The following is a 71,080-nucleotide window of genomic DNA, read 5'->3' as shown; positions in this document are numbered from 1 at the left end:
CTCTATTACTCTAAAAGGGGGTGGGAAAGGGTTGCGACGCAACTGATCTTCTTGCCCTGTTTCCCGATTACCTATTTCTACTAAAAATTCTTTCAAATGCCCGACCTTCACCAATTATTCCAAATGATCTTTCAATACCCTGCACTGCTCAGTGGTGTGCCCTTTGTCTCTGTGGTAAGTGCAATACAGATTCTGGTTTCTCCTTGATGGGTTGCCGACCATCCTGTTCGGCCGCTTGAAATACGACTCATTTTTTATCCTGTCAATGATTCCGTGCACGGGCTCCTTGAACGCCGCATTGACTCCCCCGATCACCGGGCCGGGTTCTTGAATTCTCAAATCCTTCCTATGTCTGGGGTTGAAGCTTGTATTCCGAGGGTGAATGGCGATAGGGGCCTTCCCCTTGGTCTGCAGCCGATCTTTTTCTAAGCGCTTATACTCCTCGATACGCTTCATCAACTGCCTCATATCCTCGGAAGGCCTTAGGGTCAATGATTCCCTCAACCCGGACTCTTCGGGTAACCCCATTCAAAAGGTGCTTACCGCGATCTTTTTGTTGCCCCCACCGATCTCGTTGTACAACTCCCAATACCGACTGGCGTAGTTGCGAAGGGTTTCTCCAGCCCCCATTTTCATTGATAGTAACGCATCTACGGGCTGCGGGACCCGGCTGCAAGTCATGAACCGCACCCCGAACTCCTGAATCAGTTACGAGAAACTATGGACCGAACCTTTCTTCAATCCATTGAACCATCTTAAAGCAGTGGGGCCGAGGCTCAAAGGGAAAGCCTTACACATCAACGCGTCGTTATGGGCGTGTAAAGACATCATTTGAACATAGTGACTTACATGTTCCACCGGGTCTGTCTTTCCAGCATAGGAGTTGAACGGAGGCCTCGTGAACTTGCTCGGCATAGGCGCGCCCTCAATGTCTCTTGAGAATGGAGACCGAGCGGCTTGGCATAACGCTCTGCTCATAGCATCCTTGGCCGCATTTCGTGGCCGCCCCCCATTCGGGGAAGTCGAATCACGGTCCGCATACTCCCGTGAACGCTTGCAGTGTCGACGAGACCCGGATTGATGGATCCCTCCGCCTGGTGATTCCCCACACCGGCCGACCTTTCCCTCTGTTCCTCATGGTCCCTTCTCCTGCGTCTACCCCGCGCTTGCAATTCCAAATCCCTCACTGCCCTACGTAAGCGCTTGAGTTCTTGGTCCTTCTGTTCAAGCTCCCTGTCCCTTTCGCCGAGGCGACTGCGGCCCGAGGCGTCAAACATTGTTCGGAGGGTTTGGTACGATCCTTCTCTGGGCCCAGATTCCTCTGCCCCTTCATGTCTTCTGTCTTCCTGCCTTTTTTGCCTCCTCTCTCGCCATGTAGATCCCCGCGACGACCCTCTAGAGCCACTCTTTGCGTGATTTCCATGTCTACTTCCAGACATTCTCCCGTGCGCGCATAAACAGTACCACAGCTATGTTGAATTTTCCCACAGACGGCGCCAATTGTGTGCGCCCAGATACGACTAGTGGGCCTAAGAGGTATTTGAGCTCACAATCTATTTGTATAGTGGGCTTTTGGATTTCCTACTATAGGTGATGTTGTGCTCGGCTCTGTAACTTAACCTTCCTCTAGTACCTTCCTTCTTTTTCCTGGTGATGGCTCTTCGCTCTACAACTTCTCACCCTAGAATCACCAACCCCCACAACTGGGTCTTCCTTGCCTATTTATAGCCATACTTAGTGGAGTGACCATAATTATTCCTCTGGTAGGTGGAAAGAGGGGTTCAATACTGTTAACCTTAAGTGGGGGTTTAGTTGGGAGTGGGAGGAAGTGAGAGTGGCATTGGAACTAGTTCCACCGATGGCTGTACTGCTCGACAGGGATGTTCCCGAAGCCTTTACTGGACTCACGAGGACCCGACCTTCTGGGCGGTCATATTCTCTGAACAGCCAGGATTTTGCATTTACAGCGTGTCATCAGTGTTCCCCTTATTCCGAGTTGGGTGCCGAGGATCATTCGGACGATACTCATAGGCTCGGTTCCACAAGTGATCTTCAAACATGACAGTTCTAGAACTCAAATCCCAGCGATTCGTGGGCTTTGTGTATGTGGCATTGTTGAGATGGGCTTTAGTGAGTATTGGGCCCGCGAATGAATAGCGTCCCCTACAGTACTTTATTTTCAAGAAATCAAGTACTGAGTAGATTTTTTTCACTTTTTTTTTTCTTTTGAAAATTTTATATTATTAAGTGGATTATAAATATTTAAGATAATAATTAGTATTTCGATTATGGACTGTTGAGTGATTCATCTTTTTTTTATCTTTTTGTATAGTACTTTACTTTCAAAAAATCAAGTACTGAGTAATTTTTTTTTTTCACTTTTTTTTTTCTTTTGTAAATTTTATATTATTAAGTGGATTATAAATATTTAAGATAGTAATTAGTATTTAGAGTGTAGACTACAAAGTGGTTTATCTTTTCTTTATCTTTTTCTTTTTGTATGGTACTTTATTTACAAAAAATCAAGTATTGAGTAATTTTTTTTTTATTTTGTAAATTTTATATTATTAAGTGGATTATAAATATTAAGATAGTAATTAGTATTTAGATTGTGGACTATGGACAGTGGAGTGATTTTTTTTTTTTTCTCTTTTTGTATGGTACTTTATTTTTAAGAAATCAAGTACTAGGTAAAAAAAAATTCACTTTGTTTCTTTTATAAATTTTATATTATTAAGTGGATTATAAATATTTAAGACTGTAATTAGCATTTAGAGTGTGGACTATGGAGTAGTTTATCTTTATTTTTTTTCTTTTTCTTTTTGTATGGTACTTACTTTCAAGAAATCAAGTATTGGGTAAATTTTTTTCATTTTTTTCTCTTGTAATTTTTATATTATTAAGTGGATTATAAATATTTAACATTGTAATTAGTATTTATAGTGTGGACAATGAAGTAATTTATTTTTTTCTTTTTCTTTTTGTATGGTACTTTACTTTCAAGAAATCAAGTATTGGGTAAATTTTTTTTCACTTTTTTTTTCTTTTGTAAATTTTTATATTATTAAGTGGATTATAAATATTTAAGTCATTTTTTAGGTCCTAAGGGTATTTCGGTCACTTTTTAGGGTACGAGGTCATTTTAGTCATTTTTTTTTGTTTCGATGTCATTTCGGTCAATTTCTAAGTTTCAAGGTCATGTGGTCATTTTTTTTGTCCTAGGGGTATTTTGGTCATTTTTTAGGTTTCATTGTTATTTCAGTTATTTTTTAGGTTTTATTGTTATTTCGATTATTTTTTATGGTAATTTTGGTCCTTATTTTTAAAAAAAAGTTTCAGGGTCATTTGGTCAATTTTTTTTGTTCTAAGGGTATTTTGGTCATTTTATAATTTTCATGGTTATTTCGGTCATTTTTTGGGTTCTATAGTAATTTTGGTAATTTATTTTGAGTTTTAGGGTGAGTTTGTCATTTTTTAGGTTTTAAGGGTATTTCGGTCATTTTTTAGGTTCAAAATGATTTCCAAACACACCCTTAAACATTTCTCATGCATTTATTCAGATTGTCGGTCTTAATGGCGGCTCTAGGAATTTTTTCCTGGGTGTTCCTCAAGAAGCATAAATTACACAATCTAATAAAAAGAAAATTTTATATATTGACAATAACAACAACAACAACAACAATAAAAAAACATGCAAATACATAAAGTTTTAAAACTTGTGGAGTTCAGGTTTGGTTGTTGTTAGTGTCGCTGAATAGGGATGGACGACAATGACTGGGGAAAGTAAGTGAGTTTCTTATTTCCTTTTAGCCCTTAGGTTTGAGTTAGTTTTAGTTTAAATTGTTTAATTACTTGTGAATCCGCGAGGCACTGAGGTAGTAAGGATTTTTTTTTTTTTAATATTTGTTGAATTAAAAACTTAATTGTGTTGGTTTTGGAGTGGTGATAGTCTTAGTTTGAAATGAGATTGATCTTATTGTAAAGATGCAGTTTGTGCCTAGGCCCAACAAGAAGGAGGACGTAGGCTCAAAGAGCCCAATACAATAAATTTATAGAGTGTGGGCTAAAAATCTTGATTCTAATGAGCTTTAACGGTAATAGCAATGGTCCAAGGTCATGAAACAATATAGATGAACAAGTTTATAAGATGAAGTTTATCCTTGGACTCAAGCCGAGAACCAAGTGCTTATATTTCTTCTTACTTAAAGATTCTTTACAAATATTTTGTCTCCCGTTCCCTTCCTTTTCTTTTTCTTTTTCTTTTTCCTCCCTTTTACAGGACCTTCTTCTCTTTTATAGTCCCTCCTCCCTTCCATTCTTACTCTCCACGTGTAGATTCAGATTGTCCCCTTTGATACTTGTCCCATCAACCTCTTCTGGAAGTCCCTAGGTAATAGCTGTAAGGTTGAAAATCACTGTTCAAGTTAGAAATCACTGTTCAGGTATCACTTCCTCATAAATGCGGCCAGAGACTTAGGTACAAAGCATTCAATGCGGTGGTAGCAGCTTTCTCTATGATCTGTTTCAACCACTCTGGCTCTTTGTGCCCTTTGAAACATATCTTCATCCCCAAGACCTTCTAGAATATCGTTCTAGTCAACATGACGTACTACCTGATCCTCGCTGCACTCAGCCGAGGAGGTAATCCTCCTCGGATTATTTACATTCACTTAGTCCGCCACATTTGTTTTCGAGGCTGTAAGTTTAATATTGTTATTACCATTAACCTGTCCTCGGATTAAGCCCATGGCTTAAAAACATATTCTGGGCCTTTTATCCCCACACTTGTAACGGGATTTTTCATTAGCATTTGGTTTGGTTCTTGTTAATGGTTTTATTATATATATATTTTTTCCAAATTTTCGTTCAAGTATTTTTTCTTTTCTTTTTTTCTTTTTTTTTGGGTTTTTTTACATGGTTTTATAAACCAGTATGGTGAAAGAACCGAAAAAATGGACTAGTTACTGGTTTTTTGGTCGGACCGAGATCCAACCGATGGTCGAACCAGTGACGTCATAAATAATATAATTAATAAAATTTTAAATTATATAAATAAAAATACAATAAATTTATTACTAATTTAGTGAAACTTTTCATGTAAATTTAATCAAATGTAAAAACATAATATTTAGTGACACTTTTCATGTAAATTTAATCAAATTTCCTTAGAATGGACAATCACATGTTTAATTATAATCATATAGGGTAAGGAAGGTGCAGAAATATTTGCATATATATATATATATATATATATATATGTATGTATGTATGTATGCATGTATGTATGTATGTCTATTTGCTTAAGGGCCAAAATTGGAAATTAACATTAATTTCTAAACAATATAATTAGTAAGCACTGTTACAAAACTATATTTTTTACTAACATCTTGAGTTTTAGAGAGTCGATTTTGGACTATAAATTGAGTCTTAAAGACTCGATTTTCATGGTCTGATTACGTCTGATGTGACATTTTTTTCCATGTGGCATCTACTTGAAAATCGAGTCTCTAAGACTCAATTTATAAGCCCTTTACAATACAAGGCCCTTTACACCTTCTCATTTACACCTTCTCATCTCATTAGAGAAGAAAGAGCGAGAGAAGAAGAAGAAAAAAAACCCAGATCGCCGTGGGCCGTGTCTGGGAGGGTGGGTTTCAAGTCGGCGTGGGTGGCTTCAGCTCGGCGTGGGTGGCCATCGGTGCTCGTGGCTAGCTATGGGTCGGGTTCAAATTGTTGTTGAAGATCGAGATCAGATCGGCGTGGGACCATGGGTGGGTGGGTTTCAAGTCGGTGTGCGTGGCTTCAGCTCGGCGTGGGCCGTGTGTGGTCGTGGGGCGTGGGTGGCTGTCGGTGATCGTGGGTGAGGTTTTTTTTTTTTCTCTCTATCTTTCTTCTCTGGTGGCAGATCCGGTCTGTTTGTGGCTATGAGTTTGTTTTGTGGTGTTCCGTGGGTTTGTTTTGTGGTGGCTGTGGGTTTGTTGGTGGTGTTGTATTGGTTGTGGCTGTACTATGTTGGTGGTGTTGTGTTGGCATTGGATTGTGTTTTTTTTTTTTTTTTTTGTTTCAGCTGCTGGGGTTTGTGGTTGTGGCTGGTGGGCTGATGGTGAAGGTGTTGTGTTTTTTTTTTTTTTTTTTTTTTGGTATTTCTGGGAATGGCTTGTACATGAGAGACAGACTTAAATTTTTTTGACTTATAAATCGAGTCTTAGAGACTCGATTTTCAAGTGGATGCCACGTGAAAAAAATACCATATCAGACGTGAGCAGACCATGAAAATCGACCCTCAAAGACTCGATTTTTAGGCCAAAATTGACTCTCTTATACTTGAGATATTAATAAAAAATATAGTTTTGTAATAGTGCCTACTAATTATATTGTTTAGAAAACATTGTTAATTTCCAATTTTTGCCTTGCTTGAGTTATGCAAAAAGTAATTAAAAAATTTACTTGAGAAGACCTTGAAAGTGGAACTATGCAAGTTTGATTGAAAGGAGGAAAAAAAAAAAACCATATAGCTGCAATGGTACATTCATGGAGTCCTGGAACTATCTACTTGACTGCTGGCATCAAAAGAAGATCCCAAGTGGTGGAGGTCCTTTTGGAAAAGTAAAGGTCCCTCTGAAGATTAGCAACTTCATTTGGAAACTTCTGCGTAATTGTCTCCCTACCCTTCTCAATCTACATGCCAGGGGTATCTCAACAACAAGGTTGTGCCCAAATGTGTAATGAAGAGGAGGAAAGCCATACTCACCTTTTCCTTCATTGCCCCTTTGCTAGAGCTTGCTGGCATGATTCTACTCTAGCCATTCACACATCAGATTACACCAATATCTCTGTTCAACATTGGTTAAAACAACTCCTCTCAAGACATAATCTGAGTGATTCGGATTTTATGTGCTATTTGCAGGATATGTTTACCATTCTTTGGACTGTCTGGGCCTATAGGAACAGAGTGGTTCATCAAGGAATTACCCCAAATCCAGTGGAAGTGATTCTTATTGCTCAAAACTTATCTTGCAGGTACAGGGACATCCTCTCAAGTTATAGCACTCCAGGGGGCAGAGATGACAGATGCACCAGACCAGAGATTCAGTCCGCAGCAGGGGACTGGCAACTAATCATCAAGCTTGCAGGAGCTAGGAGCAGGAGATATATAGAAATGGCACTGCTTATGAAGCATTAATGGTTCAGGGAGATAAGGTGTTTTTTGGAGTGGTTAGTAGCAATGCTAGAACATCAACTGGGGCACTGCTGGAGGCTGTGATTGAAGTTGGACTGGCAACAAAAGATCAAGGTTTCCAGCATGTTTTGTTTCTAAGTGACAGCAAGAGTCTTCTACAAACATTCAAGATGAAAAGCACCTCTGATTGGCTAGATAGTACTAGATTAGCTGATCTTTGTTTTTTTTTACTCAAAATGGCTTTCACTGTGATGTGATTTGGGTACCCCAAGTGGTTGTAAAGGAGCTGTGGTCTATAGCTAAAATGGCAACCCGTGTGCCAATGCACCATTGCTGTTTTTCTCCTGTTGTTTCTGCACTTTTGTAATATGCACTTTAGTAATATGCGTTCTCCCTGTGAAACGGTATGGAAAAAAAAAAAGTGGTGCATGGGGGACTTGTGATCCCAAATCTGTAATTATAATTTTGGCTGCAATCAAGTAGATGATTTTAGTCGTGCTTAACTGACGTTCAAAATAAAATTAAATAAATAATTTTAAATTTTTAATAATTGATTTGGCTCAACTCGTTTAGAGCATCTCCAATAGGCCCTCTAAAGTCTAATTTGGAGAGCAAACACACAAAAAAACACTTCCAACAACCTCTCAATCTCCAATTTTTTTTTAGATTTGCTACAGTAGCTCTCTTAACATGGAGAGTAATGTAGCAATCACTGTAGCATATCTAAAGAATATTTTCCCTTAAAATAATATCAGTTAAATTAAAAAAAAAAGACTTTTTTCTCTTTCCTCCCTTTCTCTTTCTTCTTCACTCCCTCTCTCTCTTGCTTCTCTTTAGAAAAAAACTCTCTATTTGCTTCTCATCAGAAAACAACGTTGAAGCACAAAATCGACAGAGCTCTCAATTAAAATACAAACTCAAATCAAAATTTTAAAACTAATCAAATTAGAAAAAAAAAGAAAAAGAAAAAAAAAAGAAGAAGAGCAAAGCTGACCCATTTGAGCCTCGGTAGGGAGGGGGACCTGCGGTGGTGGGTGAGGAAAAAAAGGTTGTCCACTAGCCTTTATCATCCGCCGCCGACGATGTGAGACAGAGAAAGAAAGAGAGAGCTTCTTCAATGCTCTGGAGTAGAAGAAGTGCTAGAGAATAAACAAAAAAGAAAATTGAAGAGAGTTCTAGAGGAAGTGCTAGAGAAGAAAAGAAAAGAAAAGAAAAGTGAAGAGAGCTCCAAACGTGAAGATAGAGATAAAGAAAGGAGTGGAGGAGAAAAAAAGAGGAAGAAAAGAAACGTGTGAATGAAAAAAAAAAAAGATAAGGGAAAATAAAATAAAGAATAAGAAATTAAAATTGAGAAATACTACTACAATATTTTCACAATAAATCTTAAGTAGTTGGTTGTTACTAACTATATAATACTAATGAAAAAAAAAATATTTAAGTGATGTGTTCAAATTAAAATCAGTAATAACTTATCACATATGATTTATTGTAAAATGTTAAGAACGTAACACTTCTCATTAAAATTAGATGATTAAAAGAAGATTGAAAAAGAAATATTAAAGAAATAATGAATAAATAATATTTAAATGGGATAGAGAAAATGATAGAGAGTCTGTTGGAAAGTGTATTTAAAAAAGTAGATAGGCAAAGGTAAAATGAACTATTCAGTCTCTAAACAATACAAAAATTTGAAAAGGCTGCTGGAGATGCTCTTATAACTCTACTTCAAAACCTTTATTTGGGCTATCAATTTTTTATTTTTTATTTTTATTTTTTTCGTTGGTTTGGGTTAGAAACGAAAACATATCTTAGGCCAATTAAAAAAAAAAAGTTATGGGCTCGTACTATTTTCTTGACTTGACTAGGACATTTAACCTGTTATTCTTTTATTTCTCAAAAAAAAAAAAAATGTTATTCTTCACGACTTGAAATTGGGTCATTCGATTCTTCAAAACTTTGAATGGTATTGGTTTGGAATTTGATAATATTTGGACATTGATAGGAAAAATGGATTAGAATGCAAATTTATTATGAAGTGTCTAAAATCCTTTCTAGCAATATTTTTTTTATGAGTATCCATCTATTTTAAAGTGAGAAGATTTCATTTTGCAACATCATTTCAAAATGGATAGAATTAGTTTTAAAAACTTCATAATAAAGTTATCTAAGGACTATACTTCAGAATAAAGTTATCTCTAAGGACTATAGAGGATCTTAATCCAATAAAAATAGATTTCATAAGTTACACATTAAAAGAATTTGTACCATAGAATTCTTCATATTTCATATATAATATTTTCCTTTTTTTTTTTTTTGAGAAACACACACACACACACAAATATATATATACAGGGGAAATATTTTCCATTTTGTTAGTTTTGTATTTCTGTGTAGAAAATCTATTTTTTTAAGGAAACATCATTAGATACTATTTTTAGGGAAACAACATTTTTTTAAACAAACAGTTAATGCAATGTTTTTCAAGATAGTAATTAGTATTTAGATTGTATACTATGGAGTAATTTATCTTTTTTTTTTTTTTTTGCATGATACTTTAAGTTCAAGAAATCAAGTATTGGATAAATTTTTTTTTCTTTTGTAAATTTTATATTATTAAGTGGATTATAAATATTTAAGATAGTAATTAGTATTTAGAATGTGGAGTAATATATCTTTATCCTTTTTTTTTTCTTTTTCTTTTTATATAGTACTTTACTTTCAAACAATCATGTATTGGGTAAATTTTTTTTTCACTTTTATTTCTTTTATAAATTTTATATTATTATGTGGATTATAAATATTTGAGATAGTAATTAGTATCAAGAGTGTGGACTGTGTAGCGATTTATCTTTTTCTCTTTTTTTTTTTTCTTCTGTTTGTATGGTACTTTACTTTCAATAAATCTGGTACTTTACTTTCAAGAAATCAAGTACTAAGTAAATTTTTTTTCACTTTTTTTTCTTTTGTAAAATTTATATTATTAAGTGGATTATATATATTTAAGATAGTAATTAGTATTTAGAGTGTAGATTGCGAAGTTCTTTATCTTTTCTTTTTCTTTTGCTTTTTGTATGGTACTTTATTTTCAAGAAATCAAGACATATTCTCTATATTCTTAACATACATGCCAAGTTTCTTATCGAGTGGGTGTGACTTGACAGAGACAAGTCAAGAAGAATGGGTCCCACAATTTTGTGTTTTTTACGACTTTGCCACTAAAACTCATATTCCATAATCTAAAAACAACAAAAATTTGATTTCAGTTTTCATCACTCAAACTCAAAATTTGAGTTTTGAGTGATGAGAACTTAACTTAAAAACTTGTCCAAACAAATTATAAGTCAGTGGGTTCCACATTTTTTGAGTTTTGGGTGATGAAAACTGAGTTATATAACTCAGTTTTCATAAATCCAAACACCACCTTAGTCTTCTTGGCCTCACAACGATATTACATTCCAATTTCTTGACTCTACTATTCCCATTCTCTCTCAAAAATTCCATCCAGAAAAATCTATTATTTTTAATTGATCATTCACTTTCCTTTGCGTAATTTCATCACACACTTCTTTCTTCTCTTTCCTTTTAGATCTTCTCATCAGTCTATATTTCCTCTTAGAATGGAAACTAATGAATTAGATGTTAATGACGAGTTAAAATAAACTTTTAAACGTATTTATTGAATCAAACTTGTACAATGATAGATTGATAGTGAGTGTTCTTATGAATTATTACAAATAGAAAATGATAGCACACCACTAAAAGATTCAATTGATAGTGAACGTAATGTTGAATTATGCTTTTGAGAAAATAAAGAAATGCGTACATGTAAAAAAAGCGCTAGGAATGTTATAACAAAAGAATAAAATATGATAATAAATATTTTTTATATTGCAATAAATTCTGAATTATAAAAATCAAATCATTGGTTTAGTGAATATATATTAGAGTTGCTTTTTTTTAACTCAGCTTTGGATCTTTGAGAGACATGTTAAACTTTTTAGCATTGATGGTATTTTTTTGTTTATGACTTGTTTTAGCTGCGAAAATTCATAAATCAAGAAAAAATACTCTTAAAATTGGATTTTCACCATTATTGGCATAATATAGTTCAACATCTAGACTTCAAAAAATTGGTAACTATTTTTAAATTATGCCAATGAGTCAATGACTAATACGGACTACAATTTTAATAGCCTACCAATTTGCTTATAAAGTTATAAAGTAATTGTAGCTATACTTATTCTTCTAATTTTTATTTTAACTATGGAATGAGGATTTTTAATCATGAATATTATAAAAACTAAGCTTTAAAATAAAATGAAATATGATATATTCTAAAACTCTTTAATTTTGTACATCAAAACGGAAATAGTTGCGAAATTTTGTATAAAATTAATTGTAAGAGCTCAAAAATGGCCCCAAGCCCACTTAAAATAGTGGTACTAGGTATTTCTGGACCAACACGATTAATTTGTAAGAGAGTGAACTTGCTAAGTCAATTGCAATGCACTGTATGATCCCAATATGAAATCAATAAAGTCATTATCCTTAATATGATGAAAAGAAACACAAAACGGATATAAATTCTTCCTCGGGCTTGTCCGAGGATGCAATGTTCATATATTATTTGCTCAAATCTTTCTACAAGTTGATATTCTCTCCCTTTTGTTCAAGTTCTCATGTTCCAACCACTTTCCTAGAAGGGTTCATTTCCTTTATATAGTCTCCCTTAATGCATCTGAGCCCTCCACCTGTACGTTTTAGGCTAGAAATTAGAATGCTTGTCCCATCAAGACCCTTCTAGAGGTGGTAGAGAGTGTGTGAGCTGTGGAACTACGGTTTAGGTGTATTTTCTTCATAAATGTGACCAACTCAGTTGGTGCAGTGCATTGAGTGTGGAGGTGATGACTACCTTCCCCAAAGATTTCCTCTCTTCTTTATTTGCACGTCTCTAATGTCTTACATGGTGCCCTACTTTTTGGTGCAATTGGCAAACTGAGGCATTCCCGAGGTGCATTTGTTTCTTGGGTGCCTCTAACAGTGGGTTCGTCCGTTTGCCATCCTTAGACCTTAGTCCACATGTTTAATCTAGATTAGCTTGGTCTCAATGTCTTCCCTCCTCGAACTTAGTCCACGTGTCAAGTCTGGATTGGTGTATGAATAGTCCTTTACCCATCCTCGGATTGGGCCTGTGGGCTCTATGCTGTGCTTAGATCCTTCCCTTCAACATTAATCATTTATGAATTTGATAATACAAAGAAAGTTAAGTTCCATTTTGATATATTATAAATAATAAAGTTGAAATATATTAAAACACAATTGTTTGTAACTTTTTTTTTGGTCAATATTTAGTGGATGCTGTTTTTATTATTCATGTAATAATTTAGTTTTAAGTTTTAAATTTTTTCTTATTCTTGAATAATAAAAATTTTCTAGTTCATATTTTGGCCCAGGCCTAGGCAAATTCCCGACTATGTCCCTAGTCGAAAAAAAATCATCCTTACCATCAAAACCAAATCACCACCTTTAAGCTCCTTTGACAATTCAGCGCCTATGCTCACCAACTTTGCCGGCTCAAATCGGTGACCATCCATGGTTTTTCAAAGGATAAAGTTTATTATTGCTAAAAGCCTAGTGATCTTTACAAATTTTCAATTGATAATTTTCAGGAAAGAATGCCCAAATCAGAAAACCAAACCAATAACCAAAGATTCCTATGTGATGGCTTACTTTCCTCCCAGGAATATAATTTGATTCTTGCATTACATTAGGCCTCCAATGCCCCCTCCAACTACCAATGTGGCTTTTTCAAATGGATTTCAAGTGCTAGAAAATATTCCTAAAGCCACCAACTTTTGCCCAAGCAATTACCTTCCTCGTACAATGTGTCATCTTCTCAAGTGCCTAGAACTCCATCTTTTGTATCTACCTTTACCCAACTCCGAATTTAATAAATTTCAATAATCCTCAACTTTATGCCTAACTTGAGATTCATCAAATATAATAATAAATCCTCTAATGTTGGCTAAAGAAAATTTTCTTATTTTCTTTGCTCTCACGTACACTAATTATTTCTTCCAAATACTGCAATACTTTGCTCTCTTCTCTTTATTTTCTTCTACTTCTCTTGACTGCCTGTTTCTGAGACCACCACAAAACCATACAAACAACCTTATATATGTATAAACAAGCCTTTTGTTTTCTAACATACGGTCTCCTAATTCCAATTGAATTATGATTTCCTTCTGCTCTGCTAGGAGTTCTCCTTGAAGTAGAATTCTTGATAAAAAGCCCATTGATTGAATGGGGCTATCACGTGGGCTGGACCCATAACACGTCCCTCAACTCAGAGGAATTTGATCCATTCATTTCACTGTAAAATCATTTTTATCCAAAAATGTCATCCTATCTTATTTTATCATTCCAAAAAATTACTTTATCAATTAAAGTATTTACAGTTGGACTGTCAAATGCCAAATGTAAGCATATTTTAGCATTAAGGCCCAATTTGTCTTAACAACCAGAAGTGAAAACATGGAAAATTGTAAATTTTTTTGGGATAGTACTACAATACCATACCATCGTAAATGTATAATGATACTGTAGCACTATGCCAAAAGTAATATTAATATTTTATTTCTGTTTTTTTCTCTCTCATCTCTCTGTCTCTCACTCACTTTCCTCTCTTTCTCCCTCATCTCTATTATCTCTCCGTTTCTCCCTTATACCATTGCCATAGTCCAGACTCCAGATTCACTCTACAATCAACGGAGCTCCACCCTAATCATCAACCTAGTCTCAAACCCATATCAAAACTCCAATCCAAAATCAGCGGAGCTCCATCGTGATCATCAATAGTCGCTAATAGTAAGTTAAATAAATAAAAAACTAATAGTTATAAAAAAAAAAGATAGATATATACACAGATGATTTTTAAATTGCTCTTCTATTTTTTTTTTTGTAAAAGTTAATAATTTGCATTGATTATAATTTGAAAATGCTGAACACTCATCACACCGTTAGTATTTTTGTGATTGAAAATGTAATAATCTCAAATTATAATGAATTTAAATTATTAATTAAAAAAAAAAGTCTCTGAGCATGCTTAGAAGCTAGTATTAATTAATTTTGAGGAGGAGAAATTAAAGAGAAAATGAGTAGCAGTTTATTTTGAGTCGGGGTGTGGGTGTGGGTGTGGGTGTGGGTGTGGGTGTAGGTAGGACCCAAGTAAACCAAACTAAACCAAACTAAATCAAACATAACATAACACCGGTTGAGGTGGTTGAGAGTTTTCTAGAAAATGAGTCATTTTCTAAAAAGCATTTTCTATAAAACTATCTCATTTTCCAATGTTTGGTAGCAACTTTAAATAAGTTGAAAAACAACCTCTTAACTTCCCTTATTTAGCTTGTTGTGAGATATAGTTGTTTTCCAAAAAAATTTAATGGAAAACAATCTCTAAAAATAAGTCATACTTTTTATATTGACCAAAGATAGTTTTCCTTTGACTCATATTTTTTTATGCTACCAAACATTGGAAAATAAGGAAAACTATCTTTACACAAGGTTTTCCATTGAAACAAACGGAGCGTAAAGGGAAAATGAGTAGCAGTTTATTTTGAGTCGGGGTGTGGGTGTGGGTGTGGGTGTGGGTGTAGGTAGGACCCAGGTAAACCAAACTAAACCAAACATAACATAACACCGGTTGAGGTGGTTGAGAGTTATGAATACCGTTTCGGTTTGTTCATTGGAATGAAATATTTCGGTACCGGTCTATTTCGACGTACCGTTTAAAGTGTTTCGGAGTTACGTTATTTTATAATAAAATATATATATATATATATACACACTATTAATAATAAAAACCTATATAAATTATTAAGTGTTTTAAAAAAGTTATAAGTATATATTTTAACTAATATGTAATCTTTAAATCTAAATAATAATAATAATAATAATAATAATAATAATAATAATAGTAGGAAGAAGAAGAAGTATCCGTTCAATTATTTATAAAATATAATAAGTGTAATAATATGGAAAAAAAATTGATGTTAATACTTTTATTTAGTTGTTCGAGGTTGGAACAGTAAAAGAGGGTAAAGGCTGAAACATTTGTTTTTATTGGTAGTCAGCTAGTCACGTGGAGCTCACAAAAACAAAACAAAGAAAAAAATTCAAAATTTAAAACACAAGTGACAAAAGAGGAGCATGTGGGCTGGCAAAAACTAAACAAATAAAAAATTAAAAGCAAAGGACATATCTTTTAAGGGAGAGTAAAGAGGGGGGTAAAGAGGCTGACAGTCAAATACGTTATTTGTACAGCACACAAATAAAAAAGCAAAGGCAGACTGGCAGCAACAGTCATCCAGATTTGACTAGACCATCAATCAATCAAAACGTGGCCCTTACCACTTTGGAAAAACAAAAAAAAAAGTAACATAATCAGACAGCAGCACATGGAAAATTATGTCTAACACAAGAGGACAACAATCAATCAAAATATGGCCCTACCACTTTGGAAGAATGTGAAATAATTTAAGGGAAAATTTTGACAAAAGCGATCCCTGCTGAAAGAAAACAACATGATTTAAGATATTGCTGCAGTTTTTGTGTTTTTATTCTCACATTTTATTTTTCTCTACTTCTTAAAAAAATATTTAAAAAGTCCGATTCTTCTTACTCACAACTTTTCATCTTATATAATTCCCACAAAAAGAAAAAAAAAACATTTTCATCTTGTATATTTATTTAAAAGAAAAAAGAAAAAAGAAGCTTCATCTTAATTTCAGTTGAGAGTTGTTCTTCAGTTTGGTTTTTCTTTTGCTCCATTTCTCTCAAAAAAAGAAAAGAAAGAGCTGGACACTTCCAACTTATCACTTTGAAGGCTAATTCTTCACATTGCTAAGTCAAGAGGGTGTAGAAAATGTGAAGAAGAACTTGCAAACTTGTGGCACGAAGAAGAGAGGTACTTTGTTTAGTTTTTTACTTTTTTTAATTTATATTTATTTAAAATTTTGTTCGATTTGGGATTTTTATTTTTATTTATTATGTGTGATGGAAGGAGTTAGAAAAAAAGAATCCAACGGAAAATGCCTTCTGCCTCGTAAAATGTGTTCTCCAAAGAATTAGAAATTTTTGGTCCTTCACGTTTATTCACCAAATTGGCTGTCATTTGTACAGTTGCTCAGCAGTCCGAGTGGAGGTAGCGGAAAACAACATTTTCCTACTTCATTGATAATTTGGCATCCTAATTAGAAGGTACGTACGACCTTCTATATTTACATTTTCTCATTTGTTGCTTGATTTGATTCTTGCTATACTTTGCTCGTAATGATCAATCTCTTGTTTGGTTTTCATCTGTTTATACCACCCATAAAGAAAAAGGCTCTAAGACCAAAAAAAAAAAAAAATGGAAGCAAGAATCGTGATCCTTGTTTCTAAGGCATTATGAGAATCATCTCTGTTGGAATTAATAGTAATACTAACTAATAAGCGATGATTGTAAATTGTATCTTTAAAAAGTGTAGATTGTTTCTTTGTTCTTGTGATCTCAGTTTTCTTAAAATTTGATATTGGTTGTATCAAGTGGGTAGGGGTGTCCATAGGTTTGGGTTTTTGCACAACCTGCAACCAAACCGATTAATTAGATTGGTTGGAGAAGTTCCAGACCCACCTCCAACCAAATATAACCATGGGTTGAGTTAGATCAAGCTCAGGTGGACAAGCTAATGATGGGCCTAAGGCTCTAGGACTCAACAAAGTAAATGCTTAAAACATCAAACAAATAGGATCAATAGAATTAGTCAACCCCTGGAAATTCTTTATAACTTCTTAAAAAACTTCAAAGAATTTTTTTCCTTTTTGAAAACTCTTCTTGAAAAACTTCTTTGTAATTATATTTGGGAAGAGACTCTTTCTCAAAAAACTCTTTGAATTTTTAGAAAGAGTTATTTGCAGAAATACTCATTATTTTCTCTCTTTTATTTTAAAAACTCTTGTGAATTTATTCAAAAGACTTTAAATTTTTTAATTGAAAACCTTGCCAAAGGTTAAAGTGTATGTTTGGTAAAAATTATTTTTGACAATTTATTTTACAATTTAGGTTATTTTTGTTACTATTCATAGGTCATATTGCATTTTTTAGTACTATTCATGAGTCCTATGGTACTATTTCAACAAACTTTTACCTTTATCTATTGTACTTTCAGTAAAAAGTTTTCAATTTCAGCAAAATAAACGGATCTCAAACAAACCCAAATTTTGTTTGAAAGCTACACACTTTTTTTTCTTTTTCAAAACTTCTTCGAAACTTTTATTTGAATAATAAAGATTTTGAAAACTTAAGAAAAAATTAAAAAAAAATATTTTGGAAAAATATTTTTTTTTTGGGAAAAATTTGGAAAAATAAAATGAATTTTTTAGAGGTTGAATTATCTTTTAGGCCCAACAAATAATGCAAACATGCAAACTCACGTAGAATTGGTTTAGTCCTATAGGCCTGTTTAGTAAAAGATTTCTAGTAACGTTGTTTGTATTTTTTAGAAATACGTGTGTGTGAAAAAGTGTATGAAAATACGTGTAATGTTGTTTAAATATTGAAACTATTGTTTAAACAACAGTAACAAATGGGCATACTGATGTGTGGGTAAGGTTAACACCTAATTGAGTCTCATTTTCTGCCTTCTTGAAATGGTTATTCACAACTGGGGAGCTCATTCTCCAACCCAAGCCTAATGGACTCTTAACAGATTGAAAGGTCAACTCGTTATCGTATTTAGAATCCAATACAAGCAATGTCACATGCTGTGAATTGGTGGGGTTAGTTACAAAAAGTTAAAGCTCTAGTGGAGTTTAAGGTCACTCACTCACCTCCATCCAATGCATACGCATACTCGATCTCGTGTGTTAGGAGGATTGAAATATTGTGTACATCGTCTCAATGAAATCTATGCATCCTTACACAAAAACGAGATTTTTAGATTTCCAGATTTATCTAACCCCAAAATTTACATATGGAATTGAATAAATATTATGAATATAACACTAAAAAATGAACAAAAACTAGATCATGGTCAAATTAACATTAGGAAACAAAGATCATAACATCAACCAAATCAAATAAGAATACTCAATCTAACATCAAAATTTGTATCATTTAGATTGCTCCTAGCAAAGTAGAAAATCACAAAATAGAAAATTACCTTGCTTATGGATCTAGTTGTTTGACGATTTTAACCGAAATTTGAGTGCGTACAACACAAATTTAGTTTATGATTGCAAGAGCAATTGAAAAATACAATCGAACTTTGGTATCACAACTCATTAACAAAAGATTTTCTAAAAGGGTTTTGAAAATGGCATTAAAAACAAGTTTCTGCCTCAAGAGACTCCTAGAGAGAGATTTTTGAAGATTAAAAAAAAAAAAGTGATCTTGTGCTAGTGAGAAAGAGACTAGAGAAGAAAAAGGGAGTTTTGAAATCATATAGGCAGAAATAAGGCATAAATTGGGTATTTATACGTGAAAACTAGGATTTTAAAGACCTTTTAATAGGGTTGTAGACTTTTCCTAGAGGTTTGGAGCACCCCCACCAAGATTTAAGCCTTAGGGCCTATATATGGTACTTTAAGACTGCTAAGGTGAAGCTGCAAATGCGGCCCTGATCTTGCATACGTAACTTTGAGCTTACACATTCAGGTTCGCTTAGAACCCTAATTTCCTAATAGTACGTTTGCCCAACTTGAAACGGCCAATACTCACTCATTGTATATCCAAATTATGCAACATTTGTGTCCACTTGGAAGCCCTGAATGTACAATTTCTAATGGAAAAAACCTCATTAAAAAATTTCACTTTGGGTCAACAAATATTGGCAAAAGAGTGAGGAAAAGTTCTTTTTAGCATCATTTCCTAAGCACTTTTTAGTTGTGATCACCTATGGACTATTTTGAATACTTTAATTATCCTTAGTTGACATATGTCAAGCTCCTCATTGGGGCTGGTGACTAAAGATTATTAGCTAGTGTCAAATAGGGTGTCTATAATTGCTTCATTATTGGGTTGTCTAGTAGGTTTAGGGGTTTGTTCTTCTACTTAACCATCCTAACTTTGTGAAATTCTCTATATTTCATTCCAACAAATGTCATGCTCTCATCATTTTAATAATTAAGGAATACTCTTGTACAAACCCTCCAGTAGGCATTGGAATAATTAAGGAATACTTTTGTAAAAACATAAGGGTATTCATGCCAACAGGGATCAATGATCAAACTTAGGAAACTAAACCCTTATAGAGTGTACCCATGCGCTAATACTACTTAAAAAACTTGTGAATACCCTTATGTTTTTACATTAGAGTTCATAAATTTGTTGATCAATCAAATTGGTTTTAAAGTACTAGTATTCGATACAAATAAACAAACCAACCATAGTACTCAATTACCAAATCTAAAAGCTACATATTAAAAGAAAAGAACTCAAGATACAAGATTTGATAATGAAGTGAACAACCAAAGAAGAATTTCTTCAATGGGAAACTCACTTCAAGGACACGATCCCATAGAAAAAATCACTACAGGAAAATTAGTTACAATATTATACTTACAAAATCTTTGTACAACTAGACTCTATGCTATAATATCTACAAATTTCCCGCTTGCATTTTGACCACAATAGCTCCAAAACCTCTCTAGTTGAATTTTCTCCACGAACTCTCCATTCAAAAGAATCAGACACTTTGGCATTCCAAGGAACCTTCTTGAAAATTTTTCTATAGTGAATCTCACTTGGAAGTGTTAGAAAATTTAGATCCCATAGCTGATTTTACAACAAAATTTATTAGCTTGACATTTTAAACAATTATATAATTCAATTATTACCATTTAATTACCACAAATTTAATGAGTCACCAATTAAAGCAGTATAGTGGAAAATAAAGAACAAGACAACATGGTGACAAAGTGAAAAACTGAAGGAAAAATAGTCCAAGAGAAAACCACTATGAGGTTCCTAAACCACAAGAACAAATTCACTAATAGAATCGAAGTTCTTACAATTAAAACCTACGCACGTTCCAAATTGCTACCTCTAGTAGTGACTTACTCATGTGGCCATACATAGCTCCAATTCAGTTGGACCCTTCTATTTTGAATTCCTTCTCACGAACTTCCCATTCCTAACTCTAAGGACCACCTTGAAAATTTGATCTAGCAGTAACATTGGGATGACTCTGTGACTCCAACCTTGATTTGTACTGTAATAGTAACAATACCATGGATGATGATTCTCTATTTACTTTTGAACTCACAAGTTAGATAGGCAGAGGCTAGGGTTTTCTCTTTGAAGCCTTAGGGTATTTACCTCTACAATCTTATGAAAATTCATGGATAATGTGCTTTTATATGGGCTCTCAAATTAAGGTTACTAAAATGCATCTTTTAGGCAACTTAAAATTATGTCTTAGCAAAAACTAATTTCTAGATTCTCTATCGTTCGACTTTTATTGAACTGTCTCGATTCATTGAATGTTGAGTTTGGTTTATTTTACGTTTCTCAGTTTCTCTCTGCTCTCCACCTCTCTCTGTACTGTCTCTCGTCATCAGTACAGTCCGCCTCGCCGTCGCCGCCTCGCCGCCTCTCTGAATCTGCTCTGCTCTCCGCCTCCCTCATCAGTACAGCCGTGAGCCGTGAGCCGTTCACTTCATTCTCCAATCTACAGGAATCGGGTATAAATAATTAGGTATAGTCAAGATATTTGGATTTTGGGGTCCGGTTTGGGGCCTTCAAGTTTTGGGCCTTCAGCTTCAAGGTTTTGTTTTTTTTAGTGATTCAGCCCTTTTTATTTAATGATTCTGCCGTATTCTATTTGTAATGATTCTGATTTCTGATTCAGCCTTTTTTTTTTTGGGTTATAGATAGGATTTGTAATTTGTTTTGTGTTTTTTTGTGGGTGGGTATTATAAATTAATAAGCCTAATGTTATAGTTGTGCATAAATTTTTGTTATGCTTGTGCTTTTAAAAAAAAAAAAATTTTAATCCTGTGTTTTTTTATATAAATACATTTTTTTTTTTTAGTTAGTAGTAATATATTAAATAAGTCTTTATTTATGCAGGTTGAGATTGCTAAAAACTTATTATTGTTCGGTGAAACTACAACAATATTTTCTATATAAACCAGGTTCTATTTCTCATTTGCTCTACACTTGAAAGTTATTTTTAATTTTGGTCTTTATAAATATATTGTTTGATTAGAAATGTCTAAAAATATATATCTGGATATGAAAAACTTAAAAAAAGAAAAAAAGAAGAAAAATTAATTGAGTCTCAAAAAGGATTAATGGATAAATTTGTTATTAGTAATAAACAAAATATAACACAAAATTTAGATGAAAATATCACAAATGAGCAAGAAATTCACCAAAAAGAGTTAGAAGATAATGAACTGATACAATTGCAAGATAACAATGATGTTCAATTTTGCAATACAACAAATCTTGATAATGAACTTCAAAATAATTTAGAAGAAAATGAAAATAATCATGAAAATGTCACAAATGAACAAGTTCATCATAATGATGTTCAACTAGAAGAAAATGAAAATAATAATGACATGTTTTATATTCTTCCAAATATTTATGATCCAGGTAATTGGAAAAATATTGACACAAAAGGCAAGAAAAATATATTTTAAATGAAATATATTATAATATAAAAATATTAAATAAACATTAATTTAATTAATATATAGGTATAAAAAATACCCAATTTTTAGTTCCCGCTTTAGGCCCCAAAATGTCTAGGGCCGGCCCTGCATAAACTCAACAAGACTTAAAATTTTATTCATTATTGCCAAAACTCTATAAATATGAACCGAACATAATTTTCTTTTATAGCATGAGATGAGCAAAGAATAAGGTTTTCAGTTTAAGCACAAGGGATTCTCAAAATAGCATAGAGTCTGGCAGCCATTTTCTTGAAGGAAAATCGCGCAAAACATGGTTTGTATAGGTGCAAAATGTAGGGTAAAAGACACAGCAAAAATTCTGGTTCAAATAGGAACAAGAAAACAGAGTTTGACAATCTAGCTTGAGCAAGCCTTGAGTGTGGACAAGCGAAGTCTCGGGTTGAATTATTTTTTTTGAACGAAACTCACTTTTATTTTAGCGACTCTTTTTTTTGCTCGAATAAGATACACTTTCACTCGATCGAAATCTCCATAAATCAATTCTCTGAGCATCTTCATGGTAGTTTGTGGTCGACTTTAACAAAGAATGAAATACACCTAATCATGATATTTGATTACATCCATAGTCACAAAATTGGCCAACACTTGACAACTTTTGTGTTACCTACATAAACAAATGCTTTTCTCATTCATTTGATCTATATGTCGTTTCTTCATTCATATTTTGTTTCCATCATAGTTATTCTTCTATTGTTCAAAAAAAAAGTCATCTTAGGGATCGAAGGTAATCTTTTTTTAACAAAAATTTCATTTTTTGTTTATATTTGTTTGTGATCAATTCCAACATCAAATGTAAATTATCTACTTTATGTTTGGCTAGTTGGTTGAAAATTATATGATTATATATTATTATTTATTTTATAGAAATGCTAACTCCATAATATTTTCATAACAAATTTTAAATGGTAAGTTGTTACTAATTTTAAATGGACCAACAATTGATATTATTTTTTTATTCATCAATAGTAGCTTACCACTTATGATTTGTAGTGAAATTAATGTGAAAATGTTGTGGACTTAGCAATTTTTTATTTGATCTATAAGAAATTGAGATCTCAAAAATTATAATAACAACAAGTGTTACAACATTTTCACTAAACATTTATTTTTAGTTGTAGTTGATCAGTCTCATATTTTATTATTTTATTTCGACCTATAAAAAATTGACATCTCAATAATTGTGTATTGTGAAATTTGCTGTGTCAGTATAATAATATATATGCTAGCTAATATAAATATTAAAAAAAAAGAGCACAAATAGACGACTGGAAAAAAAGAAAAAGAAAAAAAAAAGGCTAATGAAGTGATGACCAGTACATATTGAATAAATCAAAAAGTATTGTAGCTACTACAGTAGTTTTTACATATTTACACAACAAGTGTTACAACATTTTCATAAAATATTTATTTTCAGTTGTGGTTAGTCACAGTCTTATATTTTATTATTTTATTTTGATTTATAAAAAATTGACATCAAAATAATTGTGTAAATATTGTGAAATTTGTTGTGTTAGTATAACAATACCTTTATTTTTAGTATAACAATAATTGGTTAGTTCGAGTATGATATTTTATTTTGATTTATAAGAAATTAATATCTCAATAATTATAAAAATATTGTGACAATTTATTGTATTAATTAACAGCTATATAAAAATTAATAAATAAAAGAGTTGACAACTATGAGGATGTCCGTAAAAAGTAACAATTAACATGTAAAAGTGGGTAACGTGTAAATAACAAATAATCAAATGAAAAAGTGAGTCATCCAATCGATAAAGTAGATGGATCCACTTTTGTGGGAAATAATCCATTTTTTCGTAGTTTACCATAACCTGCCACATTTTATAAACTTCATAAGATTGCTAAAATATAAAACAAATTTTATAGATTCAAAAAAAAAAAAATTTAAATTGGTTTTTGTTTTGTTTTATTATTATTTTTCTTATATATGTTTTCCCTTTTTCAGAATTCTCATAATGAATCACGGTCCACCAGCCACGTAGAAAACCTGAAGAGAAGTATGTTACTAATTTCTTCCACTTCCTAGACAACCACCAGCTGTGAGAATGAGAAGTATGTTGCAGTCTGTCTTTCAGAAGTATGTTACTAATTTTCAAGACAAAATCGAGGAGAAAATTTTCGATTGGGTGCTTGCAGCACTTGGAGCTGTGCTTGCAGCACTTGGATATTATCTGATTCGCTACAAAAGTAACGTTGATAATCTCAAAACCCAAGTTGAGGAGCTGCGAGGGGCCAAAGATATACTGCAACCTTATGTTGATACTGCTATAGGGAATCAAATGAAAAGTGAAGATGTTAAGAGACGGCTTACTGAATCTGATGATATAATAGCAGTGGCAGAGAAAATCCTTGAAGATGATAACAAGGGATGGTATCTTAATATGATTTTCCGTTATCAAGTGAGCAAGAGGGCAGACAAGGCAGCATCGGAAGCCAAGAATTTGAAGGATGAGATATTAAAGTTCATTAGAGTTGGATATGGTGGGTCTACACAAGAAGGAGGGACCGTGCCATCTAATAGAGGGTATGAGGACTTTGAATCAAGAAGGCTTATATTAACTGAAGTTCTGGAAGCACTTAAAAATCCTAATATCACTAGGATTGGGGTGTACGGGATGGGAGGTATCGGGAAAACTATGCTAGTCAAAAAAGTTCTAAAACAAGCTGAGAAAGACAAGTTGTTCAACAAGTACCTTTTTGTAGTTGTATCCAATCCGCCAGACTTGAAAAGGATTCAAAGAGAAATTGCGAAGAAATTGGGTCTGAATGTTGATGTGGAGAGTGAAGAATCTGTACTAGCAGATCGACTATACAGGCGATTGCTAGATGAGAAGATCCTTTTGGTTATGGATGACATTTGGAAGCCCATAGACTTAGAGGCTCTTGGGATTTCCTTTGGAGATAATAAAAAGGGGAGCAAATTATTGTTGACGTCCAGATTTCATAGAGTAGTAAGCAATGGTATGGATACCCAAAAGCAGTTCACAGTCGGGGTTTTATCAGACGATGAAGCGAGAAACTTGTTTGAAGGGATAGTTGGTGAATTCGCTAAAACCCCCGAATTCCAATCTTGTATGCTTAAAATTGTCAAAGAATGCGCTCGATTACCAATTGCCATTACAACAGTTGCAAATGCATTAAAAAATCAGACAAATATATATGTTTGGAAGGATTTCCTCAAACTGTTGAAAATGTCTAAACCAAAAGAGATAGAGGGAATGGATGAAAATGTGAACAAAAGCATAAGGCTGAGTTACGAATTTTTGGATAGGGAAGAGGCAAAGTCATTATTGTTGCTTTGTAGTCTACATCCAGAGGATTACAACATAAAAGTAGAAGACTTGTTGAAATATGGTGTGGGTTTGGGCTTGTTTCAAAACGTCGATACAATAGTGGAAGCGAGATGTAGGGTGCACTCATTGGTTGAAAGACTCAAAGATTCTAGCTTGTTGTTGGATGGTGATCGTAAGGGTGAAGTCAAAATGCATGATGTAATTCGTGACGTTGTCATTAATATTGCAGCTGAAGAAAAGCATTGGTTTACTATAAGAACTGTTAATGAATTGCGAACTCAGTCTAAATGTGAAGATACAGTTGCAATTTCGTTGCCTTACATTAATGATGATTTAGACCTTCCTAATCAGTTTGAATGTTCAAAGCTCGAGTTACTTTTGTTGTTCCGGCAAAATGTTGGTTTCCGTATTCCGGATTCATTTTTTGAAGGGTTAAAGGATCTCAAAGTGTTGAAGTTATCTGTAAGCACTCCTGGAGTATTTCCTTCATCACTTTCGTCCCTTGAAAACCTCCAAACATTGTGTTTAGACGGTACGGAACTAGATGTAATCATAATTGGAGAACTGAAGAATTTGAAAGGTCTTAGCCTTTCATTGTATAAAACTGAACGGTTGCCAAAAGAGATAGGGCAGCTGACTCACCTTCAGTTACTAGATTTGAGAGAATGTTCCAAACTTAAATTTATTCCACCCAATGTGTTATCTAATCTGAAGAGGTTAGAAGAATTATATTTGCCAGATTTTGTTGAATGGGAGGTGGAAGCACAAAGCACAGAAAGAGTTACTGCAATGGTCTCAGAGTTGGACCATTTGTCTCACTTGAAAAAGTTACATATATGTATTAAGAATGCAAAGGTTCTTCCAAAAGCCATGGTTTTTGAAGGGTTGGAAAGCTATAGAATAGCCATAGGCAGTACTTTGTCAAGATATGAAATTTCGGAAACTTCACGAACTTTAAAGCTTGATATAAGGTTTGAATCGGACTTTGGGTATAAAGTGTTATTGAGGGAATGTGAAACTCTCATGTTGGTTAAACTGAAGGGTGTCAAAAATATTCTTTACGAATTAGATTCGGAAGGTTTTCAAAGTTTGAAGCATCTCACAGTCAAACGCAATGACGAAATTCAGTATATTATCAAGTCTATGGCGGTTCTTGGTTCTGTCTTTCCTATCTTGGAGTCAATTAATCTAAGCCGTATGATCAATTTGGAACGGATATGCTACACTCGGATTCCAGCAGAGTCTTTTTGTAACTTGCGAGTGGTAAAAGTGGGAGAATGTCATAATTTGGAATTTGTCTTCTCCTCATCTATGGTTGGATGCTTTTCACACCTCCAAGAAATGGAGATAGTTGATTGTGAGAAAATGAGCGAAATAATTGCGACAGAAAGAAAAGAAGACATAGAGGCTAATAGTGACGAAAATATTATGTTCGCAAAACTCCGTTCTCTCAAATTAAGGGAATTATTAAAGTTGAAGGGCTTCTTTTCTGATGATGAATCTCTTGTGCTTTTCAACAGAAAGGTATGTTTAGGATTTGATTATAAATTTTACTCCTTGAATGATGATAAGTCTCCCACAACCTATAAACCAAAAACCCAAAAAAAAGAGTAAGTCTGGTATTTATTGGCAATATCATCACAATACTCCAATTTGAAAACTGCACCAAATGATTGGAAGAACAATTTTTTTTTTTTTTGGTCAGTATTAAAGCTTATTTTCTTTTGTCACATTTATTCGTTTATTTTGATTAGTTTTCTGACCCAACTTTTAACACTTTGAAATTCCTTATTGTTTGTTAGTTCAAACTCCAAACCTTTCATGATATATTTCTTTCACCAACTTTTTAGAATGCCCATAAGTTGTTTGGCGGAACTAGATTTGATTAGACGTCAATATGAACATGAATTACTTGATTTTTATATTGCACCAAAGTTTGGTTCAACTGAAGTAATCTGATACCTTATCATAGATTAGGGTGTAATGAGTTTGCCTAGTGGAGTGGCACCTTACCATTTACTGTTTTTTAAATGGGATTGTTCTACACAATATTAGTTATAGAAGTGTACAAAGTAATTTGGATACATTTTTAATTCATGTATTTTTGGAAGTTTCGCAATATACTATGATCGAATTTAAGTTCAATTTTTAGAGAGAGAGAGAGTCTCCACTTAGGAAATTCAATTGAATTTCATCTCCAATTCGTTAGTACGGACATGATAATTGATTAAAAAGCTGAAGAAATGAAAATCTGCATTGTCAGACAATACCTCTGTATTGAAGACAGGAATTATTACTCTTCTTCCTTCATCTTTCTTATATTAGTCTCCCCTTTGTTATTAAGAATATAATTTAATTAATTTTTCGTTTATTGACTCATTGTGTACCTGTGAATTGTAGGTTGTCTTTCCAAACTTGGAGGAATTGGAAATAGAGGGTATGGATAGCTTGAAGATGATTTGGCCCGACCAACTCATTTTAGATTCCTTTTGCAAACTGGAAAAGGTTAGTGTTATTCAACAACCCCTCTTTTTCATCGAAAAGGTAACAAATTCCCTTGCTTGTCTTTACATTTTGTTAATACAGATAAAATATATACTCATTGGATTATATGTCGGTGTAGTTGGCTGAGGGACAGTCCCTAGTAGTTGCATTCTAGATGCCCATACTAATTGTTTAAGAATTCTCTCTCAAATAGATTCATTATATGTGTATCGCAATCAAAATAGAAAATTTTGGAGGTCTTGAAAATTGAAACGTCCTTCAATGAATAAAATAAGGATTCTCAAATTAAGAAAAAAAAAAACTAATTTGGATTTTTTATTTTTGTTTGACATAGAGGTTCTGTTAATTTTACTTGGCAGTTAACAATTCTGTAATTAATATGAGTTGGTTAGCTCATGCTTACTCACGAAAGAGTTTTATCTCAACAACGTGTTTTGTGGAATTTTTCAGTTATTTATAACTTTTATGCATAATAGCTCAAACATTTAGACTATTGTCTTTCTCATTCCCACATGAGTTCACTTTTTTTCTTTTTCTTTTTTCATTATATTTTGACATCCAAAATTATTTGCCTACTATTTCTATTAAGTTAAAAATTAGAATGGTTAACTTTCCCATGTTTTTCTTCATGTCTAAATTTCAACATGAACAAAATTAGAATGATAATAGGTAGGAAAGAGCCTTGCAAATTTGTTGCAATTCAATTGTCACCTGTTAATGTCTCTAATAAAGACGTTAAGGTTTCAAATCATCTCACTTTTCTTTTTGTTATTAAGGCAAATTACAACTTACCCACCCGTGGTTTGGCCAAAATTTAAGTTGTTTACTTGTGGTTTGAAATTTGGTACTTTATCCACCTGAGGTTAGCTCTATTAGAGCTTTGTAATTCACCTATTACTTTTCTCTTAAAAAACAACTTTTAACATCAAAACTTAACATAAAACTGATCAAAAAGCAAGGGTATTTGATGTGAAACTTTATACAGTTAAAAAGATGAAAAGTAGATGTAAGTGTTTCAATTGCTTAAGTACATGCACTTACTGAAGGTCAAAAACTCAATTTAGAAAACTTATTTGGCTCAACATGAACGAGTCATATTGCAGCTTATATCTTTGGCCAATAGCCTCTCATTCTTGGATTGATTTGTCACTAAAATCTAAACTTGTATGAATCCACTTATTCAAGATTGACATTCTTGTTCATCTCTAAGCCAACGTCAGTCACAGATATTAGGCACAACTTAACATAAAACCAAATTAAAATGATCAATTAAAAAGTCCCTACGTAAGTAATGACATGAAGCATCAAGTATAGGAAAACTTATACAAATATCTGTTGCATTTATAATATTATTAGATGCAACAGATATTTAACTGAAACTGAAAACTTTTTGCTGAAAGCACTGTAGATAAAAATAGAAGTTAGTTGAATAGTGTAGTGGAGCCCATAAATTGTGCCAAAAAGTGCAGTGGGACTTATGAATAGTAGCAAAAATAAGTTGAACATAGAAATAAGCTAAAAAATTAAACTCATCTCAAACGCACACGCAATGTGAATAACCAACATTAATTTTCAGTGTATATTCCACAGAGGCTTATAGAGACTAGCCCAAATGTCATTTTGGGAAACTCATAATCCATAGATTGAGAACAAAATAAAAGTTGACCATGAGTTCCTTGGATAAGATAGAGAAGAGACAGGAAGTTACCTTCAAACCGAACTTTTTAATCTGTTTTATGTTATATTTGATGTTAAAAGTTTTTTTTTAGCGGAAAAGCCATAGGTGGGTTACGGAACTCTAACAGTGCTAACTTCAGATGGGTAAAGTGCCAAATTTCAAACCATAGGTAAGTACCTTAAATTTCGGTCAAACCACAAGTAGGTAAGTTGTAATTTAACTAAAACCTTAAGAATGATGGTAAGTAGATATAAATTAATACTCCTTTGTTAAAGTTCAAAGCCCAAGTTTTCTCCATGTAATTAACTAGTGTTAACCAGAAGTGTAATTTCTTGGCCAAAAAAAAAAAAAACTGAAAGTATAATAATTAGGATTGGTTTTTAGTTGAACAGCTAAATATTGATTACACAAAATAGTTAATTGGATATGTAGTTATGAGTTTGTTAAAAGACTCTTCAAAGACAGTTAGTTATTAGCTCTAATAAGAATTTTCTCTTTTTAATTATTTTCTGTCACCTTCTTCCATTTAAAATTTCTAGTTCTTTATGAACATTCTTTCTAATTTTTGCTTTTGTTGGGAAGGGAAAGGGTGAGGCGGGTTTGAACCTGCGACATGGGAATTGAAATATAAATGAAATGGGGAAGGTGTCATTCAGGATAAAACGTAGTTAGCAATAATTGGTCATTAGATTCCTTTCAAATATTTTAACTTTTTTATACCAGTATAAGCTGTTTAACATCTCACTAATTTCTTTAAATTTGCCTCTCTTAAATTAGAGTAATTTTATCCTAGGTGACCTCTAATTTGCTATTCTAGACACCATTGAAGCAAAATTTGCATTCCACCACCATAATGGAAAAATTATGTAGTGTCCTTTGAACCCATGTGCGATGGATAGACTCATGCATCAATGACATGACAGAATGTGTTTATTTAAGCATAATTTCATTTCTTTATAAAATGAAATAAGGGTAATGGTTAACATTTTAGAGAAAATGGTTGTTCAATCGGTCATTAGTTATAAATTTTTGTAATGAGTTTTTGTTAAATTTTTTGGGTTGATGATTTGTGTACTATGGTTGTAAGGGCTAATATGTGGTTCTTTGGACAAATTCGTAATGTCGTTTGGGCTAATTTGTGGAGTTGTTTGCACTAATCTATAAAAGGGGGGGGGGGGGGGGGTTGGTGGGGGAGGGGGGAGGATTTTGGAGGGAAGAGGGTCAAGTTTTATTCCTTAAGTCCCATTCAAATTAGTCCCTAATATATACATCAAAAAAAAAAAAAAAAACTGCCCCCTTGGCCCTAGCCCTATCTAGTAGAAGAAAGATAAAAGATTGATATTCACTAAGTATCCGTTAGCTGAATAGTACAGTGAGACTCATGAATAATAGCAAAAATAGGTTGAAATTGTAAATAAGCTGAAATTTTCAGATTGTCCCAAACACACACTAAATAAGGTATGCCATTGGCCGAATGGAAAGAACATATGTTTAGTTATGAAAAATGTTAAAGTGATAACCAATTTAACTACAAAAGATCTATAAACTAATGTGGTAATAAATATGATTAATATAAAAAATAGTGTGTGTATATATATATATATATATATATATATATATATATAAAATAAACAAATTTATTCATTATATTTTAGCTATGTTAAAAACTAACACACTAGTTATTTTATAATAAAATTTGTAATATCCTAGTATTTTTCCATTAGTTACTTTTAAATCATGAGCTCTCATGAATTTAAATTTGTAGAAATAACAAATTTTAACAAAAAATGTAATTGTATTGGCAAATTCATGTTTAGGTCTTTACTCCAAAAATACAATTGATTTAATTGCTAAAGTCAAATAGGGTGTGAGTGGCTTGTTTTCCCCATTTCCTCATGGTTAGTTCTGAATGACATGATGATTGAACCAATGTGTATTGGTTAGCTATTCAAATATTTTTCTTCTTTTTTTTCTTGGTTATTATTTTTGATATGCTAGATCGTATTTGTCTTGTCCTAATTTAAATTTGAACAAAACTTGGTTCAATTAGTTTAGTATAGTATGTAATTTAATATTTTATTGCTTATCTCTAGCTATAATATTAAAATTTTCTAATTGGACATCAATTTTGCATCACATTTTAAACCATGAGTTGCTATCTCCTAGTGGAACTCAATTCATTCATGTTAACAGAAGCTTCGAAGTATTAAATTATTTTCCTTGAATCAGTCCTTTTATCTATGTTGCTTGGGCTATTTCATTCTTTTTAATTTTTTAATTAATGTGCTGATACTTTTTCTATGCTTGAGTGAGCTTGTTAGGAACCATATCCCTTGAATTTATTCAATTTAAATTAGTGCATGCCATGGATTTAGATGTCTAGATGATTTAGATACATCTAGTCCCTGTTCAAATTTGTTGCAATATAATATAATCCCAAACTTGTTTTAGAGGATATTAAACTAATTATTTCCTTAATTTGTTCATTACTTTGGCATTTTCCCAGGATAAATTCCCGAAGTTGGAATATTTGGATTTGAATGAGGGCGATGCCATGAATGAGACACGTGGCGGACCGTCAGCAGAATTCTGTTGCAACCTAAAACATCTGACTTTGAGAGGAAACGGTAAAATTCCAAATGTAGAGGCTCCAATTGCAAGAGCAGGAGTATCAGATTTTCGCAGATTAAAGAATATTGTGCCATTCTCATCCACATCTTTCCGCTACTTAATGGAATTGAAAGTATTCAGATCTGATGTATTGATTAGTTTATTAACTCCCTCAACAGCCAGAACTAGTTGAAAATAAATTTGATGGTGCAACTCCGAAGGATTGAAGTTAGGTATTGCAAAAGAATGACAGAAATAGTTGCAAATGAGGGAAGTGAAGCAGAAGCGGGAGATGAGATCGCTTTCAATAATTTGACAGAATTGTCCTTAAATGACTTGCCGAGTCTCACAGCCTTCCATTTGGGGAATCGCACCATCAAATTCCCATCATTGGGATTTGTAGATGGGAGCAAACTTCCTAAATTGAAGATTTTCTGTAGTGGAGTCTTAAGCACGCCAATGCTAATAGGCATTAACATGGAAGAAAATTGGATAGGAAAAAAGGAGGGGGATATGATCTTGTTATCAATATCTTGGCCTTTAAAAAAATAAAATAACAAAACTCAATAACAAACCAATTTTAGCTAAAATTTGGAAAAATAAAATAAAAATTAATAAGCTCAACAATGAAAGTAGAAATTTTATAATCAAAAACCTTAGAAAAAGCCCATTTACATCTTAGTAAATTTGAAATATATTAATCAAATGAGAGATTAATAGATGAATGATTGTTTGGCTATACATTGAAAGAAATATAAGCTTGTAGGATTAATAATAAAAATATTATACAATGATTTCAAAATATGAAACCTCATAAAAGGCAATTGTATAAAACTTTTTTTGTTTTTTTTTTTGTGATGTGATATATTCAAGTTCTCTTTTGTTTTAGGTTTTGTATCATTTATGTTTCTTATTAACCCCTAGAAAATAATCATGGAGCTACAATTGCTTCTAAATTATGTAATTAAAAAAAAAAAGATAAACTCCCATATTGGTGTTGTAATTATTGTTGTTATTTGAAATGTAGTATCTTACTACGGTGCGGAATGTGAGAAATTTAATTTGAATATAGTTGACATTGGTTTTTGTGATTACTGTATCTTGTTGCTTTTGGTTTTAGGTGATCTACATATTTGGTGGTGAGATCGAAACATTGTTCATAATATGTTAACATAGTGCTCTTTCATATCATGTTGTTTTTGGATTAATTTGTATCTTTCTTTTTTTTTAATTTCGAAATACTTTTATTGTAGACTAATACTAGTGAAGAAAGTGAGAGTGAAGATGACGCTAATGATAACTTGGAGAGTGATACTACTAGTGAAGTTGGGACAGACAACGTAATGGAGAATGATGACTAGGGAGCAAATCAAAAGAAGATGGATCTTCCCTTTTATTGATTGTTTTATTTCAAAGTGTTATCTTTATGTGATTTATTTATTTTTTAAACCTATGTGATTGTTACAATATATTATTTATTTTCGAAACCTATGTGATTGTTACACTATATAACTTTGTTGTAATTCTAGACTACTTAGTACTCCTTCCGTATTTGTAACCATGGATTTGTAAACTATTAACCTACGTTGGACTAATTTTCACTAATTGTTACACTGTTACAGCTAGAGTCATATTCATATGTAAGTGGTATGGTTGGTCAATGGCCATGATAGCCCTTATTTATGAATTTGTATACTATTCGCCTATGATAGACCTTATTTGATGTTAATGTGATGTGTTACAAGGGGCGGCTGCACATACATTTGAGGGGGATTCAAATGAACCCGACTTGAAAAGAAAATCATATATATATATATATATATATATATATATATATATATATATAAAATTTTGCACGCCTTGTTTTAAATCTTACACACCCTGATCACATACTAGTTTATCTCACAATCAAACAACAACTTATTGTATTATTTATTTATAGATGAGTGTGGTTGTGTGAGTTAATAATTATACAATGCAAGTGAGTTGAGTTTTTTCATTTAGTTTAAAATATTTTTATTAAAAAATTACAAATATATAACCACAATTGCATAAAAAAAATATTATACAAACTTAATAAAATAAAATGGTCATACTTACATTGACAATAGATAATCTTAGAAAAATTTTTTAGAGCCGCCACTGTATGTTACTGCCAAAGGTGTGTTATAATATTAACATATAATTGATGTAGTTGGTTAAATGGTGAAGTTTCACATTAGATAATGAGTTGTTTCTTCTCCAAAAAAGAAAAAAGAAAAAGAAAAAAAGATAACGAGTTGTTGGTAAAACATAATTAGGTCAAACTCATAAACTTAAACTTTTGGATTCAATGGTGTTCTTATCAAGAAAGTCAATACTAGTCGTACTAGCGATATATACAATATCGGTCATTAAACCAATATCAATATTTTTTTTTTAAAATGTGCTGGACAAAATATAGAATTGTACCATGTTGTACGTGCCATATTGTAGATTTGTTTTGGTATTTTGGGCAGTGTTGATGTTTCAGCCGATATAATAAAATGATTACATTGAGTTAATGTACTTAGGACAATACTTAGGCTTATAAAATAAGTGCAATTTATATTATATTTTGATAAATATAAAAATAAATAAATCTTTGTATAGGAAAATGATAAAGGTACTATAAGTTTTACTACATAATGTTTACAAACTAATATGACAATAAATGTGATTGGTAGGCTTCAATCACCTCATAATATAAATATTTGAATTGTCACTTTGTGATTGGTAACACACTAGTTTGTTAGCTCAATGTTGTAAAACTTATATCACTACTCTATTTACCCTCAAAATGGTATACCGGTATCAAAATATTTCATTTCTTTGGCCAAACCAAAATGACACAAAATTTACTCTCTTGGTCCCTCTATGTTTTATTAATTCTCTCTCTCTCTCTTATTGGGAATGCAAAGAGCGCTAGATGATATAACGTAGGTTATTCTGTTCTAGCCTAACTCATTGGCCAGTTTGGAGTTATGGCCTTTACAATTTCAAAGTGATACCAAATTATAAATAGAACTACTTTTATTCAGGTAATCAATCACATCTCACTAAAACTCATAAACCAATTTATACTAGTAATTGTTATCAAATCTCCTGATTTTTAATCCTCAAATTCAAGTTTTACATCATATTGCTAATTCAGATCGTCAGCCTTTGACGGAGTTGAAGGTACTCCCCAAAATGGTAAGGAAAGCGCAGCAGTTATTGCATATAAGGGGAAAGAGAGAGAGAGAGAGAGAGAGAGAGAGAGAGAGGAGGGAGTTTCCTATTCACATATAGAAATTGGTACAGGAAGAATTCATCAAACGTGCATCCTAGTTATTTACATTACATGACTACATAGTGGCAAGGACTGTCACTTGAAAGTGGCGTCGACTTTGCCATTCACAAGCAATTTTCATTTCCTTTTCTTCTTCTCATCAACTTTAATGAGCTGCACCGGAGCCGCTGGTATTCTAATCCACCATTCTTTAACCCGCCTTATCCACCTGTTACTGCTTTCTTTCCTGTATGGCATTTCCCTCGTGAAAGCCTCTAGAAATACTAGTAGAACCAAGTATCTCATAGGCACAAATGCAAATGCTGCAGCAATGAAAATCAGCAGTAGAGCAACCTTTTCCGTGGCCTGAAAACAGACAACAATATTTCATCATAAACTGGCAGCAGCTAAAAAATAAATTTTCTATTAAAATTTATATTCAATCAATACAGCTGAAGTCTATTCATTTGTTTACATGACCTGTAAAAATACGAAAATTTTCATCTAAACTGCAAAATGTGTGATTAGGAGGCAAATCTAGAAAGGGGACACCAAAATTTTAGTGCTTTTCAACTAACTTGATTTTCAGCCTACGCCCATTACGTCAAGTAAGAGAGCATATTTTGCAGTTGTAATTAATTGTCCGGCAACATCAAGATTGTGTTTCATCCGGTTAAACTTACAATGTCTCTTTCCAATGGATAATCAAGATTTGACTTTCTACCTAATGGCAAGCCTATAGTGTGACAAGCTTATGACTTGCAGAGCACTCTTAAAGTAGAAGTTTCTAGAGCAACTTCTAGTGTCAAAAGGCATGCGTGTTGTACAACATATGTTAGAAACTGCAAGTGATTCCAATAACAAACAAGAGAACTCTTGTAAAATCATCACTTATGCACATGCCCAAGATGTATGTATGATTCAGTGAAGGAAGAAAAGCAGAATGAATGAATACAAAGTAGGTTAAATCAGGTGCAAAACCTTCCTCTTTATCCACAGGTAAATTCCATGCCCAATAAAAGCATTTGCTGAATGCTCAGTATTCAATTTTATTTATTTATTTTTTTTTTCTGATAGGAAACAAAGCTTGGCCGGGGAATATATACCTGTGGAAGTATGGCAAATAAGAGAGCTCTTATCTTCAGGAGAATAATATTCCCTGCTTGAATTAATGCTTCAACTTGAGTGATGGCATCTTGCAATGTCAGCAGCTGCTCTACAGCATTTCGTGCAGGGGGAGCCGTTACTCTAAAGGCTTCTAACGGCCTCCCTTTGTTAAAATGCCTGCACCAGAGCATGAGAATTGCAACGAACACAAAAAAGGCTGGCAATATATACCTGATCCACCCCCTGCATTTGTATATAACCATTTTGTCACATTGCTTTGTTTGTCAAAGATATTGCTTAAGCTTTTAAATGTCAAACCAGAAAGCCAGGATAATAAATTTGCACCATATTAGAAAATTGACAGCACTTTTGGTGCAATGACAGTGTGCTCAGCCCAAAAAAGAAAAGATATCAACAAGGAAAGCCAAGTATGCAAAGCTCCAGTCAAGTTCAAGTTACCTTATAATAATGTAGCCACTCATCACCAGAAAAACCATTGATTTATAAGGGTCTTCCCATGAGGCCAAAATTTGATAGCGGCTAACTAGTTCTATAACAGGATACAGTAGTTCCTACAAACAGAAACAATCATCTGAATGATAAAAAAAGAAAAAAGATAAAAAAAAGAAAAAGAAAAAAAAAGGAACTTTCAGCATATAAGCTCTACAGACATTGTGACTCTAAAATGTACCACAGCTATCAATGAAAATAGAACCCCATTGAGCATGTACTTTTTGCAAGCGTGTGTGAGTGTCTGCACCATAATGTTTCTGCAAACTGCAATCCATTGGAGCTTATATGATCAAAAGAAAGAAAGAAAGACAGAAATGAACAAACAAACATGCAATGCTCAGTGCCCAAGCTGTGCATTTAGTAACTTAATTCACATAAACAGTACTTCCTCAACCTATTGCACAGGATTAGACGGGTCGGATTGCTTGATTCAATAAAATTGATCAAGGGCTTATTGCCTATGCAAGATCTAATTGATCAATAACGATCTGAGCCTAAACAAAGGAAAGGAAAAAGTTCCCCTGATTTTCTCCACTATGGAAAGCGAAGTAAACCCAATTTTTGAGATTACAAAATATATACCAGCTCTTCTAAAGCATTGGAAATCTAGGAAGCATGGACACGGACACAGGTACGGATATGACACAGCGACATGAGCAATTTCTGAAAAATTATAACATGAAATAGCTGGTACGACACGGGTATGACACATGTACGACACAGGTACAACACCCTAAATGAAGTGTCCATGCTTCCTAGAGGGTAATATGAGGAAGGAATAAAAAAGCACAAAGAATGGTTTTATTTCTTAAGAAACATTTAACAATTGTAAGCTCTTTGTTCCCACTATTTTTTCCTTGCTTCATATTTTCTCAAAACAAAACAGAGATAAAAGTATTTTTGATGGGGAAAGTAAATTTGTTATAATCATAATTAACCTTCATTACTGCAACATTTGTATCAATTCCTTCCACCTTCACTTGGTCCACAGTTGCCTGAGCAGCTTCAGCCATCCCTGTGTCTAATAATGACTGTTTCACTGCCAATTCCAAGGGATTTGTCTCCCCAACACAAATGTCTCCAATAATTACTGCTTGTCCATCTAGATTTGCTTCTCTTTCTAATACAAATCCAAGTTGACTAAGTGCCAGAAGTGAAACTGGGGACAATGTTGGCTGCTGTTTTTTTGGGGATAGTGTCGACTGCCTTTTTGCATTTGCAATTCCAGCACCATCATTCAGAAGTGCCAAGCGACTTGACAAAGTTTCCAAAATCTTATCTCCCCCTGGAAGACTTTCAGCTAGGTTAAAAGCAAGTAAGGTTTTGTAATGGGATGATGAGAAGCGGAAAGCTTCTCTAACTGCACGATAACGGAATATGCCTAGAATAGCCTTTGCAAGTATTTCGGATTTCTGAATTTCTTTAAGGTTATTTTTTCTTATAAACCTGTGTGCATACAGGATCTCAAGACATATATCCAACCAATAGTCACGTCGAGAATTGCCTCTAAATTCAGGAAACTCCAAATAAACAGGTTCCTCTCTGTAATAGAATTATTAAAAGAACCACAAAAAAAAAAACTGATGTTGAGAGTAAGGTCATGATTTATATAAATAAGTTGTGCATTCAGGTAACATACATAGATGTCGACTTGTACATCACAGCTTTATCAAAAAGACGAGCACCCAGTGGTCCAGTCAATTCAGGTTTTATCACCTGCTTCATGTCTGTTGCCAGATCATATCTAACAGCTTTATCATATAAGCCAACTCCCGACTCAAAGTACAAAGCATAATTGGTCAGTGTCAATCGCCCTACACAGATAGAATTTCAATTGATAATGCTGTCCAGATAAAGAATATAAAATGAAAAAATCATTGAAAGAAATGAACAGTCTTCCAAATAAGTTCATGACTTGGATCAATTAGCGACTACAAGTTACAGAAAACATAATACAAGCTTTAAACTTACCAAAACAAATAAATACTAGAGATAATTGGACAAAGCCATCCTATTTTGTATGACTAAGAGCTGGCTTAAAGAAGACACAAAGAACCATAAATATTGGGTGGACAACCTGGCCATATAATGTTATGACAACATCACCTAGTACTGAATCTATTGATAAATTAGGCACATGATTTCATTTCTTCTGATACACCTGCCATATAGGTGCCACATGGGCACTGCAATGACATCTCTGCTGCATCATGCTGTGATTTCTTCTGCTTTCTAAACACGCTTTCTTGTATAAACCAGCATACATAGGCTATAGCCAATTTTCTTCTTTTTAAATAAAATATCGAAAAGAAAAAAGAACATAGAAAAAAGATTTTAGTTGCTGTCTGAGAAGAATGCAAGGGGCTCAAACCAGAAGATATGCACCATGACAATGATGGCTTAGCACATTTGGTGAGGCTCCTATGCCCCTAGTTTAAGCCCTGTGAAGAGAGATGGGAGTCAGACACATGTCGCTCTAAGAGAGGTCAATGCATTGAATGTGTTCACATCCTATTAGCAACCACAGGCATGTGTCTTGACCATCATACACGTCCGGTTGCCTATTAATGCACCCACTAACATAAGCTAAGGATTGGGCTCTCCTCCACACACACATTCACAAGCAGGGAGTGCATCTCTCCTCTCTCCTCCTAAATCATTGACATCATCTGTTGGTCCCTTACGGTAGACACACAAGCCCTCAATCATGCGTGCAGGATCCAATCTAGCTCTAAGACACATATCTTCAAATCAACAGTAGAAAAGCTATGAAGATTAAATCTCAAGAATTTGTTCAACTTTCAGGAATACAATGACTCACCAGGCCACGCAGAGATTCCAATGTGTTGCAAAACTGGTTGAGTAGGAACTGTGCCATCAACATCAATGACAATCTCTCCTTCAGAAAGCTGAAGATTTACAATTGCAGGGGCCAATGCATTTTTTGCAGCCTTCGTAATTCTGTGGGAGAATCATGATACATGTATAAACATTCAAGTAGCATACTGTTAAGTCAAAAATATTAAGAGAAACAAAAATACAGAATTTATTTATTTATTTATTTCTCTTGAAAGAGTCTCCTTCAAATGAAATAAATCATCATGTGGATGATCCTTCAAATCCATTTATTTTTTGATCATTTGAACGTGGTATATATCTGTTTGCATGCTATCAATTTATCTGAAATTTTATAATTTTTGTAACATTTATGAATTTCGCATCTTTGTTCCCCTTCTTTGGGCAGAAAACAATCTTAACTTAAATTGAATAGGGTTTCCACATCTACAAAAGTTGCTGCAGTCTTCTCCTATTACCCACCATGTGGAATTATAGATAGAATCAACAATATACTAGAGTAATGTGGATTGAAAGAAAAAAAAAATTATAAACCAGTAGTGATAAATAGAAAACTGTCACAAAGACCAGTGTGAGGAAATACATTAGCCAAATCATTCACTATATCTCCATACAGAGTGAGTTGGAGAACAGTTCCACAAAAATACAGCACCTATAGTCACATGATATAGCACTCAAGAAGAAAAATCATACTTGTCAAGGCTTCGAATGTACTTTTCGTATACAAGAAAATGAAGTTGATAGCTTGAAGAACTTGTCAGTGCATCAAAAAGATTGTGGACTGTTATTATATCAGCAACAGCAGAACAAACAGGAGCTATTCGTGCAAAAGCCTCTCGCCCAACAGTTTTCTTCTCATCAACCTAATGAAGAGTACAAAAAATAAATGTGGATACCCATCCACCTGATATTATTACAATACGCTACTTGAGGACAAAGCAATAAGGAGATTGATGATGAAAGAACCTGAACCGCCAAAGTCGTAGAACTTGAAGAAAATAGTGACCACCCATCCTCTTCCTCTATTTCCTGGTTACTGCATGAAGGACTTTCCTACAGTTGAATAGTATGAGTTTAAGCAATGTCTTCAAGCCCTTAAAAGCGGCAAAAGTTAACTTTAATCTTCAAATTTCTAAGATAAATTTTGAAAAAGGGGTCCTTTAATAAATAATTTAACACATCTTACAAAAATCAATGGAAAACAACTATAAGCTGTCTCACTTTATCTAGCGTTTCACTCTCAACACTGGGAGCTTCCCATGCAAGCATCATGTCGTACGTCAATTGACGAAAATCCTTGCCACTCAAAAAATTTGGACCTGTACTCAACTGATGAATTGCTTGATATGAGCAGAATTCTAAAAAATTCCTTGCATAAGTCAGACGTTCCTTGACACTCTCTGGTAGCTCTGTGTCGAATTGATGCTGTAGTTCTTCAGTGGGGACTTGAAGGATCCTGCAAAAGAGTTAAATGTGTTTTTTAAGAAGACATAGTAATGGTGATTCTTGAGAATTTCATTACTTATAAAACAATAATAATACTTTCAACACATCCAAAACTTTCTTTAAGGCACGTTAATACATTTATAAAAAAGAGAAAAATTAAAAAAAAAAAATGCTTTCCATGTTTGCTGGAAAGAAACTTCGCAGAAAAGAGGGTACCTAAGTAGTTTCATTTTATATCAATCAACACTTGAAGCTAACCAGAACGATATGGTTAACATATCAAACATATGAAGAAAACTGAATTCTGGATAGAGCATCTCTAAAATCAGTGAATATATGTTGGATTTACAAAGCTCTAACTGGGTGAATAAATTGGTAGCCAAGAACACCCTTTATCTAGTCGGTTTTATAAATTTATAGCCTGAATTCAAGAACAAGTCAAGTTGAATCTGTGGCCTTTATAAATCTGAACTTGGTAGTAAAACAGCATTTGCTAGATGAACCACCAAACCCAAAAGCTTAAAATACTAGAAATTGGATTCTGAGGAGTAAAAAACAATGAGCTCAACGACATACAAAGTCTAGTAAAGAATAGGCTGTAGGCCAACAAATGCATATCAAGCACAAGCTAAAGAAAATATCATCCGTTCCTCCGAATTACACAAAGATTTCAATCCCGGTTCTTTGCTAATGTGTGTATACAAATCCAATGTGGTTATATAATTCAGGTTAACATGAATTCAAGAACGAGTCAAGTTGAATCTGTGGCTTTTATAAATCTGAACTTGGCAGTAAAACAGCATTTGGTAGATGAATCATATATCCTGGCAATTTGTACATAATGGGCATATTTGTACAGAACACCATCTGTAAGTCATCTACATCAGAGAACCACCAAACCCAAAAGCTTAAAATGCTAGAAATTGGATTCTGAGGAGTAAAAAGACAATGAGCTCAACGACATACAAAGTCTAATAAAGAGTAGGCTGTAGGCCAACAAATGCATATCAAGCACAAGCTAAAGAAAAAATCATTTGTTAATGTGGGTATTTAACTCTGGTTCTTTGCTGATCTGGGTATACAACTCCAATTTGGTTATATAATTCAAGCTAATATGCACCATGTGAATACTTCTTTCCTCTTTCTTTAACTAATTACAAATCCAATGTTAGACCACACTTCATGTTTGCAAAATATGCACCATTTAATTACTTTATATTGAACAGATTCTTTCCCTTTTTTTATATATTAATAACTGAATCCAAGGTTGGATTACCCTCCATGTTTACAAAACGTCAAGGTGATTAGCTATCAAAAACATTAATCCAACAAAAAAGTTACCAGGCTAAAATATCTTTTCGACCCTAAACTCAAAAAAAAAAAAAAAAAATCTTTTTTCGTCAAAACTTCTTACTTAAAAAGGGAAAAAAAATGAACTTTTTTTTTTAAATTGAAAATTGATGAGCTTAACATTTTCATTACTTTAGGGACGAAAAAATAAACTTTTTTTAAAGTTTAGGTACGAAAAATAATATTTTAGGTAAGTTATTAAGTGGCAGTGCAATGTTGACTAACAAAAAAAAAAAACACAGATATGACGAGAAGTTTAGGCAAAATGGAAATGTAAGAACCCTAATCCTAGATTGAATTGAAGGCATAACTGAAAAGCGATCTAAATTAAGTTGAAGAACTGCACAAACATGATCATATATATATATGAATTGACAGAGAGAGAGAGAGAGATGGTTACGTGGAACAGCGAGAGACGACGGAGTTGGCGAGAGAAGAGAGGTGAGGAATGGGTTTAGGAGAAAGGGAAAGCGCATTGGCATTGGCATTGGATTTGGATTTGCTGCGATTCAAAAGGGAAAGTGATTTCATTTTCATTTTGAACACCCCTGGAGCTGGAGATGGAGGAACCTCCTCCTCCTTCTTCTTCTCCTCCACCAATTTCTTCACTTCCTCCTCCATTTCTCTCTCTCTCTTATAGTCTTATTCTTTTCTTTCACTTTCAATTCAATCCATCCCCCGCCAAAGCCAAATGCCTTTTTCTATCTATGAGTGTTACGTGAAAGATGGGACATTCCTTTCTTTCTCTCTCCGATAAACTGATGGGGCCGGGTCGGGTCGTGTAGTCCAGAAGAATCAGCCCACCCTGGGCCTGGATTGATTTTTATGGTTTTGGGCTAGGCTCCCTATTCCCTAGAACATGTAAGAAACAAGACTGGAGTAATGCTTCCTCCACAGCAAATTTAATGATTTGATAAGCTTTTACTGGTTTTTATTCCGACCAACCAGAAATGAGATCCATTATTAATAATCTGTCATATAAGCATATGTCAAATTATGTGTCTCTAGACTTTTTTATGGGGTCAGGCTTAGGTCCAATGTCCAGTAATACTGAACTCGTTGAAATGATGACATATGTCCACTTTTGAACACGTGTCACTATCTGAGTGGGTCTAGTGCATAAGATGCACTAGACCTAAACCAAGTCTTTTTTCATAAAACTGAACAAGTTAACAAATATAGTAAAATTTGAACCTATGGATTTATGCACTAGACCTAAACCAAGTCTTTTTTCATAAAACTGAACAAGTTAACAAATATAGTAAAATTTGAACCTATGGATAAGATACTAATTGATTGTTTAAGTTTAAGTAGGATTTGCACTTAAATCCTTTGTTTTAGAATAATAAATTTTAACAATTAAGATAATGGAGCTCAATTATATTAGATCAAGTGTCTGATTTGCCACATGAGATGAGAATATGACACACTTTACTTGTTCAATCACTTGTTATTTACAAAGGAGAACAAAGATCCATAAGTCTTTGCCCACATTTAAAGATCTCTGTCCAGATCAAGGAGGGTATTTTTAGACCTCCATTCTCCCCCAATTATCATGACTCTACATATTTACTCCTTGTTGTCACCGTGTCATACCAATTAAACTAATTGGATCTGATCACTCATCAAATTTGCTTAGTATTTGATATTTTTTATTTGTCTTGTAAAAGTTATGATATGAAAATATATATTTGAAATGTAGATATTTATATTTAATTGGATTATTTTAGTTAAATTTTCTATTTATACTAATTTAATATATTTATTTATATTTAAAAAATTATTAAATTAATTATGACATCATCACGGTTCGACCTCGGTTTGACCTTAAAAATCTTGAACCTCTTTCTTTTACGGTTCATTGAACGGTCCAGATCTGAAAACCTTGAGAGAGAGAGCTGTCATCCTGTCACTTACGTCACCGTCGCCTTATTGTGTCAGCCTCAGAAGGGGTCGTTACTTTCAACCCGTTTGCTTATTATTGTAAGTTTTCTTCTCCCTGTCTTGATTTATATCTTTGCATCCCTTCCCCCCTTTCGTTTTGAGACCTCGTCAAGATAGGTTCTTAGATAATACCTCTATTGCTTATAGGTGGATAGATGTCAGATAGGGAAGTGATGAGTGAACTGTCATCGTCAGTCCGTGAGAGTGCGGGCTATGATGAGTACGTGTGTAAAATTTTTGAAAATTTGTGTACATTGAAGATTTTGATTTTGTGTATTGAATATAATTTGTGATGAAAAATGTTCATACATCAAAAAATTGTGTAATTTGAATTAACAAAATTATATACTTTAAAAAATTGTGTATATTAGGGTTAAAGGAAAGATAATTGCACATAAATTGAACTTACAGAGATCCAAAACAAAGGAACAATAGCAAAAATAAAAGAAACAATTCAAGGATTTGGCAAGGAGATATCGATCCTGGGTACCAATGAGCCTAGGAATGAGAAGATTGACTTTATGACTGATGGCTATATTCTTTATTTCAATATAATTTAAGTGTATACGTGTGTAAAGTTTCTTCCTGAAAACTTGACCGGTAGCCCTTACCTTCCATACCCAACAAGTACTTATACTTATGCAATGATCATGTGGGGTGGTATTGTGTAGGACATTTAAAAAGTGTTTTGCTTTGCCTAATAAAAACAGAGAAAGTGTTTTGGTTTGGAGTAGAAATACAGTTGAAACCACCGAACCCACCAACAAAAACAGGCTTACGGAGAATCCAAAGCCCCCAAAATGCCACTTTCTCATAGTAACACCAAACTTAGACATCTTTTTTACAAACACAAACACAAACTCAGACACTCTTTCTTTCTCTCGGGAAATCCCAGATTCATCATCGTAATCAAATCACACACACACAAAACAATGATTCAACAGTCATTTTATAAAACTTCTCCAATCCCAAAAACCCCATTTCCAAAACCCCCACATTCCAAATATATCAGAACCAGAATTCATTGTGAGTCCCTGAATTCACCATCATCATCAACAACAACAACAGCAAAAACACAATCTTTATCGAACTCAACAAATGGGCCATACCCAGGAGGAATGGGACCCCACACAGGGAGAGACCCAAATGTGAAAAAGCCAGAGTGGTTGAGACAGAGAGCCCCTCAGGGTGAGAGGTTCAATGAGGTCAAGGGCTCGCTCTCACGCTTGAAGCTCAACACGGTTTGTGAGGAAGCTCAGTGTCCTAACATTGGAGAGTGTTGGAATGGTGGTGGAGATGGTATTGCAACTGCAACTATAATGGTCCTTGGGGATACTTGTACTCGTGGGTGTAGATTTTGTGCTGTCAAAACTAGTAGAAACCCTGCTCCTCCTGATCCTTTGGAGCCACAGCACACTGCTGAGGCTATTGCAAGTTGGGGGTAAGTCATAAAAACTTCGCCTTTTGTTAGAAAAATAGTTAAATGCTTTAGTGCCCATTTTGCATTGCAATATAGAGTTTTGACTAAAATGTTGTTTAGTGTTTGAAAAATTATAATTGATAGTGTTTTAAAGCTTTGAATTTATGAAGCATGAATACTGAATAGCTCCAAAAGTTTGGCAATTTCTGTTAAGAGATTTTCAAGGTACTTGAAGCACTTTACACACCCTGAATTTACAGTTTTATAATAGCTTAAATGTTTAGGAAAAATATTAGAGCAAGGGAGTCTGGTCCCTACCTCCCTGTTTTCACATTACCTCCAATTTAAGAAGTTAAAAATCTTTATGTGTTGGGCCTTACTTATTAACAGGAAGTATGGGTACACACGAGGGGATTGGGGAGTGCTAGAATTATAAATAAATGATTGGATTTGCCATTTTCTAATGGTTTAAGGTTTTGGCATAAGTGGTAATTTATCACTTTTTTAGTGGAGTCATAAAACCATTAAATGCATGTGTAACTTGTAGAAAATAGAAAAGAAAAACCAAATATTAGAAAAGCATGCATAATCACCTTGGATTTGTGGATGCGATCCCATGAATCATCGACAATTGTATTTCTTTTTCCTTTCGAAAGACAAGCATTACCATTCATAATTGATTTTTAATACTACTTAGCCTGTGTGCTTAGAACACTTGTTAGCCGGACCCTTTATTTGATTTAATGTGCTTTACTTAAATGGACCATAAAATCTATACCATTACTAGCATTGAGTTGTTGTTGGTTGTTTGATTAAGATATGGAATATGTTTCTTAATTACTAATGACCATATCTATGACAGTGAGCGAGTAACACTTGTTGAGCACATTCTTATCTATGATTTATAGTGAGGTACAGTGAGCAAGACACTTAGGGAGTTGCTTGCAAAGTGGCATGGGGCTATCTAAGTCTTCTTCAAATTTAAAAATACTTAGCGTTTTCATCACTTGTTATGATATTAATAGCTACACTATAAACACAATGTTGCAAGCTGCAATTTAGGAAGATTTGCTATATATTTTCTTTTTTCAAACCTCAATATGTATTTTAAGGTTCCTGAATATGGTTTTTCCTAAATGACATCTTATAAGTGGGTGTTTTTTTTATTTTTTTTTATTGTGTTTTGATATCCTTGAATATATTGTATGTGATATTTTAGAGCTTGGAACAATGAGGATTTGGCATTCATATTTGCTAGACTATTGTAACTTCGTTCTTGTACATTTATAGCTCCTTAATCAAGGGCTATGATTGTCCTCTTATTCAATTTAAGGAAGTGTAAAATTAAGAATTCTGTCAGCATTCAACATCTGATATGTTTGGAGAGCTTATTTATCTTAATTTTTGCAACCCATTATACGTATTCAGAACAAGAATTTAATAATGGTGATGCTTGCCACTTTTATTTTGTTCTATAAGACTTAGGAATTGGTAGCTTAATATTTGCAAAATATTGGAACTTACAATAACCTTGAACGTTTATGAGACTTTGTTGAGTTAATGACTTTGCAGGTGCACTGGTTAATTATGATGCGTACTTAGGCTGTATACATATCATGTGCATCTTTTCTATATATGCTTATCTATCATAGAAGTTTAAAAATGCTACTTTCATAATTTGAAATTCTGTGTTTAATATTGACAGTGTGGACTATATTGTTCTAACGAGTGTAGATCGTGATGATCTACCTGATGGTGGAAGTGGGCATTTTGCTCAAACTGTCAAAGCTATGAAGGTGATGATCTCAATGTGCTCTCCAATTATTGGTTTTGTTATACAAATTACCACAAAAGGGGTTGGAATGAGAATAGAGGTTTGATTGGATACTATATGACTCTTTTGCAGCAACTCAAGCCTGAGATTATGGTTGAGTGTCTAACTTCTGATTTTCGGGGGGACTTGAAGGCTGTAGATGCTCTGGTACACTCAGGATTGGATGTGTTTGCCCACAACATTGAGACTGTGAAACGGCTCCAAAGAATTGTCAGAGATCCAAGGGCTGGGTGAGTTGCAGTACTTGTCATCTTTCTGCTTAAGTTTGCTTTATGGTTATTCATTATCTGTTACTCATTTGTTGGTAGAAGTTATTATAAAAGCATACTTCACTATTATTATTAGCCATGAATAGATGTAGTAGGAGTTAGATATAACATGGGATCAAGATTTGTCAAAATTTTGTCCTCAATTGGTATCAACTTTCAAGTGGCTGTCCAAGTATTGACTCCAGATAATGCGTTCTTCAAGTGATCCACCTCTTGCTATGTTGGATTCTTTCTGTCCTGATCTTTTAGGTTTGTAGCTGCAAATGTTAAATTCTAAAAGAATGCTTTTTGATATTCTGCAAAGAAATGCAAATATCAACCAACACATGATGCTCAGATTCAGTAGTTCGTTTAGAAGACAATACCTAATTAGAGGTGAGATAAGTTTATATCTCAGTTTCCAGTTTTGGTAGTAAACAAGCTCAGAGTTTGTGTACAGGGGAGGGGACTCTGGAGCTTTTGATTGTAAGTTTTTGGCCTCCTCACTTTTGCAAAAGAATTCATACATATATATAAGAGTTTGGATGAAAATCAGTTAGTTACAACATTGTAATTGCATGGGCAGCTATGAACTTAGAACATGTGGCCAAAAGCTGTGTGGCCACATTCAATCTTATCATGAGCTGTTAATGTAATCTTATATGTCATAAGTAGACTGAACCATATTTCAAGTAGCTGTCAGTCAAATTATCCCAATACTCTCACATTTGATTACCATAATTAAGCACTTGAGGTATGATAATTGAATAGTACCTCTTTAGGGTTTATCAAAATGGGAGCATTTTGACTATTCTGCCCAGCTCCCTTCCCAATGCCTTTTAAAGTAGGATTGAGCTTCTTCCTTTCTTGAATTCTTTCCTTTTGGATTGGGAGCAGAAATTGTGCTGGGGAGACTTTAAATAATATCAGTTAGGGTTGATTGAGTCTATCAATGTGTCCCTTCTGCTATGCTCCATCAACATTTCCCTTTTTTGGTTATTTTCCTGACCTTTGCCAAATTAGATATTTCAGTTGCTACCATATTCCCTCCAAAAGGAAGTTTCGAATTAATAACTATAAGAAACTAGGGTGATGACCCAAGAAGTTTTATAGAGATAAGAAACTTTGGAATCCTTTGATAACTGTAAGACAGTCTGTCAAGCCTGTTCTGTTTAACTTAATATCTCAGTTTTTGCCTTGTGCTTGTTTATTTGTATATGTCTATGTCGGTGTCTGTTTTATTAAGAAATTATAGATGTACTTTCAATGAGTTACACCCTACACTGATAATTGATGAGCTAGAAAGATAATTATAATAACTTGGATGTGCATTTTCAGGCAGACCTAGTCTGTTGATTCCAGAATTTATAGTTAACCCATATATAGCATTTTTTTTCATAGATTGTCTTTCCCCTTTCTGAGTATATGATTGCTGATTCTATTTATAACCCCTGCATTTTTTTTTCTTTCGCCTTTTTTAAATGCAGGTATGAACAAAGCTTGTCAGTTTTAAGACATGCAAAAATCAGCAAGAAGGGCATGATAACAAAATCTTCTATAATGTTGGGCCTTGGAGAATCTGATGATGAGTTGAAAGAAGCTATGGCTGATTTAAGGGCTATTGATGTTGATATTTTGACTCTTGGACAGTATTTACAGGTTAGTTGATATACAATAGTTCATTCTTTCTTGCTTGGGAGATTAATGCATGAGTCATGACAGTGAAATTTGAAACTTAGGGTCCATAAAAATGGATTCTTAATAACTTGACTCCTGCCCAAGTTTGGGCCTGTAATATTTTCAGAGCGTAATCTTATTTAATGCTTAAAGATGGCTGTAATCTACTTAACAAAAAAAAAAAAAAGATGGCTGTGATCTGGCACTACTTAGCTTTTGGTAATTCTGATGTTGCAGAAATTGTTCAAGTAGGACTTGTCTTCAGGTTGCCTGAGGTTATATTAAACCTAGTGGCTAGTAGCTCTATTTTTCTCATTCTTGATAGGCTTATTAACTTGAAAGTGGTTACAATTCTTGCAGCCAACTCCACTACACCTGACTGTCAAAGAATATGTCACCCCTGAAAAGTTTGCTTTCTGGAAGGAATATGGGGAGTCCATTGGATTTCGTTATGTAGCCAGTGGACCACTGGTAAGTTGGCTGTTATAGTTTGAACTATATGATGATAAAGTTCTTCTCTTTTATTCTCATATAATTTAAAAAAAAAAAAAATACAAATCAGCCAGCAAAACGGATGAGCAGGATTACTTTCCCTTTCCAAATGTATCTTGGTTTAAATAATCATATGACTAGCACATATGAGCATGGATTAGATGCGTTAGGGAAAGAATAAAATATAAAAAGAAAATTCTCTCCAAACTAATTTAGTAGGAATGACGAGAGTTACTAATTTGCCCAAGCTTTTCAGACTTTGGATTTTAAAAAATAGATCCTTACCAGAGTTTCCTACTTGTAATCATTTTACAGGTCCGATCCTCGTATAGAGCTGGCGAGCTTTTTGTCAAGACAATGGTTAGAGATAAGGCTACCAGCACTGCTGGCACATCATATTGATTTTTGGGGCAAATGACTGTAATGGTGGTCCTAATTTATTGTAGAGTATAAATTTTCTGGATCTAGTAAAAAATATCTTCATTTCTTTGAGGATTTTATGTTTTATTTTTTATTTACAATTCTATAGTTACAACTTACAACAAAGGGAGGGGGAATTTGATTCTTGATTTTCCTTGTAACAGAGAGTGGACAATACCTTTGAGCTATAAGGCTCTTTACAGGTTTCTATGGATTGACACCATTCTTCTTGTTGTACAAATGTACTATTATTGGTTTGGTTCGAATTTTTGGGGTCTAAAATATTTGATTCTCACAATTAGGATTTGCCACTGCTACTTTTATTTATACCCTTGATCCTGATATGTTCCGGAAGTTGAATGAAAATCTTACAGATCCAAAAGGATATTTGACTTTGTTTAGATTACTTCCAAGCCATTTTTGTGGTTTCATATGGTTTAGAGGCCTTGAAATTTACATGGCATTTTGAATTCCACTTCGAATTTGAAAATTTTCATCCAGCCACAGAACACTAGAACAGTAAAGCTTGAAGATGTGTTCAAAACACATAATTTTCAATTGGAAAAAAGTTTCTTGAACTCATTGTGATGATTCAAATGTATTTTTAATCACATCATCTATGAATAATTACATGAGTTATTTAAATTACTTAATGAGCCATGATTAATACATGAATGGTCATCTAATTTAATGGTTGGAAGGTATTCCTTCAAGCTAGATTCCAGGAAAACTTCTTCCATTCTAGAACTGTTATGCATGTTTAGAAAGTAAAGATTGGATCATAATAATAGGTTGGATTAATTGGATAACCTATCCTAATAATGATTTTTGTAGCAAAGGTTTGGACATTCCTTAACGTTATTAGGTTTAGGTTCAAATCTTGTATTCGACTTTTATTATTGTCAATTTTTTTGTTTTAGTTTAAAGGCATAATACCCAATGAATCTGTTTTGTACGTGGACTGAATGTACCATGTGGAATTAGCCTAATATAAGCTATAATAAAACAAAACAAAACCCAAAAAAAAAAAAAAAACCTTTTTTTGCTTACAACAAGTGGGGAAGGGGATTTGAATAAAAAATTTCCACATAAAGAGAATTGAAAAATGTCACTAGACTACAATTTTTTTATATTACAAAAAGTCTTAATTATAACTTGATTGATCATTTTTTTGCTATTACGTATAAGTAAAACACTTTTCTCAATAATCTCACGTAGATGAGGGACTACGTGGTTTTAGGCCTGTATAGATTTTCCCTCAAAGCATAGAAGTAGCTAATCTTTTAATTCTTTATTTCCTTTTCCCTAATTCTTTTAGGTTGTGATTGGAAACTAGGATTTGTATTTTAAATTAATAGTTTTTAAATGCTTTGATTTCAAATCCATTAATTTTAGGAGTTATTTCAAATCCAAACATTTTAAAGGTTTTAAATCTTTGATGGGTTTATCAAATCCAAATTCTTGACTTTTTTAAACTTCCCAAACAAGATATTTGAATTTTAATCACCCAAATACCAATTCAAATACCCAAATCATGTAATCCAAACACACCATTAGGGTTCTTCTTATAATATATTCATCCATTGATTATCTTCAAATTGACAAGAATCAAGAAGTAAATGTAAGTTAGGCTTAAGTTTTGGAGAGCTTATTTAATTTACTTAAAAATAAGCTAAAAAAAATGGCTTAAAAAAAAAAAAACTAACCCCAAGATACAAACATGTGTTTGGTTAGCTTTTTTATTTAAAGCTTTGTTGGTTGAAAATTCTAAAAACTTTCTAACCCTTTCCAAAAATAAATAATTTTGCAAATAAACAAATTAGATATTTTAATCCATTGATCAACCTTCACAACCATTTTGTGTGTTGATGCATTGGTTATAAGTTGAACTCTCTAATCCATTTTGTGTTCTCGTGCAATTTGATGAAAAAAAAAAAAGAAAAAAAAGCCTAATTGGGTGGTTTATGTGAAATTGGGAGGTGGGCTCTACCAAAAAAAAAAAAAAGCAAGGTTTCTGTCTAGTGGAAATTTTCACTGAACACATCCGGATTTGGACACATGTCCACCATCCAACGTGTCCAGTGAAAACTTCCATCGAACACAAGTCACACCCAAAAAATAAAAATAAAAAAATAAAAACCCGGACAGATGTATAAAAGGGACCTCCTCGAACTCACTCACTTCTCATAATAAGATTTCTTCATCAATCATTTGAATTCATCAAACGTTAAGAGTGAGTGGTCCTACATAATACTACATAGTAAAAATAAAAAATAAAAAAGAAAGAAGAAAAGGTTGTCTCTGTGGTTAAGAATGGGAAGCAGCAACGTTCCACCGGCACAAATTCCGACGAGCTTCGGACACGAACTTCGAGCTTGCCTTCGTTGTCGCCTCATCAAAACCTACGATCAGGTCAGAGTTCCCCCATTCTCTCTGTTCTTATAAAAAACCTTAAAAACAATTAAAACAAAAATCTTAAGTTTTTTTTTTCCCTTAATTTTAATGGTTAGGGTTTTGTTTTTACAGTTCAGAGAATCAGGATGCGAGAACTGTCCCTTCTTCAAAATGGACGAGGATCACGAGCGTGTCGTCGATTGCACCACTCCTAATTTCAACGGGTTTGCCCCCTTTTTCACTTTTCCTTTCCCTTTTGCTTTTTTTTCTTTTCTTTAATAAGATTATTATTTATTTGTATTACTGACTTTGGCATTCAATGTTGTAAAATCAGGATAATTTCAGTTATGGATCCTACTAAAAGTTGGGCTGCTCGATGGTTACGAATTGGTAACTCTTCATCTTCATAACCCACTTTTTTTTTTTTTCTTCTTTTACTTTTTTGGGTTTTTGTAAAATCAAATTTGTCTTCAAAGTCTAGAATGATATGACAATCTCTTTCACAACTTGTTAAGGCGAGATATGGGCCCACCATTGACACCACTTTTATTATGTACTGATTTAAAATACAATTAAGTTTTCAGGTACACCGCGAGTTTCGCGATAGTTGAGGTGTGTGTAATCGAAGAAAGTTGTGAATGTAGTAGCATTGTTGATCATAATATCTTGCCTTGGCGATTGTGAAAAAAGTTGGGGATTTTATTTTATTTTTTTTTGTTTCATTGGATTTAGTGATGATTGTAGTGTTATTGGCTTTGTGTGAATATTGAGGACTGTATCTGTATGTAATTAACTGTGATGTAGGAGTATTTACTAGTGTGACATATAAGTAAGATCGTTGAGGGATATATGTATCCTTGTTTTAGTTTGGGAACATATAGGGGTGTGATATAAAGGCATGTCAAGGTTACCATAGTTCACTACTGTCCTAACAAATCATGATTCAAATTGCGATACACTTTGATTCTGATGCATGAATTTTATCGATCTGAAATGTACATTTTTTTTTCTTATTTAAAAGGCAGACAAGACAATAAAATTTTCTGTGCTTACATAGATTGTGATGTGTTTTTTCACAAGCAAGCTGTAATTATGGAAGTTTTGAGTTTCGACTGAGACTATCTTATCCCCATGTACTAGGGTCAAGCCTTTTTTCTTCTTTCAATGAATTTTATTACATATAAAAATAAAAAATAAGACTACCTTATCACATTCTAACTTCTAATACTACTATCTATGTTATTTGAATATAAACCTACGGCCTACCCATCAACAGTTGTCTTGTCCATGTCAAGTCATATAACACATTCTCATTAGTTGTCTGTGTGTCGTAGTGATCCACATTCTATGCATTTCACCCCATGTCTAAAACTTTAAAGAATTGATTAGTTTAGCCATCTAAAAAAAAAAGGATGCTTGGGACTATGGAAGCTATTGCCTATAACTTAACCCTTTTGGGTGAGTGGCTCTATTGGTAGATGGTGTGATCTTAGTATTATGTGGGATGGGTTGGGTTTGATGGGTTTTGCTTTGCATTGGAATTGGGTGGCATATTGTTCTAATTATCTTGATCTCAAAGTTGGATTTGGGGATAGCATGAGATGTTCTTCTAGCATAACTTGATGAGGGGAACCTTGATAACTATATGGGTTTATTTATTTGAGGGCTACCTTTAGTTTTGAGAGTTTTTGCAGTGTCTTGAATGATTGGGGATGTGACAGGGCATGTCAAGGTTACCATGGTTCACTACTGTCCTAGCAAATCATGACTCAAATTGTGATACACTTTCATTCTGATGCATGAATTTTATCGATCTGAAATGTTCATTTCTTCTTATTTAGAAGGCAGACTAGACAATAAGATTTTCTGTGCTTACATAGATTGTGATGTGTTTGTTCACAACCAAGCTGTAAGTATGGAAGTTTTGAGTTTTGAGTTTTGACTAAGACTATATACTAGGGTTAAGCCTTTTTCTTTTTTCAATGAATTTTATTACTTATAAAAACAAAAACCAAAACTAAGACTACCTCATCACATTCTAAGTATGTTAGTTGAATATAAACCTACCCAATAACCATTGCCTTTTCCAGGTTAAGCCATATCACACATTCTCATTAGTTTTCTGTGAGTCGTAATCATCCACATTCTACGCATATTCACCCTGTGTAATTTTTTAAAAAATAATTGGTTAGTATAGCCATCAAAAGGATGCTTGGGAATATGGAAGCTATTGCCTATAACTTAATCCTTTTGGGTTATTGGCTATATTGGTAGATGGTGTAATCTTAGTATTATGTGGGATGGGTTGTGAGATTGGCTTAAGGGGGGTTGTACTTTGGATTGGAATTGAGTGGCATATTGTTCTAATTATCTTGATCTCAAAGTTGGATTCAGGGATAGTATGAGATTTTTTTCTAGCATAACTTGATGTGGGAAACCTTGATAACTATATAGGTATATTTATTTGACTTATAAAAAAAAAGGGTTTATTTATTTGAGGGCTTCCTTTAGTTTTGAGAATTTTTGCTGTGTCTTGAATGATTGGAAATGTGACTTGCAAGGTCCTCTCTTTGATCAGCTTTATTGGTCTGGATTTGAGATTTTGGTGAATTTTTCTTTGAGATTCTGCTTATTCTTAAGAGAAGGAGAGAAAAAAAAAAAATGAAATACCTACTCAACGTTTGAAAAAAAGAAGAAGAAAGATGGAATCCACTTGCTTTGAAGACTTCCTCACAAAACCATGCCCTGCTGTTCAAAGATCTAGAAGGACTAGATGACTGGCAGGCACACATTTTTATGTGATTGTTGTGGCATCTTCATATACTTGAAGAAACAAATAGTAGCAACTTTAAAATATGGACAACGCTATTTCCAGTATTGTTCAATACCACATTTGATGCTATATTGTAATTGGTGGTTAGATGGTTGTAGTCTGCTGTTGCTGATGCTCTTCCTCTTGAGCTAGAAGTTGGGTTTTACTATGCTTTTCTTACTTCATTCTTGTCAATGAGCTCTAGCTCAAACAGCATCTCCTCATGTAAGTAAGGGTGGAGGGTAAGGTCGTGGGTTCATAACCCAATGGCTGCATGTGTAAACTTACCTATATATATATACATATATATATATATGTATGTATATCCAGAATAGTTAGATGATAAATTTTGTATAGTTATCTTTAGGTTGGTTCTTGAACTCCATTGGGCTTTTAGGCTCTGCTATCAGTGATGTTTCTGCTATAATTGAAATGTTGTTGTACTTGTTTAATATTTTCATATTCCTGTTTTTGGACCCTTTTTTTTAATGCTTTTTGGTCCATATTTTGCCTACAAAAATTTGGGTTTTTAAGATTTGGTTTTTGTAATTTAGAGATTTGAATTCCCATTAAACTTCTTGCAGGAAAATTTGCCCCTGGCTGTTACACTCTTGCAGTCTCAGAGGCTCTTCCCGAGGACTTGAAGGTTTGTGATTCTCTCCCTTTGTTCCTTTGTTCCCTCCTCTTTTGTAATTAATTTTCTTCTTTGCTTCTTTCTTTTCTTTGTAAATTTTGGTTTGCTTTATGCTTTTCATGCATAAAGTAGCCTTTTGAATATGCATCTTTCTTACTTAAAAAAAAAAATATATATATATATATATATATATATATATATATATATATATAATTTTACGTTATTAGCCAAAAGAAAAGTGCTATTGATAAGTTTTATTACCTTGTAGGACAATTTATGTTAGTTGTTTGAAAATCTGTTTCTTCTCTAATAAACACAAAAGGTGGTCAATTATATATACACATTGTTTGATCCATGATCTCTTATGTTTAATATTACATGTTCGTTGCCAATTATGTCATGAAAATGGGCCCACAGGTTTTTCTTGGCCCCTAACTCGCTTTTAGCAACATTGGTGTATTGTTAATGGTAATGTGATTGAATAAGCATGTAAAAAGTTTTCAGAGACTTACGAAATCAACTAGATGGATCCATTTTTTACATTTCGATTGGATATCATCAGTAATGTTGCTAAAGTACAAATGTTGAAACTAAACATTGCCTGGTGACCAGCCAATATTGTACAATCTCAGTATTGGGAAGCCTAGTGCTGTTGATAGTGGAGGCATGGTTGCACATATATTTATTGAACCATAGTTGATACATAATTTTTATGGGTTTTCTCTGAAAATCTTGTTGTTGAGCTTCATATCTTCATCCTTTCTAGATTTTTTTGTTCCGGTAACGTTCCCGCTCTTCAAAATCTGAAAACATTTTCCACTCTATTGGGTTTGTTTTCCATCGGCCACAGAAAACATTGTCCATTAACTTGTGCTTTAAGCCATGCCATACCAAACACCTGAACAATTTTTAAAATGTAAATGTGGTTCATGTATGTTTGGAATGGTTAGCACTAGTATCTCTGTTTTAATTTCAGTTAACATGCATTTGAAAAGTAGAGATTGCATAGAGATTGGCTAAGCTGTTATTCGTGATATGCACAACTAACTGCTAGTGTCAGAATTACCATACTTGCTTGTACCAATATTTTTATCTGCAACTTTTGAGTTATTCTGATTTATAATTGGTTAACTGTGAATCTTCTCAATCAATCATTTTATTGTACCTTTTTTTTTCAGAATTTATGTGAAGATGAGCGTGTGCAATATTTGCCACCAAAAGGTGTATGAAAGTTGGTGAAAGCATCTGAGTTTTGGTCATTTTGATGTAAGCCTTGTTATATAAATCAAAACGTGGACGAATGTTGTTGAAAGTATTGGCCGATAGCATCATTGGACAATGCGGTTTAAGATGCTGCTGACTTTTGTAATTTATCCTTCTAGCTACTGTTATATTTATCAGAAGTTCTAAGTTTGGCCCTTTACAGCCTCTGTACCTTGACTTGCAGCCTTTACAGCCTTTATGTTTCATTACCTAATAATTTGTTCTTGAATTTATATTTTGAAAATCCAAAAACAAAAAGAGTAGCTCAGGTGAAAAAAATTGCAACGAAATTCAAACCCTTTGAATCTTTGATAATACTTTTTATATATCTTAGGAAATATATATAAAAAGAATACTTTAGGTGTCTAAAGAATATTTATAAATTTTAAAATAAAAAGTTGCACTTCTCTTACGGACCATTTTGTTCCCTTTGGTCCTATTCGGTTAACATTGTTCTTATTTGGTCTACATTGTTTCCATTTGATTCTATTCGGAATATTCAATCTACGTTGGTCCACTGCAGTCAATTTAGTATTATTCTGTCCTATTCAATCCACTTTGGTCCGGTTTTTTTTGGGTCCATTCAGTCCTATTTGATCCATTCAGTTAACTTCAATCCATTTAGTATTATTCAGTCCGTTCGGTCTACTTCGGTCCTATTCGGTCCACTTCGGTCCTATTTGACCCATTCAGTCCACTTCAATCCATTCGGTATTATTCGGTACATTCAGTCGGATTCGTCTATTCGATTTGATCCATTCGGCCTACATTGATCCTATTTGGCCCATTCAGTCCACTTCTACTCCAATCCATTCAGTATTATTTGGTCCCATTCGGTCTATTTTGGTCTTTTTCGGTCCACATTGGTCATATGAGGTCCACTCAGTCCAATTTGTCAATTTCAATCCATTCAGTATATAGAATTTCTACTCTAACTTAATCTAAGTGCATATATGTGTGAAACTCTCTTTTAGAGACTTGAACTCTAGTCTTTGCCCACTACACCACACAAGCACTTGTGCAATAACCACCGCACCAAGGGTGCGTGGTGGTAATCCATTCGGTATTAGTCAGTCCTCTTCGGTCTACTTTGGTCCATTCTGTCATATTCTGTCTATTTGGTCCACTTTAGTCCTATTCAGTCCACATTGGCCCTATTTGGTTCATTCAGTCCACTTTGGTCCTATTCAGTCCATTTGGTCTTATGCGATTCACTTTGGTCCTATGTCCATTTGTGTCTACTTCGATCATTCAGACCACTTCGGTCCAATTTGGTTCATATTGACATAACATTTCAGTCAATTTTGGTTTGGCTTAATTTAAGTAAAAGTCTTTCTAAACATGAAGACTATGAACATATAAATGCAATCTTTAGGGCAATTACTCATTTGTTTTAACGTTATTGCTTTTAAATGAACTGCATGATGATGATTAAACCTTTAAGTAATATATATGTTCATGTAACACCTAGTGTAACTTTAAGCAATATTACACTAATAAATATTTTTTAATTAGATGCAAATTTTGACAAATCCATCTTTGAATTACATCATTTTCGTATATTCTCAATATTTGCAAAATTTCAAAAGATCAATAGTAATGTCATCAATCAATTTTTTAAATTTGAGTTTTTGTAATTTAAAACAATGCATAAGATATGAGTTTTTGGATCAAATAATAAATAACATCTGATTGACATGAAAATTAGAATGCATATTAAGAACATTAGAACATATAATCCAATAATAAGATTTTCAAAATATGAATTCAATAATAAGTTATTGGGGTGTAACATTGCTTAAAGTTACACTAGGTATAACTTGAACTCAATCCTCTATATATATAAGCAAATATCTCATGCGGGAAGACATGAGATTCTACCATGTGGTCATTCCTTGTGATTTTCTTTACTACCTCATGCTTTCTCTTTCACTCACAATGTGTTTGTGTGAAATAATACATGCTTAGGGAGGACTAAAAATGCGTAGTCACAGACTCACATGAATGCACCTTGATACACTAAAAAAGATGTGGGATGTGACATGGTGCTGTAAAGGGTATAAGATTAGGATCATAATTGTCGAAATCGCAATCTGGATCATAGGATTGCACGATTTTACGATCCCACCTCACCAAAACGTTTAGTTTCTAGTTCACTTGTAATCAAAATGAAGTAATGCTTCATCATTTCTAAATGAAGAATTTGATGTTGGCTTTGCTGCCTTTTAAGCTATAATGTCATTAAATTTGTTTGATCAATATACTAATTTGTGTTTTAATATTACTAAATATTAGCTATGCTTGTATTTGTATATTGATTGATTGATTTTTTTTAGCATGCTCTTTAATTGTTGCTGAGTGGTATAACTTGAATAGTTGAGTCTGAAATTGTATCTTGATGTCTTTTGTAGCTCTAGTATACAAATATATAATGTCTATATAGATGATGAAATGGATGATGATGATTAGGAGTTTAGGGCAGTGGTTATAAGAACTTTAAAATGAGAATAATTAAATATTCAATTCACCTTAATATTTATCTTGCTTTTAGATTTCATATTGTAGTTAGCTAGTTTCCATTTTCTAACTTATTTTGGATTTCAAACTTGGAACTTAGAACTTAGAAAATATTTTCCATATGTTTTGATAAATATTTTGGTATTTGGTTGCTAATTAAACATTTATTGAACTTTTTATATACATTGTGTCAAAACTTAAATATATTTGTTCCGTTATTATAGACTTAGCAATGTATGATATGCAAATTACATCATATGATGCAAATCTTAGTTTTTACTTATTTTTTATTTTTTTTTATGGATGAATTTATAATTTACGTGATTATTTAACATACAAAGTCATTATCAATGCATTTTTTGCTTTAAATCTAAAAATATGTAAGATCTTACGATTCACAATCCGATTCTACGATCTATGATCCCATCTATCTTCAACGATCCTACGTAAGATCCCGATTTTGACAACCTTGATTAGAATTCTTTGCATTAACTTTAGTAGAATTTAACAGTGACACCTCAACTCATATCCAATTTAACAATTATACTTGGGTGTCAAGATTTGTGTATCTTTGGAGTTTTTATTTTTTTATTTATATGCCACGTATGGATATCACATATAGTAATGATAATAATAAATAAGCAAAAGAGCAAGATTACTTGAGCAGATTATTGTGTTAGCCATGGTCTTATAGAAGTTGCACGCCAGACAAGCAAGGGGAAGGGGGAAATAGCGAGAAACAAACATGTTGGACGGCAGTTCTTGCCGGACTTACTCAAAAGCATGCCTAACCTTTTAGCTCTCTAATTTCCAATGGTGAGTTATTTGGCTGTTACCATTTGAACATTTGGAATGAAAAGAATGCAAAAGGATGATGTTCAGAACTCCAGGCTGCTGAGGTCTTTGAAGCTTCCATCTTCTTGATAGTGGTAGTAGTAATAATTTATAAAGACAGCCAAAAATTGAAAAGGTAAACAGTAATGCTCTTATGGAGTAAGGCTTTTATTCAGTGCTTCAGTGTATTTGATGGGACACAAAAGAAACATGTGACCATTTTTTAACATATTGTTTCCATGTCGTGTCCAGTGCATTGGAACACTCAGATGCAACCCAAACTCGCTCTTCTGTTATGGTTAGTCAACTCAACTGAGTTTCTAAGTTACCCCCAAAAAAGGCTTCAAGATGTTATTTGAAATTTATTATCCATCTTGTTGGAGCAAGAGCCTCTGCTTTTGTTCTCCTTTCTTTCTTTTTTACAAATTAAGTCTTTATAGAACTTCACTCAAGCAAAATAATCCAACTCTTTTAATTCCAAATCCTTGAATTTGGTCTGTTTGAGCTTAATTTACATGGGTACATAGCCAACCATAATTGAACAAGGTGAGAAACAGCAATTTATAATTCCATCATAAATACTACCCATCATGACCTCTGATCAGACCTCCTAACCTGCATACCACCCCCACCCTGTAGTTTATGGATTCTTATTATTATTGTGTAAAATTTACTTCAATGTCCAAACTGGCATTTCCAAATGCTGTATTGGCTCCTATGGATTGCACGTTGTTGACGATCCAGGCTGCAAGAAAAATTGAAAATAAGTGTTTCTCCTCACTCCTAGACATATGAAGCATGCTAGTTCTATTATGTTTTTGTTGCATATTGCAATCAAGTTTGAGTAAAAGGCATCTTACCACGCAGGCATTTACATCATCGCAGCCACACAATAGCTTCCCATTCAATTTGTCTACAGCTTGAAATGCTCCTCTACCATCACTCCTCTGCATCAATATATAATAACAATAGCTATAATAATAACAATAATCCCAAACCAAAATTTATGTTCCTAGCTAGGAGAACTTTCTGCCATGGAAAATATTCAAATAGGAGGAACCACTATGATGGAAAAATAATAGCTTTACCTTGTAGAAGTCAACAGCAACAAAGTTAGCCCATCGGTTACCAGCTGCTCCATAACATGTTTGAAGCATATTAAGGAGCTCTGGTGAATTGTCGACACATGAGGCTTGCTTAATTGGAGCTGACCTGAAGTAATTTACCAGAACCAAAGACTTAGTTTTGTCATTGAGTGCTGCTGACTCCCCACGGTTAGGACAGCTTCCTGAATGCATTCCATCATCCCCATCTGCAAATCTTAAAACAAAAGAAACTCAAAACACATAACACTATCAATGCTAAATTGAAAGAATGCATCACTGTACATATATTAAGGAGCATAATCCAATTGTTATGTTCTTCACATAGACTGAATTATAAGTTTTGATCCTTTATGTTTGGGGGTGTTTTCATTTGGATGAGTGGTAGGATGATTTAAGCTTTTTATTCAGCTTATGTACAACTCTTTTAAAGGTTTACCTTTTTAGGTGTATAACTGTACTTTTACCCAAAAATTAATAATTTTTCATTTTTGTCCCTTATAATGAAAACAGACAACATGAGGGATGATAAAAAAAAAAATTGAAGTGTAATTTAGTCTAACATAAAATGTATTTATGGAACATCATGTTGTTTCTGTCCTTGGACAAAAAACATGTTGACTTACACATATTTTCTACCATGAAGTTCCATTGATAAGCTATTCCTTCGCTTTCTTGCTTTTGTCTCTTGGAGGTGAAGACAATAAGCCTTTGATTATTAGCTACCATATCTTTGACAAGAGGCCAATCTTGACCATTTTGAGGCATGTTTGACACTGGAAACCAGTACTTCGTCAAACCAGAAGCATTAAAAACCTTTGTTAATCCATTTGGGGACTCTACATAGTCTTCCAAAATTAGAGTTATGATTTCTGATGGATTTGCTCCTAAGAAGGCTTCTACTTCCTTCAAAGTGTCTATAGCAGGGCTCTGTAAAAAGAAAAGAATCGAAACCAATATTATTTTCACCATGAATTAGTTCATTGAAACATTATCAACCATTCTACTCTTTTATAGTACAAGCTATCAACTCTCTATATAAATTTGTAACCATATCACCAAGTTTTCTTGTGTAGAGCATAGGGAAGTGAAAGTGAGGTTTACGAATTGCTTACAAAGGCAGTAAAGTCATAACATTTTCCTTCAAATGAATGGCACAACCAAATGTCATCCTTGAAGTCATATGTGTCCAACATTAAGGCTCGAACTCCATCCTGCAAAAAGACATATAAAGTATAATTAAGTTATCAAAGGTTAAAATCTAAGTATAGTTCCTTAGGTGATTCAATTAAATTTAAATACACAGTTCCGTTTACTGATACAGTGCAAAAAACTGTTATCTTTAAGGACAATTAAATTCATTGCAACCATGTGTTTAAACTGAATTAGAGATTTTAAGATACACTACTTAAGGTATTATAACTAAGTTTTACTCTTAATTAAAACAATCTATGAAAGAATGGACTTACATTTAGTTGTTGTGTGATACTGTCCTCTTGATTTGGCAATGCAAGTCGAGGAATCCCGGTATGGGATGGTTCTCCAGCAATGGCAAAAGAATTGTGGGTTGTCAAATATGCATATTTGTTGAAAGGTAAGGAATTGTTCTGTCGCAAATTAAGTTTGTTAGTATGTCATATTTTAAAGTGAGAATAGTATTACTTGAAATCTGTAGCCACTAAAGCCTCATTAGGCTGTAATATTTTGGGACACAACTTATTTGTTCGTGGGCTGGGTCTTAATCCAATAGATTAGGCCCCAAACTTCACCTGGATACTTCCCTTTTCCTTGTGTTTCCCAGTGTTTTAACTCTCTATCCCTCACTCTCCCAACTTTTTCGAACCCCCTAGCCCTTACCATCTTTCTTCTTTTATAGGCTCTTGTGAGTGGAATGATCATCATTGTTTTCCCACTTTGCACACATTCCTACGTTCATTAGAATCCCAAGGGATCCTCGCGACTTTTGAGGATTCTCTTGAAACTTATTCCAGACGCTAGACAGTGTTCGGGGGTGGTTCCCTAATGGCACTATTAGACCCCAACTACCATATCTCTGGGTGCGTGTTGCACCCCGACTGCCTTGTTACCAACCCACATCTAGCCAACCACTTAAGAGTCTCACAGGTCGACTTCCCCTCAATCACAATCTTGATCTTGAGGTTGGGCCCTTCGTGACAAGGCCCAAGTCCAACTCTTCCCTGGTGTCCCAAACCCAATCAGTTTGGTGGGCCTTGGGCCTCAAGTTTGACTCTAACCAAGGTGGCATACATGGCCGTCCGGGCCCAACTCACCCACAAAATCAATTTTGAACTTTTTGAAGAGCCACTACCATAAATTTCAAGTGGTGACTAGCATCTCTTTATTGGCCAATCAAATTAGAATGGGACATCTATGTTCATCCCAATTCAACAATTATTGACTAGTCATTAATCTTTTAGTCAATAACTAAAGTTTTCCTATTCATTTTGTTTTCTCTTCAAAGTTTTCAATATAGTGAGGGAAGCAAATTCATAGAACCAATGACAAGGATTTCCAAGAGTTTGCAATCACAAAGAGAGATCGACATCATGACAAATAGGGGTGTGCAGCCAACCTACCAAAATCAAATCAACTCAACCCAACCTGCCAAGTTAAGTCAGTTTCTAGGGCTTGGTGAATCGGGTTGGGTTACAAAATTTTTTTTGATAGCGGGTCGGGTTGGGTTCAGGTCATAAAATATTAAGCCCGCCAAACCCAACCCGACCCACCCATATATTTAATATATATATATATATATAAAATATTATATAAATAATAATTTTTTTAAAAAAATAACTAGCTCTTTCTATTCTATATAAAAGCCAATCAGTTCACATAAATTCTAGTAAATTACTATTGTTGTTTAGTCATTAGTGTTGTTTGCCTTTAAGAAGTTACATTGATACTAATATTTAGATTTTTTTAATATATTTATATTTATATATTTTTCTGCTTAATTTAATAATAATAATAATAATAATAATAATAATTGTCCAACATATGGGTTCAACCCAACCCATGTGAGTTGGGTTGGGTTGGATTAGACTTATGTGATAGGTTGGGTTTGGGTTGAATTTTTTTTAACCTACCATGATAGGTGGGGTCAAAAAATCCCCTTAACCCGACTCATGCACACCCCCAAATTGACAAAGTCTACAAAAGATTCATATAGAATGAGATTCAAAATTAGTTATTGACAACCGTTTAATCAAAATGTGTATGTTTTGGAAGACAGTTAATAATATTTACTTAATATAATCATGTTGAAATACTTTACACTTGAAGAGAAGAAAATAAAGTAGCTGATTTTTGGTTATGTTGGGATTGAGACTTTTTTTTAATTTATTTATTACTGTTTTTTAAATTTAAAGACAAGAAACCTTACCAAGTAGGTCATCCTTTTTGGACCCACATATACAGCCACACTTGCCGTAACCTTGCATCAATTTTTTTTTTTTTGATAATTTGAGAGAAAATTTTGAAATCTATACCTTTTTATCAATAAGATCATCAATCCCATATTAAAAAAAAAAAAAAGATTGAGCTTTAATGATAGAAAGATATAAATTTCAAAATTTTTAACTAGTATATATATATATATATATATATATTTTTTTTTTTTTTCTTACAACATGCTGGGGTAAGGAGATTTGATTCATTTGAATTTAGGTTCTCTTCCATTGGATAACTGACCAGTATCACTGAGGTACAAGACTGTTAACAAACCTTTTTTACAGAGAGAGAGAGAGAGAGAGTACCAGCAACTTGAATTGGTCTGTAAAGGTTGATCTTATGCATCTTTCACGATGAAATCTTATAGGACAAGAGCCACACAATAGACCAGCCGCACAATCTGGAGTTGATGAGCATTCCTCTAGGAGCTGCTACAACAGAAAAATACAACAATATTAGCTGAAATTATGCATCAAATTGATATCACTTTGTGCAGTATTACTATACATCATAGAACAAAGAGTTAGACCTTGCATCCTCCATTGGAACATGCATCAACGATGGCAGTAACACTGAGAAGAACTGAAATTATAACCAAGGGAATGCTTTCCAAGAGACCCATTTTGGAGCAATAGCAAAGTATTGAAGTTTTGAAAGAATATTTATGTAACTGATGAAATTAAATCGTTACTGACATTTTATAGCTGACAGTGTCCAATATTCCATGTTCAGCAAAAAAAGGCCGATGTTCAATGAGAGTTCGAAATTGCACTTGTGTGGCTAAAAATTGCTGAGTCAAACTCAAATAGTAACTACAGGTCTTGGGAACCAAAAAAAGCATAGAAATCTTAACATCACATTGTCAATATGGAAATCTTTTTTTCTCATGAAAAAATATTCAATTTATCATTGGATTCTTGAAGGTAATTATAGGTCTTGGATTATCCCAAAAAAATATACTACTTATATGACTTGGTCAATGATAATTTGTGGCCGTCATTATCCATAGAAAACATGATGAGAAATGTCATGTCATCAATAATTTTATAGCACTTTCACAATAAATTCTAAATGACAAACTGTTATTGGCTGTTTCTAATAGGGAAAAAAAAAATTAGTGGTGGGTTCTCATAATTTATTAGATTCTTACTCATAATCTATCCTAAATTCTTGCATCCTCTGTATATGCTTTTATATTAATGTCTAATTGCCATTTCTGTCAATATTGTTAACCAAATTGAGTCATTGCTCTTAATTTAAAAAAAAAAAAAAACTGACTCATTGCTCTTGAAGAAAAGAGAAAAAGTGAAAGTACAAAAATTGATATTGTCATCAATAAACACATGTCCAAAACTTTGATATGAAGACCCTTTTGTAAGTGCTAGTATTGCAAGTCTTGTCTTCCCACTCCCTCATTCTCTATCCCCTATGTCTTTTGTCTATATTATCTATAATAAAAAAAACTCTGATATGAAAATTATTAAATATATTCCTAAACATGGGTCACACCATAAAATAAATAAATTAAAAGGATTCATTTCTCCAGGTAATTATACATATATCACAACTTAATAGGGTTCATCAATTTATTAATTTAGGATTCATTTCTCTAGGTAATTATAAATATATCACAACTTAATAGGGTTCATCATATTAATTTTTTTTTCCTGATTCTCTAAAAAAAAACTTGTGCCAACTGCACACCCTTGTAGTTGTATGCAAGATGATACTTCACTATACAAAAAGTGCTTGAGAGTTTTAGGGGAGGAGGGATTCAAAGTTGTAGGATCAATAGTATATTTATTTATGTTTTTCTAATTTTCTCAACAAAATTACAATTTAGGCCGACTAGTTCTAAGGTATATACCTAAATTTTTAGCCTATCTTGCTGCTGACCTGCTTTTGGTTATTTCTTAAGAGTGTTGATCCACTAGTTAGGTTAAGAGTGATAAAGATCCTTTAAAGTTCTAAGGTAACTTAGTTATGGAATTACTAAAATCATATCCATCAAGTTTAAAATTAGTGGATTGGATTTTGCCACCTCATCATTATTTAAACAAAGTTGACTATCACTATTTTGATATATATTTAAATTATAAATGGAGTGATGAAATTTAATCCACTCATTTTAAAATAGATAGATAAGATTTTAGAAATTTAATGGTTGAGTTGTCCAAAAAACTTTAGAGGATCTTAATTTAAAGAGAAAGAAGTTTAATGTGCCTTTTGGAGGAAGGAGAAGAGAGAATAGACTATAGAGGTTTTCTCTTCAATTCATTGTTTAAGGTAAAGACGATAAATTAAGTTAAGTTGTTGTTAGGATAGCTTTTTTTTTTTTTTTTTTCATCAAATTTGAACCACATACAATGGACACCATAAATAATGTTATTACCATTAGATTATCACTTGAAACCTTGTTTTTATCCTTTAGATAAAGATAATTTTGATTTTTAAGACTACAAGTTTCAGCCAACCTCATTTAATTTTGAGCATGAAGAGAGGTGAGTCAAAATTTTGATTTTTATTCTCCAACATGCTTGAAATTCATTTAGGTTTCAATTTGGTTCCACCCAATCCACCAGATACAACTTTCTCAAATCAATCGGGCAGTTTTGTTAGGCATATTTGATTTTTGAGCACTCCTAATTCCTCCAATCCCTCCTTCTCATTAGGTTTCCAATCAGGAGATCTTGCTCATCCTAACCTTCCAATGATCAAATCCCTTCCTCCCAATTAAGGGATCTTTATATTCTTTACATGATGAGAAAAAATTACATAACCAATTGAGACTTAAATGGTTAGGTCCACCGATTTAGTTGTCCAGTCTTTGAAACATAATGGATAGAACTTGGAACTTAGGTTATGTTTGGTAACAGTTTTTGTTTTCTATTTTCAAAACTTGTTTTTGAGAATAAAAAAAAAAAAACAATTTTCTCGTATTTTTTAAATTAAGAACTTGTTTGGTTATTTGAAACTAAAAAAAAAAAAAATAGTTTTTTGAAGAAAAAAATAGAAAATACTAAAATATATTGTTACTAGGATTTGAACTCTAATGCTAACTCATTAAATGAGACTGATTCATTAAATTAAATGTGTATTTTCATTGACTTTTGAAAATTAGAAATTGAAAATAATTTTTTATATGTTTTCAATTTCCTTCACAAATTGAGGTTTGAGAATAGTTTTTGTTTATTGTCCATTTGGGATTGCCAAACAAGTTTTTTAGCCTCAAAAATTAAAAAAAAATAAAAAAAATTTGAAACAGAAAATAAGAGGAAATAACAGTTACTAAACATACCCTTAAGTGTCCAGTCTTTTAGGCATATTATTTCACACTCTTACTAGGAGGCATCCCAAAAACCCATAAAGTAGTAACATAGCGGATGGAACTTGAAGCCTCATTGTTTATGGCACATTTTTCAAGTTTATTGAACCCACCACCAAAATATCCCGAAATGGACATGAAAGTTCACTTGGTGTATAAAACACTAGTGAATGTTTAGACCCTTGTTGAGGACAAATTTTTCACACCACATGGCTTCATTTCATTGGCAACTCACACCACGTCAACATTATCATGAATTTTGGAAAAATCTCTTTTAAAGCCCAAAAGAGTCCATATTCACAAAATGAAGTCGAAGCCCATGGTCCAAAACTCGTGGCGATGTAATCTCATCAAAGCCCATAGTTTGAGCTCATGACACAACATCTCATTTTTGGCTCATGATCCAAGCTCATGAGTCTCATCGAGGGAATTTTGGGAGTCGTGATTTGGAGGGTTAAGAAGTATGTTCAGTAAAGCTCTAGTGGTTCAAAGTTGATAAAGTAAAAACATGTTGCTTGGCATGTCTTCCCCAATTCCTTGAACTCGGATGGGTCAGTGTGCGATAGGTAACATTTGGTAAACCTATCATATCACATAACATTTAAAATGATAAAACTCCCCATGCTTTTTACATAAAAATTAATATTCATCATAGAATATAAGTTTAAAAATGTAATTATATTATTTTATATAAATTATATTATTATTTTCATTTAAATCAAGTCCAAGCACATGACTAAATATATATTAATATATCATATCTAGCATTAAATGTCCTCCTTACTCTCCAAGATTTGGTTAAAATAGAAAGAGACCATAATTACATCTCTAAAACTTCATTAAATATCAACCAACTAGTCTATGGATTAAACATATAATTTTCCAAAAGATGAAACTTAGCCAAAAATACCAACAGCAACTCTAGAAGAAGCTGCAACAGCTCCAGGAGAAGCTGCAGTAGCTCCAACAGGTTGACACATGTCTTAAAATGACATCACTTGCCCATTAATGCCCAATCCCAGCAGCTTGCTGTCATACCCAAAGAAGTAAGGATCCCATAAAAGAAATCCTACCATTTTAAGCTAAGATCCTTAACCTACAGCTGTAGTACCAGAAATAGAAGGATTCTATAAAGATTATCTTACCATTTTTAGCCAAACCATGAATTTAATATCAAATATTTTCCTCCAGCAAAATATTTATCTTGCCCATTAATGCCCAATCCTAGCAGCTTGCTGTCATACCCAAAGAAGTAAGGATCCCATAAAAGAAATCCTACCATTTTAAGCTAAGATCCTTAGCCTACAGCTGTAGTACCAGAAATAGAAGGATTCTATAAAGATTATCTTACTATTTTTAGCCAAACCATGAATTTAATGTCAAATATTTTCCTCCAGCAAAATATGTCATTCAGATGACATCATCCAGCTATAACAGTTGTGACTGACAGCTGTAACAGCAGCTCCAATAACATTAAAGTCTCAAATTTTTTTCTTTTGGCTAAAAAACAAAAACCCACTAATGAAACCACTTACTTTTTTAAAGATTTTCCCTTATTTGTTGAATTTCCCTTCAACTAATTCTAATCTAGTTACATACTTGGCTCTATATAAAAAGGACCAAGCCACATACCATGGGACACCATCCATCCCTCTCTCATCCTCAATATTCTAAAACTTCATTCACTTTGTTGCACATATCTCTAAACATTTCCATATTTCTCCATCTCCCTTACAAAAATATCTCTTCTTAGATAACACCATTACATCACACCTCTTACACCACACCATTACATACTATCCATCTCTCCCACACTTTAATATTCTAAAACTTCATCATTTTGCTGCCTAAAAACACATCTCCATCTTATTCTTTATTTCTCATACAAAATCTCCCTTCTTAGAAAGCAACATCACCCATGATATAACGCAAAAAACCACTCCAGCAGCTGCTATAATCTCATGTATTTACTATATTTAACCTTTATATTATCTATCTCACACTTCCATATATTTTACAAACATATTCCTCACAAAATACCCATACATACTTCTCATATATCTTTAAACTCCATGTCTTACAAAGTATACGTATAC

At 33.4% G+C, this 71,080-nt stretch overlaps 5 protein-coding genes and 1 long non-coding RNA gene across 12 annotated transcripts; 3 read left to right on the top strand and 3 right to left on the bottom strand.

Moving 5' to 3' along the window:
* Positions 1 to 6,458: 6,458 nt before the first annotated feature.
* LOC142627363 (uncharacterized) lies at positions 6,459 to 8,393 on the bottom strand. Its single transcript, XR_012842816.1, has 2 exons — positions 8,175 to 8,393; positions 6,459 to 7,533 (listed from the first exon to the last, which is right to left on the bottom strand). It is a non-coding gene; the product is annotated as an uncharacterized LOC142627363 (long non-coding RNA).
* A 7,320-nt stretch (positions 8,394 to 15,713) lies between these two features.
* On the top strand, positions 15,714 to 33,660 carry LOC142627781 (disease resistance protein At4g27190-like). 7 transcript variants are annotated; one of them, XM_075801675.1, is made up of 6 exons: positions 15,714 to 16,148; positions 16,364 to 16,441; positions 21,294 to 21,358; positions 23,895 to 26,766; positions 27,643 to 27,786; positions 31,932 to 33,660. In XM_075801675.1, exons 4-6 carry the CDS (start codon positions 23,995 to 23,997, stop codon positions 32,226 to 32,228), a joined length of 3,213 nt encoding a protein of 1,070 aa, XP_075657790.1. In that variant the 5' UTR covers positions 15,714 to 16,148; positions 16,364 to 16,441; positions 21,294 to 21,358; positions 23,895 to 23,994; the 3' UTR covers positions 32,229 to 33,660. The 7 variants fall into 7 exon arrangements, with proteins under 7 accessions (XP_075657790.1, XP_075657789.1, XP_075657793.1 ...); XM_075801674.1 differs by having other exon boundaries at positions 16,245 to 16,441; XM_075801678.1 differs by lacking the exon at positions 21,294 to 21,358.
* Positions 33,661 to 35,130: 1,470 nt separating this feature from the next.
* LOC142627779 (uncharacterized) lies at positions 35,131 to 43,358 on the bottom strand. Its single transcript, XM_075801671.1, has 10 exons — positions 42,997 to 43,358; positions 41,022 to 41,256; positions 40,767 to 40,853; positions 40,494 to 40,663; positions 39,766 to 39,905; positions 38,584 to 38,758; positions 37,883 to 38,486; positions 36,891 to 37,003; positions 36,431 to 36,674; positions 35,131 to 35,690 (listed from the first exon to the last, which is right to left on the bottom strand). Exons 1-10 carry the CDS (start codon positions 43,215 to 43,217, stop codon positions 35,463 to 35,465), a joined length of 2,217 nt encoding a protein of 738 aa, XP_075657786.1. The 5' UTR covers positions 43,218 to 43,358; the 3' UTR covers positions 35,131 to 35,462.
* Positions 43,359 to 45,321: 1,963 nt separating this feature from the next.
* Positions 45,322 to 50,929, top strand: LOC142627257 (lipoyl synthase, chloroplastic). Its single transcript, XM_075801074.1, has 6 exons — positions 45,322 to 45,981; positions 47,666 to 47,756; positions 47,867 to 48,024; positions 49,530 to 49,701; positions 50,080 to 50,190; positions 50,527 to 50,929. Exons 1-6 carry the CDS (start codon positions 45,341 to 45,343, stop codon positions 50,611 to 50,613), a joined length of 1,260 nt encoding a protein of 419 aa, XP_075657189.1. The 5' UTR covers positions 45,322 to 45,340; the 3' UTR covers positions 50,614 to 50,929.
* A 1,890-nt stretch (positions 50,930 to 52,819) lies between these two features.
* LOC142628232 (transcription elongation factor SPT4 homolog 2-like) lies at positions 52,820 to 57,894 on the top strand. Its single transcript, XM_075802289.1, has 5 exons — positions 52,820 to 53,043; positions 53,158 to 53,249; positions 53,360 to 53,415; positions 56,422 to 56,483; positions 57,650 to 57,894. Exons 1-5 carry the CDS (start codon positions 52,945 to 52,947, stop codon positions 57,698 to 57,700), a joined length of 360 nt encoding a protein of 119 aa, XP_075658404.1. The 5' UTR covers positions 52,820 to 52,944; the 3' UTR covers positions 57,701 to 57,894.
* Positions 57,895 to 61,800: 3,906 nt separating this feature from the next.
* LOC142629245 (PI-PLC X domain-containing protein At5g67130-like) lies at positions 61,801 to 66,281 on the bottom strand. Its single transcript, XM_075803202.1, has 8 exons — positions 66,189 to 66,281; positions 65,965 to 66,087; positions 63,658 to 63,795; positions 63,304 to 63,402; positions 62,815 to 63,118; positions 62,174 to 62,397; positions 61,946 to 62,032; positions 61,801 to 61,830 (listed from the first exon to the last, which is right to left on the bottom strand). The coding sequence occupies exons 1-8, from the start codon at positions 66,279 to 66,281 to the stop codon at positions 61,801 to 61,803; spliced, it is 1,098 nt and encodes a 365-aa protein (XP_075659317.1).
* Between the last annotated feature and the right edge of the window lie 4,799 nt (positions 66,282 to 71,080).

Source organism: Castanea sativa, chromosome 3, assembly GCF_040712315.1.
Source record: "Castanea sativa cultivar Marrone di Chiusa Pesio chromosome 3, ASM4071231v1".
Lineage (NCBI taxonomy): Eukaryota > Viridiplantae > Streptophyta > Magnoliopsida > Fagales > Fagaceae > Castanea > Castanea sativa.
This window is presented reverse-complemented; position numbering and strand designations above follow the sequence as displayed.

Coding starts and splice junctions, on each gene's coding strand:
- LOC142627257 (XM_075801074.1), top strand. CDS start 45,341: ATGCCACTTTCTCATAGTAACACCAAACTTAGACATCTTTTTTACAAA. Junction 48,025..49,529: donor GTCAGAGATCCAAGGGCTGG/GTGAGTTGCAGT, acceptor TTTTAAATGCAG/GTATGAACAAAGCTTGTCAG. Junction 49,702..50,079: donor CTCTTGGACAGTATTTACAG/GTTAGTTGATAT, acceptor CAATTCTTGCAG/CCAACTCCACTACACCTGAC.
- LOC142627779 (XM_075801671.1), bottom strand. CDS start 43,217: ATGGAGGAGGAAGTGAAGAAATTGGTGGAGGAGAAGAAGAAGGAGGAG. Junction 38,759..39,765: donor TGGAATCTCTGCGTGGCCTG/GTGAGTCATTGT, acceptor CTATCTGTGTAG/GGCGATTGACACTGACCAAT. Junction 38,487..38,583: donor ATGTACAAGTCGACATCTAT/GTATGTTACCTG, acceptor ATTCTATTACAG/AGAGGAACCTGTTTATTTGG.
- LOC142629245 (XM_075803202.1), bottom strand. CDS start 66,281: ATGGGTCTCTTGGAAAGCATTCCCTTGGTTATAATTTCAGTTCTTCTC. Junction 63,119..63,303: donor GTTATGACTTTACTGCCTTT/GTAAGCAATTCG, acceptor TTCTTTTTACAG/AGCCCTGCTATAGACACTTT. Junction 61,831..61,945: donor ATGATGTAAATGCCTGCGTG/GTAAGATGCCTT, acceptor TTTTTCTTGCAG/CCTGGATCGTCAACAACGTG.
- LOC142627781 (XM_075801678.1), top strand. CDS start 23,995: ATGAGAAGTATGTTGCAGTCTGTCTTTCAGAAGTATGTTACTAATTTT. Junction 26,767..27,642: donor TTGTGCTTTTCAACAGAAAG/GTATGTTTAGGA, acceptor TGTGAATTGTAG/GTTGTCTTTCCAAACTTGGA. Junction 27,787..31,931: donor CCCTCTTTTTCATCGAAAAG/GTAACAAATTCC, acceptor GCATTTTCCCAG/GATAAATTCCCGAAGTTGGA.
- LOC142628232 (XM_075802289.1), top strand. CDS start 52,945: ATGGGAAGCAGCAACGTTCCACCGGCACAAATTCCGACGAGCTTCGGA. Junction 53,044..53,157: donor TCATCAAAACCTACGATCAG/GTCAGAGTTCCC, acceptor TTGTTTTTACAG/TTCAGAGAATCAGGATGCGA. Junction 53,250..53,359: donor ACCACTCCTAATTTCAACGG/GTTTGCCCCCTT, acceptor TTGTAAAATCAG/GATAATTTCAGTTATGGATC.